The 63,209-nt window shown below is 50.2% G+C and overlaps 1 protein-coding gene across 1 annotated transcript; it reads left to right on the top strand.

Moving 5' to 3' along the window:
• Window positions 1–28,138: 28,138 nt before the first annotated feature.
• On the top strand, window positions 28,139–60,361 carry Erich6 (glutamate rich 6). Its single transcript, XM_077795501.1, has 14 exons — window positions 28,139–28,784; window positions 29,643–29,700; window positions 37,000–37,091; window positions 41,751–41,813; window positions 42,569–42,624; window positions 42,715–42,831; window positions 45,114–45,212; window positions 46,332–46,489; window positions 46,862–46,935; window positions 47,878–48,023; window positions 53,498–53,583; window positions 55,718–55,873; window positions 57,703–57,931; window positions 60,098–60,361. The coding sequence occupies exons 1-14, from the start codon at window positions 28,139–28,141 to the stop codon at window positions 60,359–60,361; spliced, it is 2,244 nt and encodes a 747-aa protein (XP_077651627.1).
• Window positions 60,362–63,209: the final 2,848 nt, after the last annotated feature.

A 63,209-nucleotide genomic window follows, 5' to 3' on the forward strand; every position in this document is an offset into this window, starting at 1 on the left:
AGCACCGAAGGCGAGATCCTTCAGCCCCCAGAGGAACCATGAGGGTGCCACAGGGCACAGGTGGCAGAAGGACCTGTGTCCAGCCTCTCGACGCCCATTCACACCCATTCAGCGTCTCCAGAGCTTCCCACACGGGAGCAGCCCAGCTCGATGTAGCTCCCTTTAACCTGTCCCCAGAAGTCATCAGTCTTGACCTTCACTCTCTGACCTCCTTGAAAAACCTGAAGTTTCTGCCAGAAAACACAAAAAAAAAATCCCTAGGTTATTCCCTGTTTTAAAAGGAAGTGAAAAAAAAAGTATGTGAATTTATGTGCTATTTTTATATAGTTTTAATTGCAAATGCACTTTTAAACCTAAAGAGGCTTTTGTCAAAACTGGTCACGTGATTCACATAAGTATCATGTTTCTAAAAATAAAACAATGAAAATCTCTTCCCCCTTCCTGTCCTCGTTCAATATTCTAATTTGATAAAAGTCTGGCTGCTCAAACAAGATGGTAGATTCAACCTGTCTTGTGATGCTGGAGTCATTTTAAAGGAAAAAAGTAGCTCAGAGGACCCCAGGACAAAATGTGGACAGTCATCAATTCTTTAAAAACCAACCGACCTTGAGAACGGGTTCCCAGTTCCTGGAGGGGAAGAATCAGTCTTCTCCCTGAGTCCCAAAGACTGGAGGACTGAGAGGGGACACTCCTCAGGGTGAACTGCCCCGTGGAAATGCTAAGAGACTTCAGAGAAGAGCCACTGAGGCCCCTGTCCCCAGGGGGGGCCCCTTCAGGAAGCACCTGCGGTCATCCAGGGCACCCCAGCTCCTGGCCACGAGTCTGCTTGACAGCATCAGCAACTGCCTTGTGCCACAACTCCAGGGACCCTCCTGAGGAAACTGTCCCTGCACAGACCCCTTCAGGCTTTGGGACTTCCAGGTAGCCAGCCACGGGACTCCAAGCCTGCCAGCTGGCCTCTGGTCCTGTTTCCTGACTTACAAATTCAGGAGGTTTGCTTTCTAGATGCTCATACTTCAGTGCTAGCTAATTTCTGGAGACATCAAGCCATTGAAAGTTGAGTTGTGTGTCCAGTCAGTGTCCCCAGAACCGGACACTTGACCTATCGTGTGTCCGCAGCGCCAGCAGGTGAGCCACCTCTCTGCTTCCCTGGCTGGGCCTGTCCCAGAGACCAAGTCTGCTTTGTGGCTGTGTCCTAAGGGGTTCCTGATCCATATGGCCTCTGCCACTATAACAGGGTGATTGTGACTCCACTACCCTGTGAAAGGGGCACAGATGCTTCAAGGATGGGAGATCCTTCCCTATCATTGACCCTTCTGCTTCTGCTGCTTACTCGAAGCTTAAAATCTCCTTCTGCTAATACTGTGGTCGGGAGTCCCCAGATGGCGAGGCAGGAACAGCTTGGGATCCCACTGACCCCAACGCACACTCCCACTGCCATTTGAGGAATCAGAAGCTCTATAAAAGGGGAAGTCGCTGCCTCAAAACCCCGCAGCTGGCTGGAATAGTCTAGGCTGATGCATGGTGACGCATGGTGTCTTCTGTACTGAGAAAAAGGCGGGATTATGACGTGCCAGGCACCAATTCATAATCCGGGAAATAGAGGGACCCCGCTCCCCTCCAGGACCCGCCAACTTCTCCCCCACGCTCACTGCCCCCACCTGGGTCCAGACCACATCAGAGCCCCTAGCACTTGCCCTCCTGCTCCAGTGCATGGGATGCAGGCCATCAGAAAGCCCTTGAGTAGAGTCCCAGGCATCTCAGCTCCTCACACCCGGGTCAGACAGCCTGTTCTCCAGCGGCGCTCAGCACAACAGCCACCACATCCATCTGCTCAACACCTGATAGTAGACGGTGAGGTCTCCGTGCAGCCCCGGACCTCTGGCACCAAGCACTGAACTAAGATCTGACTGAACAAACTACTACTAATGACCTTGTCTCAAAGCAGCACTTAAATCAATATCCTAAGACTTAACATTCTCTGTTTTGGTGCCAAAAGTCACTGGGGAAATAGCCGCAGGTAGGTAGGGAAAAGAGATCATCTAGTGGAGCGGAGAGGGAGGTCACAGCCGGCTCCTCTGCCCCTCACCCCTTCAGCAAGGACAGAATCTCTGGTGAGGGCTCCGGGCCTTGACTTCTCCTCTGTGGTCAGGCACCTGGTGTCAGACTCCAGCAGACCCTGCCCAGCACATGGCCCTCCAGCCTGCAAGGAGCTGGGGCCTGAGATGAGCTTCAAAGTCCGCTGAGGTCAGGGCCGTCAACACGCGCTGAGAGCCTGGGTGCTCCTGGGCTTTGTCTGGGTGAACCTGTTCAGTCCTCCCAGTGAGGTCGGGGTTCACGTTCCCCATTATGGAGTGGAGAAAGCCAAGGCCTCAGTGGAAGGAGCCTGTCCACTGTGGCAGAGCTGGACAGGAACTCCTCACGGAGTCCACAGCCCTGCACCAGATCTCAAGGCCCAAGGTCGTCAGGTCAGGCTTTCACACATTCTCACCACCAATAGAAATGCTGCTGTACGTCACAGATGCGGGTGGGCAGGGTCTCGGGTGCAGGGAACACCTGTGCCTTAGACCTGCTTCCTGCATTGCCACAGCATCCACAGGAGCCGCTCACCTAGAGCTCGTTCAGATCCTCTTTGCACAAGGTGTCGTCCCCTGGGCACCTCAGCATCACCCAGGAGCCGCTTAGGAGCGCAGCGTCCACCCGCACCAGACCTACTGAGGGGGATCTACACTCGGACCCAAGGTGCAGGTGATGTGGACACGTGTTCAAGTCTGCAGAGCCTGGTCTAGACAAGGGGCTCAGCCCCGTGTCCCTCCGCACATGGGACCTAGACGTGGCTGGCAGTAAGGTGGAGCTCCCTGTGCCTCTCAGAGCTTCCCAGGAGATGCCCACAGACCCCAACACCTTCCTCTTGGTTTCGCCCGGTTTTATCCTACAACTAAAGAAAGAGGAGAGGCCTACCCAGGACCACGGGGAGGGTGGACTTCAGAGATCCACAGGTCAAATCTGGATCCCAGCTCAGCCTCTGGCTGTACCTGGGTAGGCAGCCTGCAAGCCACTGGCCTCCGGGGCCACTTGTCAAATGGACATAACACCACCCACGTGGAGGCCCACTGTTAGGAACATTTACGCAGAGCATGGAAAGAGAGCATCTGCTCATGGGAGGACCCTGATCAGTGGCAGGGTCAGAACATCCAGGCAGGAGCAGAGGCTGCGGGAGGAGTCAGGGGCTGCGTGCCACGTCCCTCCCTCTCCCACAACTGCAGAGAACCTGCTCAGGCAACATGGCTGAGGAAGAGAGGCCAGAGGAAGTGGCCGGGGACAGGCCCCAAGGCCCTCAGGAAGTCGGAAGGGCTCCCCTTCCATGTCCCCATCCCCAGCTTTCCCCAGCTCGCTGCCCTGCCAGGGACCAGCTGTGCTTCTGGCAGAGGACGCATAACCATGGTGACACCTTTTAAAACAGCCCAAGTGGTTCCTGCACCACGTGGTAGAGGCCAAGGCCCGGAGCCTGCGGCAAGGAGTGATGCTCCCCTCCTCCCTGAGACGCGTTCCTTGAAGTTGTTTTGATTTTCTCACGGTTTGTTTTTTTGTCTGTTTGTTTTTTGGTGATAAGGTGTGCATATAAAACGTGCCACTGGGCCACCAAGAAGGCACATTCAGGGCAGGACATTCGGTCAGCTAGCCAGGCGTCTGCTGGCCTCTCCCTTCCTGTCTCCTTGCACACACGTGCACATACACTAGCCTCCCTTCCCTCATCTCCTTGCACACACGTGCACATACACTAGCCTCCCTTCCCTCATCTCCTTGCACACACGTGCACATACACTAGCCTCCCTTCCCTCATCTCCTTGCACACACGTGCACATACACTAGCCTCCCTTCCCTCGTCTCCTTGCACACACGTGCACATACACTAGCCTCCCTTCCCTCGTCTCCTTGCACACACATGCATATACACTAGCTTCGCATCTGCAGTGCTGGGAGTTCCTCGTATAAACAGGAATGGGCTGGAGAGGAGCCTGGGCCCTTGTGCGTCTCTCCTTCCCAGAAGCAGAGCATTTGGTGGCCGTCCTGTGTCAGGACTCCTGTGCTCTCAGCAGCCCTGTGAAGGAGGAGGTGTCACACCTGTGCTTCACAGAGGGGGCAGCTGAGGTCAGGGCCCAGAGCCCTAAGTCACAGTCACAGAGAAGCCACATTTAGTCTGCAGGATTCCAAAGGCCACGCTCATTTCTCTAAGAAAAAAAGTTACTATAGAATTAACGGTGAGCTATTATCAAAAGGTCTAATACAGAAAACGCAGACCTCTCCCAGACGTAACCGTGGATACACTTCAACCTTCTTGCCCAATTCTGCCCGCACACCCACGCGCTTACTGTCACGGTGTCCCCAGGACCGGGGTGTGGCGCTGGGAGGGAAAACAGAGGAGAAGGGGGTTACACGGGTGTCTGGAAGCTGGCGGACACGTCCCTAGCATTAGTGGGAGCGGGAGACCACTAATCACCTTGCCCTTCTGGGTTTGCAGGTGGCTCTCCAGCTGGGTCTGGGAACCAAATCAACACAAGGCAGATTATCAGGACAAGAGCATGCAGGCTTAACCGGCTTCCCCTGGGCCTGGGGGTGGCCTGGGTGTGGATTGTGGGTGCCCCCCAGGGGTGGCCTGGGTGTGGATTGTGGGTGCCCCCTGAGGCTCACAGGCTGAAGGCTGCGGAGGAGGCAGAGCCTGTAAGAGGTGGGTATGTCCTGGAGCGCACATCTCAGGGACCTGTCGTTCCCCAGAGCCAGGATGTCATAAGAACAAGCCTTGAATCCCTCTTGCTTCCTGTCTGTCAGGGGTCTCTCCTCTCACCCAAACTCTTACCATGATACCATCCTCCACATTGTGGCTCAGCCAAGGGGTCCTCACCAAAGCTGAGCAGACACTGCATTTTGAACTTCCAAAACTGTAAGACAAATAAACCTCTTTTTCTTCCTTTTTTTTTTCTCCCTCAGTAGTAAGGATTGGATCTGGAGGTGTTCTGTTGCTGAGCTACATCCCCAGTCCTTTGTATTTCTTAGGACAGAGTCTCACTAAGTTGCTGAAACTGGCCTTGAATCTGCAATCCTCCTGCCTGAGCCTCCCAAATTGATGGGATTATAGGTGTGTGCCACTGCACCTGGATAAACCTCTTTTCTTCATATATTTTCCAGCATCCGGTATTTTCTTGCAACCACAGAAAATGAACTAAAACAAATGGGTCCCCTCACAAGGAAATAGAGAACTGAAGAAATAGCCAAAGCAGGAACGTTTCTACTTTCTAGACAAAGAATGATAAATTCGTGAAGAATCGCAGGACAAAGGTGTCTAGGCTAGGGATGGTGATTCTAGGGGAGTCACGGTGTGTGAGCTAATGGAAGAGAAGTCAGTTCAGGTGCACTGAGGTGCCAACTTCCAGCCCCAGTGCTGCAGACTCCTTGTCCCAGTGTGGGAAGGCCTCCTTCTGAAGGAGCCTCTGTGGCCTGCTGTGTGTAAGAATTGCAGGGTCAGGAAGCCTTTATGCAGCTACAGTCTCCCCATTGTTCTCAGCTTAAAATAATCAATAAACCAACCCAGCACAATTGGGGTGCATGAGCTCCATGCTTCCAGCTGCATAGTAAGAAGAACATGCAGTAAAACTCAGGAAACTATGGGTTGCTCAGAAAGGGGATGTCCACCCAGAAACAGTGGGAAAGGAGAGGCAGGAGGCAGAGGTGGGCTCTTCATAGCCAGGAAGGCCCAGGTCGAGGCTCAGGCTGCCAGGTGGGTTCTAAGTGGGACAGAGGCCTCCCGGTGCCAAGAGCAGTGCCAGGTCAGCCCCAAAGCCACACAGCGTAAGAGAGAGAATGGGATTTAAAGCCAGGACTGTGGCCCTTCCTACTGTCGTGCCTGCAAATGTGATGAGGACAAGGACTTTGGAGTCCAGCAGAAATCTAAAAGCAGAGACAGAGAGGTAATGTGCAGTAACAGAAAATAAGGAAATGATCAAGTCTGCTTTCTCAGGGCAGCTGAGGTAAGAGGAGAACGTGCTCAGCTGTGGAGGCCAGAGGAGGACAGGAAGGGAAGGCGTGGGGGAAGGGGTGGCGCGTGTCCCCTTGATGGCGGGCAGGACCTGCGGGGCAAGTGTCACAGCAGGTGCCAGGAAGGAGCTGCCTCTTCTGGAGAAGTTCTCTGGGCTCCGTGCCCAGCCCAGCCCTGTCACCCTGTCACCTGGCCTCTGCAGCTCCCACCCTGGTGCGTCCTGTGCTCCTGCACGAGGTCAGAACCCCAGTCCACAGAGCAGCCTGGGCCCCGGCCTCTCCTGCCGCCATCACCCCCATGCCAGCTGGATCCCACCACCACCCTGCCCGCGACTCATGGCTCCTTCTAGAGACAAGGACTTCGCAGTAGCAGAAACCCAGTCCTCAGCCTCCGAGCATCAGTCTCTTCATGTGTTGGGAATGGAAATCCACCGCCCAACCCAGCACACCTCCCTAATCCAAGGCACCAAGGGTCCACGGCTGACTGAGCCAACCAGGGCCCGCAGATCCCTCCCTCCTAGAGAGTCCAAGACAGTCGATGGCAGGTCCCTAACTCCCGGGGCCTGGAAGGTCACTGGGTGCCAAGGAGGGAGGGAGAAGGAGGGAGGGCGGGAACAGCCCTCACCCCTCAGCTGCCAGTCCCCTCCAAGGGCTCCTGTCTTGGGGGGACTTGGAGGGGCCTGGTGGCCCTTCCCAGTTCCTTCCCCTGTGTTTATGACCCCTCCCCAGAAGGCTCCCCCAGCCCCTGTGGTTTGAGTCTATTTTATTATGGCCAGAGCACAGCGTTTCTTAATCTCTTCTATTATCTAAGTTTTCAAAAGAAGGAAGGGATCGGCCAAGCTATGTCACATTTCGTGTAGGAATACGAAGCAGCAAACCCCATCCTAGATGTGATCTTAATGCCCCCAAAATATGGGGATAAAAGGAGGAAGGGGGATAATATGAAGAACCTGCAGGTGGCCACTCTCGGGCACCCTCGATGTCAACCTTCACCGACACCCACAGGTGCCGGGACCATGTCACCTCACCTGCACACATGTTAGTGCAGAATGTTTAGAGCACACACACACACACACACGCACTCTAACACCCGCTCCATCCATCAGTCCTGACGCCTCAGTGCGAGCAAACCCCGACAGCACTCACAGCCCTGCAAATGACACAGTCGGTTGGAACTGGGATCCCCTGAAGGTCCTTTGGGACCACTGGTGACAGGCAGGTCACTCTGAATCCACACACTCGCCCTCCATCTCCTTCCTTTTTGGAAATCAATGTGGAGGAACCCAGGTCTTCGATGGCTAGAGATCGCACGGCCCCACTGCACACCAGTATCACCTGGGATCCGGCTGCTTCTGTGGGTCACAGGGGACAGGAGTCGTCACAGAGGATGGGAGTCTTCCATCTCACTGGAGTGAGTGGCCATGCGTGCTCCCAACAAGGGACACGTGCCTCTCCGTCTCCCAGATTCCCTCTCTCTGGTGTCATCAGCCACTGACATCATCTACCATGGCTGCAGAGAGATGTCTGCTCGCTCTATTATCTGGAAACTTCCACAGTGAGAAACTTCCCCTTTCAGTTACAGAGTCACCCCAAGGGACGTCTCACGGGGGAAAGGTGCGATAGACACTTCCTTATTTCTCTTTTTGGTTTTCAAAGTAATGAGGTAGTCCCCTAGCACCCTGCAAAGTAACCAGTAAGGTAGCATTTGTTAAAATATCATTATGAGTCGGGTGCAGGGGCATACGCCTGTAATCCCAGTGGCTGAGGAGGCTGAGGCAGGAGGATTCTGAGTTCAAGGCCAGCCTCAGCAATTTAGCAAGAGCCTAAGCAACTTGGCAAGACCCTGACTCAAAATAAAAAATCAAAAGGGCTGGGGACGTGGCTCAGTGGTAAAGTGCCCCTGGGTTCAGTCCCTGGTACAAAAAAAAAAAAAAAAACTACCACAGTGTAGGTTTTGGGGTTCTCCTTATACCCACCTGATCCAGTTGACTGGACTTTCCACCATGTAGGTGATAGACTTTGACTAGAATTTTTGATGATTCTACCAAAATATATCAACAAGGAAGAAAATCTAACCACACAAATCTGATTTAAAATCCCTTCCCCCCCAAAAAAAATCCACTCCCTTTTTTAGACAATGTTTCAACCAAGACAATTCAATAAGGAAAAAAAAAACGTTTTTAAACAAATAGTGCTGGAGAAAAAAAATGGATACTTATATGCAAAAGAGTGAAGGTTGATCCCAACCTCACACTATGCGTGAAGTTTTAAAAAGGGTCAAAGACAAATGTAAGAGGTAAAACTTAAACTCTAAAAAAGAAAACGTAGGCATAAATCTTTGTGACCTTAGGTTAGGTAATTATTTCTGAGATATAACAACAAAAGAAAAAAATGAGGTAAATGTGGCCACATTGAAATCAAAAGCTCATGTGCTTCAAAGGACACTGTTAAGAAAGAAAGGAAAAACATGCTCAAAACGTTTTTGCAGGGGCTGAGGCTGGGGCTCAGGGGTAGAGCGCTCGCCTAGCATGCACGGGGCACTGGGCTCGATCCTCAGCACCACATAAAAATGAAATAAAGATACTGTGTCCACCTACAACTAAAAAATAAATATTAAAAAAAAACTAGTACAATCATCCTTTGAATGCCTAGAATAAACTTTGAAAACAAAAAACACAGTTTTACAAACAAAATATAAGGGTCTAGTTTCAGAATATATACAGAACTCTTCAGTGCAACAGACTCACAACCCAAACTTAAAAATTGGCAAAAGGTCTAAGAGATATTACTCCAAAGAAGAAATGCATGTACCAATAAGCACTCGGAAGACGTCCATGATGAGTCCTCAGAGAAACACAAACCAATTCACAAGGAGAGAAGGCTCGCTGCATGCCCACCAGTGCTGCACCAGAGGGCAGATACCAACAGGACTGGCTAGAGGTGGGGAGGCCTGGCCTCAGGCTTGTGGTGGGATAGGAACTGGCGCAGCTGCTTCTGAGAACAGTCTGGCGGTTCCCCAAAAGAGAAGCAGAGTGGTCATATTACCCAGCCATTGTACACCAAGGGAGAGACTGGGGCACACATGTTCTTATGGGCATTATTCACAATGGTCAAAAGTAGCAATGGCCCAGATTTTCACCACTTGAGGAACCAATAAGATGTGTTGTGTCCTTATAATGGAATCTCATTACCATTAAAGGGAAATGAAGCACTGGTACAGGCTGCCACAGAGACGAACCTTGAAACCGTTATGTTAGTTGAAGGAAGCCACGTGGGGACTGCTGGCTCTTCTATGGCTCCATTCCCATGAGATTCAGAGAATAAGCAAGTCTCGGGGGCAGGAAGGGAGTTAAGGAACCCCTAAGGCAGCCAGACTGCAGGGCTGGAGGAACGCTGTGGGCACAGGGTTCTTTTGAGTGGTACAAATGATTTTAGTGATGACGGCACAATTCTAAATATTCCAGAAACCACGGAGACATACACTTCAAAGTGGCGAGTTCCATGTATATGAATTATATCTTATGTATAAGTCAAGGGAAATCTCATTAAAGTAACCCGGTGCCTCCAGGACTTGAGGCAACATTTCACTCATCCGTTGGTTCATTCAGCACACATGCATTAGGCTTCTGCTATTTAATCTTTCAGTTTATTCAACACTGTGTCCTGACTACCTGTGGTGTGCCAGGCACTTTCTATACCTCGAAGGTCCAGCAAAACAGATCCCCAAATGTAAGCTTTGTGTTGCTTACAGTCTCAGAAGGGAGACAGGTAATTAAAAAAATAATAATCAAAAGTATTCTACACAGTGTAGTATACACTGAGGATAATCAACACTATGGAGAAAAATAAAACAGGGAAGAGGGATGGTCAGTGGGGGAATAGAGAAGAGGGTAGCAGCTATGAGTAGGGTGGTTGGGAAGGCCTCACAAGAAGGTGCCATTGGAGCAAAGACCTAAAGAAGGTGAGGCATCAGCCATGTAGGGAAATCGCATGTTCAAAGGCCCTGAGGTGACATGTGTGGTGTGTTCAAGGAGTATGTAGGGAGCAGAGCTAGCAAGAAGGAAAGGAGAAGAGGAGGAGAAGAGGGCACAGCCTAAGAGAGATAAGCAATCTCTGTTTTAGTGAAGCACAGCAGAGTGGAGCACGCACATCTTGGGGTAGCAGACATGATTCTGCATATGGCACATGCAGCTTGCCTGGTCTCAGATAAGGGCTGTAATCAGTGGTGTCCCAACCTGCAAGAGCCACATTCACAGGAACCTGATAGCCGGCTGTAAACACAGCTGGTATTGGCTAGTATTTAAAAAGGAATTATATAGATTTATAACTTAATGGCCGTGGCAGCTGGCACCAGCAGGGGAAATGGCAACTGAGGCTTGGCTTCTGTTTTATTTTTGTTTTGTTGGTGGTGTCTAGACTTCACAAAGACCAGGAGAAAATGTTAATAGTAGAGCTTTAACTTAAAAGTGTGTCAGACTTGGAATCAATCATTGCAAATAGAGGGGGAAAAAACTGAGGAAATATTTTTCCAGTAGTCAAAAGTATCACCCAATTCAGAAGAAAAAAAAAAAAAAAAGCCACTCACATCATTGATGGCATCAATGACATAGTGAAATTCTTTTTTAAAAAATTTTTTCTTAGTTCTACATGGACACAATTTCTTTATTTTGTTTATTTATTTTATGTGGTGCTGAGGATGGAACCCAGTGCCTCATATGTGCCAGGCAAGCGCTCTGCCACCGAGCCCCAGCCCAGCCCAAGGTAGTGAGCTTCTGACAAACTCCTCCAGGTTGAAGTTGCCTCACTTAAATCTTCCTGGAGAAGTCAACATTCAGGACCTGGAGACTCCCGCTTGTCACTTCAGCCTCGGGCTGGCTGACAACACCAAGTTCAGCAAGAAGCCCCTGAAAACATTCTGCAAGAACCAAGAAGATACATAGACCTTAGAACAAATAATAGCATTTATCTTACTATTACTTGTAATCATGTGCCACTGTTCCTTTACAGCCATATATTTTTTCTAGAAATCCTGTGTGTGTGTGCATGCATGTGCATGTGTGTGTGTGTGTGCACGTGTGTGTGTGTGCACGTGTGTGTGCACATGTGTGTGTAGAGGAAGAAAATATACCTATTCGTGTTTGGTAGAGCTGGTAACTAAGTGGTCACCAGCACCCATTTCAAATCCAACTCTCCAGACCTGAGGCCCAGACGGCAGAAGGCAAGCAGTTCAGGGCTGGAGTTATTCAGTACCATCCTGCTCTAGGGTCTGAAGCCAGCTGCAGCCAGGGACTTCCTTTTATTTGTATTGATGGCACCTCTATCTGCAGTAGGTGAGTCTAGGTATCATGTGTGGTGGAAACAGCTTCCTTTTCAAGCAGAATTGTGTAAAATACAAAAGGGCAATTTCAAGAAAAATATCAGGTAAATAATAAGTCAGGAAGTAACAGAAGGGACACAAATTCTAATGGTGGCCGGCAAGACGAAAACGCCAACTCAGGTAAGAACTCAGACTCTGGAACCTGCACCTGGGCTCAAACCCAGATCCTGCCAGTGACTTGTGCAGCCCTAGTGGCCTGCTCCGGGGGTGGCCACAAGAGCCAAGGAGATTCAGGGAAACCCAAAGCTTGGCTTAAATGGGGACTAAGGAAAGAGGGGCTCTGGGCCAGGCATCTCCTGACCCAAACCACCATGCCCTCTGCTCCCGGCAGCCAACAAGAGTTTACCTTACCCAGTAACACGCAGTCTGCTCCGTGACCACTCAGAGCCCAGCTCCTCTCAAGGCAGCAGCTCTTCAAGGTCCCAGTATAGCTCTGCTCCTGTATGCTGCAGGAGCTGGCTCTCCCAGGCGCTGGCACCCCTTAGGGGTTCCTCCTGCTACAGCCCCAAGGAGCCCTGGGTGGCAAGGCCCTGGTCCTGCTGGGCACTCAGCATGCACAGAAGCCTCTGTCGCGGTCTGTAAGGAGCCTTCACAGCCACAGGGACAGCTGCAAGCAGTCCAGTTATAGTATATGCCCTGCCCAGGTCTGCACGGGGGTGGGGGGGATGCCCTGCCAGGGTCCCCGCAGCGAGAGCCTAGCCGTCGAGCCGCCCTTGACCTCACCCTGGGGCAGGTGTGCGTGGGCCTGGTGAAGGGTGCGCCTATTTTCTCCTCCAAGAAGTACAACCCCAAACCCTCTAGTGGGTCTGGAAGGGCCTGGAATGTGGTCAGAAATGAAGGGCCCTCGAGCCTGGTCGGGTGGAGCCCACCGTCCAGTGCTGCACCCTCGCCTGTGACCCAGCCACAATCCCTGCTTCCCCAGCCGCCAGCGCACCGGCTTCTCTCACCTCTCCTCTTATCCCGGCCACTTCGGCCTGGTCCTCCAAGGGACCTTTAATTTTAAACCTTCACCAATGGCTGGGGCTGTAAGTCCCCCAGGAAGAGCCACATAGTCCTCCACATAGTCCTTCAGCAGAAAGACAGACCCACTACAGGGTGCTTCCCTCAAAGAGCCCGGTGAGCACCAGCAGGAGAGGCACCTGCTCGCAGGCCCGGAGGGCACTCTCCTGTGGGTGACATGCCCCCCAGGCCGCCAGACTAATATGTTTTTTTTTTTCTTTAAAGAAGAAAAAAGAAAGAAATAGGAGCTTGGGAAGCTTTAAGACACCTGTGGAGAGGGCCCTCCTGTCATAGTCCCCAATGGATCTTCAGATGATGGGGACGTTCAACTCTAATTTCCAAAAAGGCTTAGAAAAATAGGCAGGAGGAAAAGAGAAGGCTCTTCAAATCATAAAAGAATCAAGAGCAGAACCCTGAGAGTCCAGGGGGCTGGGGGGTCACATTTTACACATTCTATCAGGACACAAGCAACTGGAGCTGACCCTCAGGTCACCTGCTGCTTCTCTGCTGTGTCCCTACCCCAACAGAACAGTGCTTCTCTCCTACTTCCAGAGGAGCGGCATCTTTATATGAATAGTCTCCATGTTGCTTTCTTCACCCTTTCATGGTAAATGAGATTTCTCTGAGCAAAGATCAAAGGCACGATGTGAGATTAAGGTTTATTTTCTTGGTGAGTCATAGCCTGGATCACCAAACACAGAGTTCACCAAATGTTTTGAGCTGGGATGACAGTACAGAGACAAAATTATAGAGCTCTGGTGTGATGTTTAATTAAAACTTATCATCTGATCAAGGGCACTGTCACTGTTAGTGACAAAGTAAATTACCCATCACCCAGAAGTTCTGCGATTTATCCTAAGGCACTCTTACTGAGTGTGGGCTAAGACCTAGCTACAAGGGTTTTCACCAGACTGTTTTTTAAAAGAGAAAAAAAAAATAGAAATAGGGCTGGGGTTGTGGCTCAGTGGTAAAGAGCTTGCCTACCATGTGTGAAGCACTGGGTTCTATCCTCAACACCACAGAAAAAACTAATTAATTAATTAAAGATACTGTGTCCATCTACAACTAAAAATATTTTTTAAAAAAATTTAGAAATAGGGTCGTGGACTGTGACTCAGTGGTAGCACACTTGCCTGGCATGTGTGAGGTACTGGGTTCCATTCTCAGCACCTCATATAAATAAATAAAATAAAGTAAATCTATCAATAACTAAAATTAAAAAAAAATCCAGACTTTAACCACTTTTCTTTTTAAAAAAATACTTATTTATTTTTCAGTTTTCAGCACACACAACATCTTTGTTTGTATGTGGTGCTGAGGATCGAACCCGGGCCGCAGGCATGCCAGGCGAGCGCGCTACCACTTGAGCCACATCCCCAGCCCCTAAAAATATTAATTAAAAATTTAGAAATAGGGGGCTGGGTTGTGGCTCAAGTGGTAGAGCGCTCACCTAGCACACATGAGACACCGAGTTCGATCCTCAGCATCACATAAAAATATTGTGTCCACCTAAAACTAAAAAAAAATTAAAAAAAAAAACCACTTAGAAATAGCCTAAATTCACAAAAGAGGGAGATTAGCTAAAGATAGTATCATCATATACTGGAATACTGTGTCCCATGTTGCCATAAAGGTAAACACACAATGACATATTTGGTATTCCCCTAGTTAATATTGGATAGGTGGGATTATAAGTATTTTAAATATTCTGGACTTTTATATATTTCTACTTTTGTAGTGTAGACAAATAATAAGGACAACCCACTAGGAGGTCCTGACTGTGAAGCCCCGTCAAGGTTCTCCTGCTTCAGCTTAGCCCAACACAGGCCAGTCCACTTCACCAAGGCGCGCCCAGGGACTACAGGGGCGCAGGGGAGGTGGGGGTGGTCCCTGCCCTCGCGCTCCGCTGGCGGACACTGGAGCTCCTCGGGCCACTCTAGGCTCCCAGGGCCGCTACCTGTGAAAACGCAGGTGCAGAGGAAGGCTTGCAAACACCTCCCATCAGGGCTGTCGCCGCAGAAACTCACGCAGCAGCTACGTGTCCCCCAGGGAACCGGCGTGCAGCGCGAGCAGCGTTCCTTTCTGCGGCGCGTGCGGGGAGAAGCCCAAGACGCTGCAGCCGTGCTTGCAGAAGCAACGCCCTCGCAGCTCGCTTCCTACGGGAGAGTGCCCGAGACCCCGCGCTAAGGGAAGGCGACCCAGGGTCTCACGCTCACGCCTTCTGGCCTGGGTTTCCAATGTGCTGGGTTTTCTCTCTTGCAATTCCGTGCTGCCCCCTAGTGTTGACCTACATTGTCACACTCTTTTGTGCAGGGTGGAGTGGAGGGAGGTCCCAGTCCACAAAGGGAAAGGAAAGGGATTGGACATGTGGTGGAACTGTCAAAAGAAGTAGCGACTTTGATTACAAAATAGTCCATAGCTCTTATTGTTTTCCTGAAACAAACAAATAAAAAAAGATAGTTGATTTTTGGTCAGGACAGTTGCTAACACTTCCTTACCATGCACCAGGCACGATGCTAAGTGCATTACATGAGCTAAATCCCTTAATCCTCCCAGCAGTCCTAAGCGGGGAACTGTCGGTTGGCCTGAGCTCGTGCAGTGCCTGACCATTCAAAGAGGGGCAGAAGTTAAAAAAAAAAAAAGTCACATCAGAACAAAGCAAATTTAAGGGGCACCGTGCTCTACAGAGAAGAAGATCACTGAAAGCAAGAACACCTGCTGAGGAGGGTCCCAGCAGCCTGTTAGTTGTCAGGATTGCCTGGTGGTCTGTCTTTGGTGTGCCCTCACAAGTAAACCACTGCCTGTTTTAAAAACAGCTTTATTGATGCATAATTCATACCATGGAGTCCTCTGGGGCTGGCCGCCTCCGAATGGCTCGAAGCTCTCAAGTTTCCGCATGATGCAGCATGTGTGAGAGCTTACTTTTTATTGCCAAATGACATCCCACTGAATGACATGCCCCATTCCGGGTAGCCGTCAGTCGGTGGAGGACAGCTGAGTTGTGGTACATTCTCACCATCACGATGGACGCTGGTAGACGCTCACGCACAGGTTTTGTGTGGACCTGCATCTTCATTTTTCTCAGGTGGGACTGCAGTGGCATTGCTGGGTCCCGTGGTGACTCGGTCTTTAATACAGAGGGACTGCCACTGTGATCCAAAGCCACCGAAGCGCTCTTTCCTGGCTCCTCGCCTGTCTTTTTTCCTGCAGCCATCTTAACATGAAGGAGCCTTTCCCAGTGTTTCTGTTCAGTGCCTCCTTGGCAGTTACTGACGCTGAGAACCTCATGGTGTAAGATCACTTCTTTCTGATGCTGGTGACACAGAGCCACGCAGGCCACATTAGCATCAACTACTCTAAACTACTCTCCTTTTATTAGCATTCTGAATGCCTCAGATGAAATCGGAGGGAGGCAAATCAGAAGAGATGGCATTGGAGGTTTTGAGGGACAGCAGGACTTAGTTCTTTCACTCAAGCGTCTGTTAGAGCCAAGAGACTGCTGGTGCTGGTACAGGCAGAGCCACACAGGGGCAGTCTCCATCCTCAGGAGGCTAAGCTTCTGTCCATAGAATGACTTTAAGCAATTGTTGACATAGTTGAATAGTAGAATCATATGAAGGAGCAGCATCCCAGGCTCTGAGACAAACAGTCCTGGCTTTGCCAGGGGCTCAGGAAGTCTTCTCAGGGGAAGCGAAGTCCAAGGGGAGAGGGACAGGCTGTGTCCGTGGTCAGGGGGTGGGGTGCCATAGGCGCTGGTGTGTGGGGATCAGGTGACATAGGAAGCTGGGCAGGTGCGAGGGACAGTCAGCTGGCCAGTGTGGCTGCAGCATGTAAGACCAGGGAAGGGAGGCTGGAGGAGCAGGAGCAGGCCAGAGGGTGCAGGAACCACAACCTGGACCACCCAGGGCAGGACAACGGCACTGTTCGGGTCTTGGGTCAGGAGGTGAAATGGCAGGGGTCAGATTGGCGCTGTCTTCTTTTGCTTATTTTGCAATGCTCGCAGAAACCTGCTCCAGGGACGTGGTGCCCCTGAGTTCCAGCACCTCAGCCTCTCCCCGACTGAGTGGCCACAGACCGGAGGTGTGGCCTCAAGAGAAGACTGGCAAGCATCTTGCTGCCACAGTCAGCCAGGCCACTCCAGTCGTTCTGTCGAAGGTATAGATGGTAAATGGGTGGCAGTGAGCTTACTTAGGGAAAAGGTATGGAATCAGGAGAGAAGGGGCCTGGAGAGAGAAGGATCAGCCAGCAGACAGTGGAGAGGCAGGAGAAGAGAGGGAGCAGCCTCCAAGCCAGAGGGAAGAATTCCCAGCAGGTGTGAGCCCCACTACTGGAAGTGCCAAGAGGTCATCTGTGACATGATGGCTAAGAAATGTCCATGCGGTTAAGCAACAGAGGCGTCATGGGGACCTTAGTCGGAGAGGACGCGCTGAGTGGGCTGCAGTCAGACTGCAGTGAGAACGCACGAGGTTGGGGGGGAGCGAGCATCCCTGCAACAGAGGCAGGGGGCGTGGCTGGGGGCGGTCACGCGCAATGTGAGGCCTTCCACGTGGGCGTGGGCAGGAAGGGGCCACTCTCAGGCAGGACCTTCGAGAGAAGGAGTTCGGCTTCTGGGTGGGAACACTTGGATTCAATCCGGCTCCTCCTCCTGCTGGTGAGCGGTTTCGGGGCATTGGCCCCCCCTAGGCCTCCGTTTCTTGGTCTGTAAAATGGAGAAAAATGGAACTCCTGCCAGAGGGTGAAGTGAAAGGGTGCAGGAGGGGCGGAGGCTGAGGCCACTTGGCTGGCGGCATTCCAGAGCCTCATGGGCGGTGGCTGCTGCCCACCTGAGCTTGCCCTTGACACACAGCTTTGTATTTACTGTTCAATTCCTTACAGCAGCAAACACTTCCTAACTCAAAGGGGACTGCCATGGGCTGGATGTCTGTGTCCCCTCCCCAAATGTGTGTGTTAAAACTCTGACCCTCCAGGTGATACTAGGAGGCCAGGCCTTTGGGAGACAGGTCACAGGGTCAAGTCCCGGTGAATGGAATTAGTGCCCTTATAAAAGGGAGCCCAGAGAGCTCTCTTGGCCTCTTCCCTCCATGTGAGATACAAAAAGACTATGGTCTGCAACCGGAGGAGGGTCCTTGCCAGAACCAGACCATGCTGGCACCTAATCTCAGACTTGAGCCTCCAGAACAGTGAGAAATTAAATTCCCGTGGTTTGTAAGCTGCCCTGCCTGTGGCACTTTGCTATAGCAGCCCAAATGGACTGAGGTGGGGCATTCAATTATTTCTATAACTAAAAATAAAATACAACAGAGCGCATGATGTGGTCACCAAAGGTCATGCCCTGGGAGGCTTCACAAGGGCATGACTCTGAAAAGCCCCAAATTGAAAGCCACCCTAATGCCCATGAGAGAAGAAGGGGTCCCTGGGGGCAGAGCCAGGATGAGGAGAGCCCAATCCACAGCCAACACAGCAGTCAGGAAGTGCCTGTTTTCTGACTCAGTTCCTATGAAAGATAAAGCCAGACGAACTGATGAACTCAGTCTAAGTCCATCTTAAGATTGGGAGCCAAAGTCATGAAGTCATGAGAAGTTAATTTCTGTTTTGCTATAAATTACTGCGATTTCTAAACTTGTTTGGAATTCCTGCCCGAGCCTGGAACTCACCCATGCCTGGCTCCCCCTAACCAGATAACAACCCTCTCTGAAACCTCAGCAGTGCCTCATAAATTCTGATGTTGGGATCTGAATTTACTTCCTACTTTGAAATGTTAAGCCATGTAGGTCACTAACCTACTACCTGCCTTTGTATTGTGCTTGTCAAAATCTGTTGGCTGTAAGTTCTCAATATACCCGCCCCCCGCCGCCACTTTGCAACTTTTGTGCTATGAAACCTTGTTCCTGAGAACTGAGGGGTGGTCTCTAGCCCATGTTGGGAGAGACAGCCACTGATCAGCTCTCTTTGTGTACACAAATACAAGTTTGCTTTAATTTGATTTCAAATTGAAGTTAGTGGTCTTTTCTTGGGGACACCTGGGTGTCCCCAAGACTTAACCCCCAGGGACAGTCACTCTGCTGGCCCATACAGGGCTCCCACTTGCTTGAAACAGCATCTTCCTGCTGGGAAGCCGCCCTCAGCCTGTCTAAACATGTCCACCCAGAAAAGGATAGGATCCTGGACGGCAGTGACTTCTCTTCTGAGAGCTAATTCCCTGTAGGTTTCAAGGACAACGCTGGTGCTGGCCACTGTCCTACCTGGCCTCCTGCCTGGGTACCGTGAATTTTTTTTTCATCTGGTTTCTTTGCCTGAACCTTCGACAGAATGACCAGAGTGGCCTGGCTCTGATTGTGGCAGCAAGATGCTTGCCAGTCTTCTCTTGAAGCCACACCTCCAGGTTGTGACCACTCAGTGGCATTCCCTGTGATGGGGGAGAGGCTGAGACACGCTGGACACCACCTCCCTGGGTCGGCTTCTGCTCTGGTGCCCACATGTTCTGCCCTAGCTTGGCTTGGGCTCCTTCCTGTTTCCCAGTTATTCCCCAGTCACTCCGCTGGGGCCCAAACTCCACATTAGGGTTAAGGTCTTCCCTGCGGCTGCTACGCCACTTGGTATTGGAAATAAAAGAGGGGACCGCTGTTAAATTGCAGTTGCTGATAATTTAAAATGTGGCCTGTAAATAGACTCCACCCAGCAATTTCCTCAGGAAACGTGATTATTCCCAAATTGATCTGCCTTGTTTTCCATTCCATTCTATAACTAATATACAAGAATTCAGTTACCTTACTTAGTACATTCAATATCTTTCCTAAAATTAGAAAAAAAGGAAGAAACTAAATAAACCCTCCTCCATCTTGTTCTAAAGAACCAAGACTTGCATTCATAAAATTCTCATTAAATTTATATGACTAAAAACCTATGAAAATAATATGACACTGGGGCTAGGGCTGGGGCTGGGGCTCAGAGGCAGAGCGCTTGCCTAGCGTGTGTGAGGCACTGGGTTCGATTCTCAGCCCCACATGTAAATTAATAAAGTAAAAGCCTACTGACAACTAAAGAATATTTTTTTAAAAGTGATGCTCCACACATCTTGGTGAAGCAAACACAGTGAGGTCTGCTTATGAGAAATGTAGTAAGTGAAGATTACTTACAGTAGGCCCTGAATGGGTCCCCACCCCAGCGCTCATGTAGACCCCAACCCCAGTCTCTCCAGAATTGGTGAAGGAGAGAGAAACTGGGCGAGAGAACCCAGCAGCAAGTGGTGTTGCTCTTCTGCCGAGGACACTGGCCTGCCCGGATGGTGAGAGCCCCTGCTCATCAGCCTGCAGGGCTGGCCATCTGTGGCTGCGAATGGGACGATGACCTCCCCATATCCCACACACCCCTTACCATCAGCTCTTAGAAGCAAAACCAACACAGGCTGATACTCCTTCAGCCAAAGAAAATCCCTGACTAGACCCGATTCAGGGAGTGAAGAGTGGATCTCCTGATGGAACAGGTGGCAAAGCTCCATTACAGAAAAGAAGTCTATGGCCAGGTATCCAACCCACTAGACTCCTGAGAGCACGTGCCAGGCACCTGGGCATCCCCAGGGGTGTCTCTCTGAGAAGCCCTATCACCTAGTCAGGGGACCATGCAGCTCTGACATCTAGGAGAAAAGCATACCCCTCCTTCAGGCCCTTTGTGCCCTGAGTGTCTAGGGGGACACCTACCTGCCTCAACTGCCAGCCCCCAAGGGCAGGGGACAGTGTTCTGGGGCTATGAGGTGGTGGGTGCCTCCAGGACTGATCCAGCCAGCTGAGCAGCTTGCAGTGGAAACAGAAGAGGCCAGAGGCTGCAGTGAGGGCCACCTGCAAGCCCTCGGCAGGCTCAGCCTCTGACAGTCTCAGAGTAGCAGCCTGTGTGGGTGAGTCTGCACCAACCAGAGGCTGAGGGCGGTGGTGACTGGGGAAAAGACAGCGATGGTGACCGTGTCGTCAGTCACACAAGCTCAGGGAAGTCTATGTGAACTACACATATTTTAGCAAGAAGATGGCAAGGGGGAGGCCAGCCTGGGCAACTTAGTGAGACTCTGTATCAAAATTAAAAATCAAAAGGGCTGGGGAAGTGGCTCAGCGGTGGGCTGTTCACCTAGCATGTGTGGGCTCTAGGTTCAACCCCCAGCACTGAAGAAAAATTATCCTAATGTGTTTATTTTATGAAATTTGTCAAGCTGCCCACTCATTATCGGTATGCTTCTCCGCAGTACAGTTTACTAAACAGCTTTCATCAAAAAACAAACAAACAAACAAAAAAACTGCTCCAGCTGATCACGGCAGGGCCAGGCACACGGAGCCCTTGCAGTGTGGTGACGACCTCGGGAACCAGGTACTTGAGTCCTGTCTTTCTGCCTCCACTAACTAGTTTCTCGGGCTGAGACAGGCTGTCAAGCCCCTGGGCCATGTCACCTGTGGCACACAGGGTTATATTAAGTCATGCCTAAAGCCATTTGCTTTTGATGTGATCCACCTCATCCTGTGAAGTACCAACTGGGCCCTGGAGACATGAGGGGGACAAGACTCATATTTCCTGTCCTTGCAGGACTTACAACATAATCAGTATCCAGAGACAACAGAACTGTGATCTGTGCTCGCAGGAGTGGCAGGGGGACAATGGCAGTGTCCTGACAGATGGAGGGAGGATCCGCAGGTGCCCCCCACGGGCTGGAGCTCCGAGGTATGACAGAGCTGAGTCACAGCTGCTGCCTGGCTGGCCCATTCCCAGATGCGAACCAGGGAGGAGTGGAGGTGTCACACTCCTGAAACCCTTGGCTCGCTACACCTATGCCAGGATGGGCACAGCGTGGCAGGCTACTCCAGGGTGTCCCGAGCAGTAGCAGCATTCAGATCAAAGGATGAAAATCAAGACGACTGGAGTAATTATACTCCAGAAAACAAGGTCAAAAGAACACCTGTGCCCTTAGCACTACTCACAAGTAGGGCTAAATTTTTCCTAAATTTCCCCTAAATTTTTCCTGCCCATAGCATTCATAAAGGGCCAGTTGCCATTTATGACTTTGCTCAGTGGCTAAAGACTGCAGGGACGGTAACGCACTAATAGGGGGTGGAGAAGGAGCTTCCTTCTCAGCTGCGAGCACACTTGAGATCCGTGCCCTATAGCTCTTCCATCTTTTCTTGGCCCTCTTACTTATTTTTCTTACCAATGACAAGTGTCTAATGAGGCACCTATATGAGTGGTCTGCAAGCAGTGTGCTGCAATCTAACAGCAAGACAATTAACTACACATCAATAGTGCAATATTTAGTAGGTACCAGGTGCTGTTAAGTGGTCACACACACTAACTCATTAAACCCTCATAACCAGCCCAGAAAACCGGTGCGAAGACTAGTAGTGCTCATTTCATGGAAGGTTAAACATGTCTCCCAGGGTACAGACAGGGGAGCCTGGGGATTGTAGCAGCCATGCCTTAGGACAGTCCACGCTGAAGCCAGGCCCTAAGCCCAGGTGGTCTTCCCCTCCATCAGCGCCTCTCAGTAGCACTGGCTGCAGAGTGTTCCAACAGAGTGACAGAGTGTCTGTGAAGGCCGAGAAGACAATGCCCTCGTCCTGGGCTGAATCCTGTCATGGTCACCATGAGGCCACGCTTCCCACAGGCAGCTCCAGCCAAGGACAGGCACAGCAGGGACACCAGGTGTTATGGTTTGGATGTGAGGTGTCCCCAGAAGCTCATGTATGAGACAGTGCAAGGAGGCTCGGAGGAGAGAGGATCAGGTTGAGTGTCCTGACGATCAGAGCATCCGCGGTCAGGGTGAGCTGGGTGGTGACTGAAGGCAGGCAGGTGTGGCTGGAGGAGGGGGTCCCAAGGGTGTGCTTCAGGGGTTATATTTAGAGCGCTCTTGGAATGGCTGCTGTGTCCTGAGCAGCTTTCCTCCTCCACATCCTCTGCCTCACCTCTCAGGTCCAGCACAGTGGAGTCGGCCATCTGTGGACTGAGACCTCTGGAACCGTGAGCCCTCACATAAACTTTTCCTCCTGTAAAATTGATCTTTCAGGTCTTCTGGTCACAGTGTTGAAGCAGAAGGCTGGTACCCACAGAGCAGGACTCCTCCAAAAGAGATTTGACTGGAAGCTTCCAGGGCTATTCAGCCATCCTCAGGCACCTGCCATGGCGGGGAGAGCAGCCTCCCACCTGTCTCCCTTGCTTCTGTCTCTCCCACAGGGCTCAGCTTGTGCTGCATCAGTGCTTCTCCCTACCTCCCCACTCCCACCCTCACGGGTGTGGTTTCTTGGAGGACCCAAAACAACACAAACATCCCAAAGTCAGCTTCCACTGTGTCACTGAAACTGCTTCTGCATCTACAGCCTAGTCACCAAGACCCAGCAGCCCTCCCTCAGGCCTCAGCTGTTCCCATTTAGCACAGGATGCACTTGAAACCCTGACTCCTGTGTCTTGGGCTGAATGCTTTTTAGCCCCTCCAAAACTTTGATATTGAAGCTCCAGCTCCTGGTGTGGCTGTATTATTTCTAAGGAAGTAATTGAGATTCAATGGGATCCTTAGGGCCCTGATCTAAATCCAAATTTGCTGGCTCCTTGATTATGAACTTGTAGCCTCTAGAACTGAGAGGAAATCAATGTTCTTTAAGCCATACAGTCTGTGGCATTTTGTTATAGCAGCCTGAGGTGACTAATACACTCCCTCGACAGTTCCCCTTTCTGTGGTCAGAAATCTGAGTCTTCTGCGGCTAAGGTCAGCTTGTCAGCAACACTGATTCCTCTTGGAGCTCCGAAGGAGCATTGGAGAAAAACTGAAAAACTGCGGGTGATGTGGTGGAGAGCTGAAGGCAGCTTCCTATGAAGAGGTGACGTTTGTGTTGAGCTCCGCCTGAGGAGGAACCCTCCCAGCGGAATCTGCACAGCTCTGAGGTATGGCCAGAGCCCCAGACCTGAGGTGGGGATAAGCTGGGCTCCTGCTACTGCTTTAACACACTGCTAAAGTAAAACGTGAGGCCAAACTCGGGGGCTCCAACAGCACCTCCGTCGTGAAGACTAACCCCTTCCTTGAGCTCCTTCCAAAATAGAGAAGATAAGCCTTGTTGGTCTCATTCCTGGAATCTCCCCAAGTCTAACACATGGAAGCAATCATTTGTTGAAGAACTTTTTAACCAAATGAAAAATTAACATAACTTAAGTGAGTCTGTGTTACTGCTTGATGACAGGGACTCTGGGCTGGAAGTGATCTCACCAGGTAATACTGGTAACAGCTAAGTCCTTCCTGCCATGGCGGGGAGAGCAGCCTCCCACCTGTCTCTGTCCTCTGACTCTCCTTTTCTCATTCCCCACCGGCTGTCATATCACCAAGCTCCAGGACATCTCCTGGTGGTTACTGGCCCTCTCTCCCTTCCCCTCTGCTCCTCAGGGCAGGGGCCTACCTTCTCAGTCTCTGTACTCCCAAGAGCCCTGGGGGCTGCACTTTGGACCTGTGTGCCCAGAACCTTCTACCAGGCCCCTCACTGTGAGGCCTTTGCTCCCACCCTCTCCTGAGGGGCTTGCTGCAGGCAGGAGTCTCACAGACCAGCTGAAGCTGGCAGAGGCCAGCTGAGGGTCACACCAGCCTTTCCCAGGGCTGTCTCGGGAGGAGTCTCAGCCCACTGCACTCAGCACTGCCCCTGGGTCAGCGCAGGCTCCTCTGTCCAAGGACACTCTGCCAGCACTTGGAAGCCAGCTCCCCCTTCCTTCAGGGCTGGCTCTCACATTAGCCTCCTAGGGAGGTCTGCAGCAGCCCTCTACAGAACCCCTCTGCCCAGGGCTCTGCACCTTCTCTCACAATCACCTTTTTCCTCCTTAGCTCTTAGGACCTTCTGACCACACAAGGCAGGGACCTGGTTTTCTGCTGTCTCCCCTGAGCCAGGAACAGTGCCTGCTGGACAGCACTCGCTCAGGGGTCATCTTTCAGGTGAACAAACTCCATGTGCCGAATCCAACGAATGCAAAGTCCTGGGGGGAGGGGGAGAGTCCTGCAGTGTGGATCTCCTCCAGAATAAAGGACATTACCTGTGTGACTGCAGAACCATCCAGAGGTGACACACAGGGCTGGGCTTAGAGATGGAAAGGGGTCGGCCAATGGGGCGAGGGAGAGGCTGTGAAGTCAGGGAGAGGGAGCAGGAAGACCAGGGCCTTGGCCTTGAGGAAGGAGACTGTGTCCCACCACCTTTCCCCACCAACCCTCTGACAGTCTCACAAAAAGATTTGAGGACGAAGATAAAGTGGATGTCACTACTAACTAAGAGGCATAAATGGGTTTTGGAAAGCAACCTCTGCAAGGAGCTGTGAGGAGGGGGGGCCTGACTTTAGGAAGATGCCCCCTACAGCTGGCCCAGCCAGGCACAGCCTTAATTAGGGATCATCAAGGCCACGGAGCTCCATTGATGGTCTTCCGCCCAGGCATCAGAGCAAGGCTTAACAAAAGTACTCAGAGGACACCCTGTGCTTCCTGCAGGGACATGCCTCAGGCAACTGCCAGAAAGCTTCCAGAACATTCTGCAAATGTAAGACATTTGCACTGAACAAAAATTCACCCTCTTACTTTGCCAAAGCAGTGGGATCTTGGGAACCTTAAGGGAGCATGGTAAACAGCACATGATGCGTAGAGACCATTACATAATGCTTTATGCTTACGGTAGGAAAACTGTCTTTAAAAAAAAATCCAGCTCCCTCCTTTCCTTCAGGAAATGTCTGAAGCACCCAAGACATTATTTTACAGATTATAGAAGCTGTGTAATGCCAGATTCGTGGGACCCCAATAGACCTCCAGGAGCCAAATCCTATGCAATCACACAAGAGTCTTTATTGCAAGCTCGAGCCTGGACTCACAACCATTTCCGACGCAGCGGTCCCAGGGAGTGAGTCCCAGTCCTTTGTCCAGTGAGATTTTATAGGTTTTGGGGGGATACTCTATACATCACAACATCACACAGCAAATCACTCCATACCCTGAGAAAGTCAAACAAAACTCTTAACATTGATCAGCACATTCACTGGTGGGAACAAGTTGGGTAGGGGTGATTAGTTAATACAAGAGGGGGATTCCTTTGAACTGATTGGTTTAGGCCACGAGGGGTGTACGTGCTAAACTACATGGTTTTCCAACATGTTATCAACCACCATAAACTACTGGGGGGTATTTGGCATCCCAGGTATTTTCCCTGTCTCATGCTGATTGGTGGTTGCTAGGGGGTTGCAATGGGTCTTCACCTAGCCTGAGTCAGGGACACTTGGTGCCACAGACCTCTCCTGTTATTTGCAGACACACAACTCAGCAGGGTGGTTATCTGCCTAGAAAGGCTCTGTGGGGTTTTCCAAGGACAAGGGTCACGCCTCCTTCCTTGGACAGGCTTTGCTGTGAGGTAGAGGCTGGTTTCTCAGCTGATGGTATTTTCTAAACAGAATTAAGTGTTCCTAAAAAAATACATGATCAGTTCTCAAAAAGAAACTTAAAATAATAATTAAATTTTATCTCAAAATATCCCTGTGGAGTAAATGGAAAGGTGATGACTGATACTTCATTTTACATATCAAGGAGCTGAGATTTAATAATCTCAGTGATATTGGGAGTCAAGGGTGGGTCTGGCTCTCAAATCCCCGGGGGATACAAAGTGGCCCTGCTTTGCAGAGCACTGTCTCAGAATGGCCAAAACAGGAGAGCACTGCCTCCTATGGGGAAATAAGACAGTTCTTTGTGGATTACGTGGGCCCAAGGGAAAAAGATCCCCTAAGACTTTAAAGATCTGAACAACAGCTCTAAACAAGGAGTACTTGAAAAATTCAATGCACCATGCAATCAAGAAAATGCTGTGGCAGTTACAGGGCCCAGCCAGGGAGGGCAGCTGATACTACCCACGCTCTCTCCAGCCCATTCGGACACCTGACCTCCAGCCTGCTCTCAGGGCACCCAGGGAACAGAAATGCGTGCCTTCTGAGCAAGTCACTTGCTCTGTGTGGAAGGGGTGGCTGCATTCAGTGACCTTGAAGATCTGCCAGCACCAGGTGTTGTGGGGGGAGGCGGAGGGGGTGGGATGGGGGGGGTGGAGGGAGGTGGGGGTGGGATGGGGGGGGTGGAGGGAGGTGGGGGTGGGATGGGGGGGGTGGAGGGAGGTGGGGGTGGGATGGGGGGTGGAGGGAGGTGGGGGTGGGATGGGGGGGTGGAGGGAGGTGGGGGTGGGATGGGGGGGTGGAGGGAGGTGGGGGTGGGATGGGGGGGTGGAGGGAGGTGGGGGTGGGATGGGGGGGTGGAGGGAGGTGGGGGTGGGATGGGGGGGTGGAGGGAGGTGGGGGTGGGATGGGGGGGGTGGAGGGAGGTGGGGTGGGATGGGGGGGTGGAGGGAGGTGGGGGTGGGGCGGGGGGAGGGAGGTGGGGGTGGGGCGGGGGGAGGGAGGTGGGGGTGGGGCGGGGGGAGGTGGGGCAGGCGAGGCAGGCTCCACCCCAGCACTCCCAGTGCTGGTACAGAACAGAACAGGCGGGCCTTGCCTTTCTGTTTCTCAACTCCCACCTGCCCCCTGCACCCTGGGTACCCTGCTCCCTGGGCGTCCCACTCTGCAGTCACCCAGGTCCCCCTCCTTCCCAAACGTCCCAACTGCCCCACTAGATGAAAGGCCTCGTCTTTCACAAATATTATGTGTTTTCCCTCTGCCCTTGGAGCGCAGGGCAGCTGGTGCCCCTCACCTGCCTGGTCCTGCCTTGCAGCTGATGGCTTTCTGGGCTCCTACCAGATGCTCAGGTGCCCGCCCTTAGTGGGGACAGGGGTGGCTTTCCAGGCCATTCATTCCAAGGACCTGGAGGCCTGGATCAGGGCAGGGCCTGGTAAGGCTTGACATTGCTCAGAGCACCAGACACCTGACGTCCCTATCCCTCAATAGCTTTCTTAGCGCCCCATCCCCTGGGTGGGAAGGCCCTGGCTGGAAGCCCCACGTGTTGTCACAGCTGGGGCTCGGCATCGTGGCGTCATAGCAGACTGCTGGCATCCCGCAAGCAGCCCATTTGTTCTGTGGCACAGGAGCCTGCTTAAGGAGTCACAGCGCAGACAAGGCTACCCTTATGCCATGATAAAAGGAAACAAAACACAGACCCTTTGTAGTTTTACCTAAATACAAACTGCGCCCACTAAATGGCACATTCTGGATGTGCCTGCTTTGGGGCAGAGTCCTGCAGCCTTAGAGGACTCCCAAACCTCCCTCAAAGCCTAAGTCCTCCGCACAAAGTCTAAGTCCTCCGACAGGGTCTCCAGCACCCCCAGGGCTGCACCTGTGTTCTCAGGGCTCCGGCGGAAAGGCTGAAGGTCACAGACCACTCTGCATCCCTTAATAGCCACAGGCATCCTGGGCACATCAGTGTTCCCAGTTTACACCCGGGGACGCTGAGGCCAAGGTGGTGCTGGCTGTCCAGCCGCCTGGGGCCTTCTCCACCACCAGGATGGATAGGCACAGGCCGTAAGCACGAGAAGTTCTCTGCAAAATATAAGGGACGCCAAAAATCTCACCAATCAACCTAATATTTCAGGCACTATTTTAAAATATCCAAAGCGCAAACTGCAGCCCGAGGGCCGGCCCCTGTCTTGTGAGCAGGGTTTCACTGGACCTTCCCCCCTGCATCTGGCTACTGGGCAACCCACGCAGCAGGCGACACCCGGGGCCTCATGCGCGCCCCCGGCGGACGCCACCTCCGCCACCCTCCGCAAAATAAAATGAAGTATGGAGGCCACCGCGGCGGGCGCGAAGGACCGCTTGGGGTCACCGCCGTGTCACCGCCGCGCCACCGCGCTGCGGTCCTGCCGCTTCCAGCCGCGGGCTCGCGGACGGCGCGGCCGTTGCCCAGGCGACGCGCACAGCAGCGCCACCCGCCGGAGGCGGCCACCGCGGTCTGGTCCCCAACGCGACATGGCCGACTTGCGCTCGCGTCGCGGACAGCGAAAGACGAAGGAGGATCCGGGGTCCAAGAGGGCCTCGACGGAGGAGAAGCAGCCGGAGGAGGAGGAGCAGGGGGAGGAGGAATGGGGGGAGGAGGAGGAGGAGGAGGAGGTGGAGGAGGTGGAGGAGGAGGAGGAGGAGGAGGAGCGGGAGGAGGGGGAAGAGGAGCGGCGGGGCGACGAGGGCAAGTCCTCCGAGTTCTGCGACGAGGACCTCTGGAAGGTCGTGGACGTCCTAGACACCGATGACGGCTTCCTGGCCTCGCACCCCCGTCTGGCCAGCGTGGAGAGCCCCAGCCTGGGCTCCACGTCCACTCTCACCCAGCAGTTGAGCACCTCTGAGAGCCCGCGGTCCCCCCACAGCCCGACGCCGCCCAGCGAGGTCCGGACGCCAAGCCAGATCACGCTCTCCAGCACCTCCTCCCGGAAAAGTAACGCCCGAGCCGCCCTGCCCTGCCCTGCCCCTGTCCAGTCCTGCCCCGACCCTGGCCCTGGCCCTGGCCCTGGCCCTGCCCCAGCCCTGGCACTGCCCTGGTCCTGCCCCGACCCTTGGCCCTAACCCTGCCCCAGTCCCGGCCCTACCCTGGCCGTGTCTGGCCCTGCCCCAGGCCCTGGACCGCCCCTACCTCTGTTCCTGGGCCGCCCCTGGCCCTGGCCCTGGCCCTGGCCCTGACCCAGCCCTAGCCCCCGCATTGGCCTGGCCCTGCCCCAGCCTCTGTCCCTAAGCCACCCCTGGCCTTGCCCTGCCCCTGCCCCTGCCCCTAGCCCTGGGCCACTCCTGCACCTGGCCCTGTCCCAGCCCCTGCCTCTGTCCCTAGCCTCCCCCTGGTCGGGCCCTTGTCCCTAGCCCTGGGCCTCCCCTGCCCTTGTCCCTGGCCCTGCCACTGCCCCTGGCTCACCGGGGCCTCAGCCTCCTCCCCAACCGCTCTGCTTTCAAGCCCAAGCAGCGGTCCACACAGCCAGCCGGCCCACCCTGGGCCACAGGCGCCACTGTGGTGGGGACTGTAGCTCAGGATGAATAGCCCTGGGGCCTCTCTTCCTGAACCGGAGCCCCTCCAGGCATTGCCTTTGACAGAGCAGTTAGAGCAGGGTTTGCAAACCCCAAACTTGGCCTTTGGCCTGGGGTGCTTTGCTGGACCAGTCCAGAGTTCCCGGATGTTCCTCATCCACCCCTGCCCTTGCTTGGAACGGCCCAGATACTGCCACCTCCCCACCTCCGAGGGGGAGAGTAAAATTGCCCTTTCACTGATTTAGAGAGTGGCTAAATTTTTAAATGTTTCTTTCAACAGGTTTTCCTAAAATATTTGAAACATTTAAGAAAGACACGAGTGAAAGAAATATAGATAGGTAAGAAAATGTTTTCAATTTTCATATTTTTTAAGTCGATAATGTTTATCTTTTGGATAAACAGGTTAAGTAGAATAAAATAATCCAAGACACTTACAACTTATTTATTCAAAACTTCTTTCTTTTAATCTATAATATTGGACACTTTTAAAGAGAGAGACAGTCCCTGCCTATCTGCAGCCTATTACCCATCCCTAGAGATGCCATGTTCACTTGCCATTGTCAACAAAGTAAATATGTCATGTGTTCAAGAGTAAGTACTTTGAAACTTAGAACATCGATAGATCTCTCTCTCTCTGTTAGAGGCAAGAGTGACCAGGGACACCTTTGGTGGAAGAAAGTGGAGTTTATGGCCTCGCTTGTTCTCTTTCTCTCTTAGACTCACAGTGATTTAACTATAATAGGAACACAGGGAAACATCTCTGGGACATCTAAATCCTAAATCCCTAAAATGTGGCACTGAGGCCAAAGTCTTCAACTACTGCTCACCTGAGCTTCGCTTTCATTAAGCAGCCTTGAAATTCTTAAGTGTAAGGAGAATTGTTCTGTCCCACTATGTGTTTTTACTTATCCTTTTAGTTCAGTTTTTAAATGAAAGATAATATGTGCCTGGTTAAGAAATTAAAACATAAACTGGGTCCCGTGGTGTACTTCTGTAATCACACTGACTCAGAAGGCTGAGGCAGGAGGATCACAAGTTTGAGGCCAGTCTCAGCAACTCTGGAAGGTGCTAAGCAACTTACTGAGATCCTGTCTCAAAATAAAACATTAAAAGGGCTGGGATATGGCTCAGTTGTTAAGCACCCGTGGGTTCAATCCCTAGTACCATACCAAAAAAAAAAAAAAAAAAAAAAGTACACAAAGAAACAAAATTGAGCCTCTTGACACCCTTTCCACCCCAGTTCCACTCCTCAGAGTTAACATACTGTTAACAGTTTCAGTTTTGTTTCAGTTACAATTTTGAATAACATTTTTATTCCTTAATTTATCAATTTCTTTTTTTGGTGGTGGTGGTGGGGCGGGGGGTAACCAGGGATTAAACTCAGGAGCACTTGACCACTGAGCCACATCCCCAGTCCTATTTTGTATTTTATTTAGAGATAAGGTCTTACTGAGTTGCTTAGCACCTCATTTTTACTGAGGCTGGCTTTGAACTTGCAATCCTCATGCCTCAGCCTCCCAAGATGCTGGGATTATAGGTGTGCACCAATGTGCCCAGCTGATTTATCCATTTCTGATATAACTATTGGCTTCCTTCCTCTCCATGTTCAGCACTTATATTATTTTTAGTTTTTTAGCACTTAGGACTTTTAAGTATTTAAATTTCTATTACTTAATCAGTTTCATATCTATTGACTATTATAAAAATTAGATCATTAATGAATTTCTGTTTCCCTCCCATCTCTCACTTCTTTTCTTATAATTAACAAGTTAAATATTATATAACAGATTATATTAAAATACAAATTTATATGAAATTATATTACTTTGAAATTGTATTACTTTATTATGTTTTGTTAATTACAATTAACCCTTAGAGTTTTGGGGAACACCTTTATTCAAAAATTGAAAACCAATGAATAACTAGGCTTGGTGGCACACACCTGTAATCCCAGTGACCAGTGATCCCAGGATCACAAGTTTGGGGCCCACCTCAGCAATTTCATGAGACTCTGTCTCAAAAAAAAAATAATAAAGGGCTTGGGGTGGAGCTCAATGGTAGAGTACCTCTGGGTTCAATCCCCAGTACCAATAAATAAATAAATAATAAGTGAAAAGAAAAATAGAAATGAACAATACTCAATTTTATATTTAGAAAGCAAAGTGATTAGATCTGTGCACAAGGAAAAGTGATCCTATGTCTGTACAACTTGTCTCCTAAAAAGGGAAGATTTCTTTCTCTTTTCTTTGTTAGTGCATTGCAGTAGTACATAATGGTGGGATCTGCTGTGACGTGTTCATGCATGCACACAACATAACAAGATAATTTGGCCAATATCACTCCTTGCACTTGCCCCTCCCTCCTCTCCTCTTACCCCAAAGCGGGGATAGGGGTGTCCATTCCTCCATTCTACTGATTTCCCTTTATAATAATAAATATTTCATAAGACTCTCCCCACGACCATTTTTCTTTTCCTTTTTCTTCTCTAGCTTCCACATATGAGAGAAAATACACAATCAAGACCCTCTGAGTTTGGCTTTTTCAATATAATGTCTCAAGTCCCATCCATTTTCCTGCAAATGACATAGTTTCATTTTTCTTTATGGCTGAGTAAAACTCCATTGGGTATATACACATTTTCTTCATCCATTCATCCACTGATGGACACCTGGGCTGGTTTCATGTTTTGGCTGCTGTGCATGTGGGTGTGCGTGGGTGTGGGTGTGTCACTGTAGCACGATGACCTTAATCTTTTAGGATAAACTCCAAGGGATGCTATAGCTGGGTCATACGGGGGTTCCATGCCTAGTCTTTGGAGGAACCTCCATGTTGATTTCCACAGTGGTTGTACTGATTTACAATCCCACCAACCAGTGTAAAGGTCTTCCTTTTTCTCCGCATCTTCTGCAGCATTTATTATTGTTTTTTTAAGTATTATATGATTTTTATACCTTTATTTTATTTTTATGTGGTGCTGAGGATCGAACCCAGTGCTTCACGCATGCCCGGCAAGCGCTGTACCACTGAGCCCCAGTCCAGCCCTGTTATTTGTATTCTTGATGACTGCCATTCTGACTATGGTGAGATGAACTCTCAATGTAGTGTTGATCTGTATTTCCCTAATTGCTAATGATGTTGAACGCTTTTTCACATATTTTTTGGCCATCTGTATTTTTTCTTTTGAGAAGTGTCTGTTTAATTCCTATGTCCGTGTATAAGTGGGGTACTTTTATGTTGGGTTTTTTAATTCCTTATATATTTCAGATAATAGCCCTCTGTCAGCAGAGTCCCTAGCAAGACGTTCCGCTATTTTGTAAGGCTCTCTCTTCACTTCTTTCTTTGCTGTGTACCAACTTGAAAAGTGAAATTCTCAACTCAGTTGTTTCCGGTTTATCTTTGTTTTGTTGTTTTCTTTTGGATGCTGTTGATTGAGCCTGAGGGCACTTAACCACTGAGCCATATTCCCAGCCCTTTTTAATTTTTTTATTTAAGATAGGGTCTTGCTAAGTTGCTGAGGCTGGCCTTGAACTAGGGATCCTCCTGCTTCAGCCTCCTAAGGCATGCTCCTGCATGTAATGAAGTTATTTACCTTCAGTTTTTCTGTGTTGGGCTCAACTCCCAACTTTTCTTGATTCCCATCTTTCTTTCTTTTACTCCATTTCCTTTGCTGGAGAGATTTTTCAGGTGACTTTTTTTGTGTAGGTCTCCTGGGTAGTCAAATTTCTGAGTTCCTGCCTGCCTGGAAGTGTCTTCATTTTGCCCTTTTACTTTATTTACTAATGATACATCTTAGCAGAAAAGAATCGCTTTAAACTGCTCTCCCTCAGAGCTCTGAGGATACTGCCTCCTTCCCTCTTGGTACAGAGTTGCTGATTCTCAAACCCTGCTGACCGTCCACGATCCGCTCCCCATCTGTCTTCTTCCCCTCAGAGCTCCTGCGGGACGTCGACCATAGCTCCTCCATCTTCCCTGCTTTTCCTTCACATTTTCAAGATTTTTGATGTTTGCATGCTACTACTATATAGCCCTTGTGCAGAATTTTTTAATTTTGTGATTCATATTTTTCATTTCCGAGAACCAGTTGTTCTCTGATTGTTGGCATTCACGATAGTTTTTTTTTTTTAATCTCTCAAAGGGCGCTATTGCAGTGTAGTAAAGTGCTCCTTTATTCTGTGCATTTCCCCTGTCTCAGGGTCGGTTGTCCTTCACCTCATGGCTAGTCCTTGAATCACGGGCAATCCTGGTTATCTGTGTACTGGAATGACTGGGAGGTGGCTGAAAGGACTCCTCCTGCAGCTGGGCGGTTCTGTCCCCTCACAGGAGCCCCTGGGCAGCTGGGTGGAGCACATCAGAGCCCCATTCAGGGTGGAGTGTCTGGGCAGAAAGCAGTCGGGCTGAGGAGCCCCACCATTGCTAGAGTTAGGACAAGAACGCTCACTTTCTGGTGGAAGTCCTTCTTTCCCGAGCCCGTGGGGCATGTCCTGCATGACCTTCTCTTCCAGGGCTAACACCTCCCCAGGAGACTGCTCAGTATTTGAGAAAGCTGCTCTTGGGTTCTTCTGGAAATAAGGGCTGCCAGCTGCCCTGCTGAAGAGGGAGGAAGGGGCCTGCCTGGACCAGGGCTCCAGGGTCACTCCTTAGACTGCTCTGAGGGCTGCCAGACCCCTGTGCTCTGGTTTGGTCGAGTTGAGCTGGAGGCTTCCTGTGCCCTCTGGAAAGACCCTTCATCACTAGTCTTGAGCTGCATGATTCTCTATTGTGGTTTCCGTCACTCTGTAGCCACTTATTGCCTTTCTCTCAAGTACTTCTTCCATATTAGTTATCTACCAAAAATATCTTGTTTTCGGGGCGGGGGGGGAGTATCTGTTATTTTGGTAAAATCTTGGGAGGGAACGAGAAGTGTGTCCTCAGCTGTCATCTTGACTTGGGAGTCCTGTGACATCATTTCAAGTCCATGAGCATCTCTCTTTCCTAGGTCAGAATTTCAATTTCTCCTCATAAATATTCCTAAGAAGATGCTTTAAAATATTTTTTTTTTCTGGAAGAAATCAAACTATCTCTGTTTGCTGATGGCATGATTCTATATCTAGAAGACCAAAAAACTTCACCAGAAGATGCCTAGCACTTACAAATGAATTCAGCAAAGTAGCAGAAGATAAGATCAATACCTGTAAATCAATAGCTTTCGTATACTACAACAGTGATTCAGCTGAGGAAGAAATCAGAAACGTCATCCCATTCACAATAACCTAAACAAAACAAAACAAAACAAATTAATCTAACCAAGGAGGAAACGTGCTTTACAATGAAGACCTTAGAAGACAAAAATCCACCCCATGTTCTTGGATAGGCAGAATCAAATATTGTCAAAATGGCCATGCTACCAAAATCAATATATAGATTCAAAGCAATCTCCATCAAAATACCAAATGACATACCTTAACAGAACTGGGAAAAAAGCAATTCTTAAATTCATTTGGAAGAATAAGAAACCCAGAATAGACAAAGCAATGTTAAGCAAGAAAAGCAAAACCAGAGGCATACCTGATCTGAAATGACACTGCAGACCTGTAGTAACTGAACAGCAGGGTGTTGTCACCAAAACAGGCAAGAAGACAAATGGAATGGGAGAAAAGATACAGAGACAAACCCACAAACCTATAGCCACCTGACATTTGTCAAAGGTGCCAAAAATATATCTTGGAGAAAAGATGGCCTTTTAACAAATGGTTCTGGGAAAACTAGATAGCTATAATCTTCTACTCAGCCATTAAAAAAATTTTAAAAATTGCTGGTAAATGGATGAAAGCAGAGAGTATCATGCTACATGAAATAAGCCAAACTCATTCGAAGGTCGAATGTTTTGTCTCATATATGGAAGGCAGCTAGAGTAAAATAAAGGAGAGGAGGAGAAAGGAGGCAGCATCATAAAGGGAATGTCCATGACATGCTAAGAAAGAGGCTGAGGGTGGATCGGGGAGGCACCAGGAGGCACATGAAGTCTTAAAACTCATGTCATGTCTATAAATACACAACAGGGAACCTCACCCTGTGTACAAGTGAAAAGAACCACTCGGATATAAATAAACAGATGAGAAAGGGAGTGTAGCAGGAGGGAGCAGGCAGCTTGTGAATGATGTCACGTGCGGGCTTGTTGGGAGGAACCCGCTACTAAGTGCACCATCAAGCTCTGATTTAAAAATCACATGTTTCCAAAGTATTCTCTGGCGAATTTGATGAGATTATGAGTGTTGTTTTTTTCTTTTGTTTTTTTAAAGAAACGTGTCTTAAAAGAGCAACCTCTGAGGCTCAACCCCTATTTCCGCAGCCCTCTCGCTGTTGGGGTTGGAAATGGGGCCACACTCAGGAGGCAGATGCCTGTGGAGAAACAGGTTCTGGGTGAGGGAGGTTCTCTCACTGCCACGAGCCTCAGTGTCCATGTCTCACAAAGCAAGGACAAGCAGCTGCTTGCGTTCTGTGATCGTGAGAATCCTGAGTGGTGCCGCCATCGTCCTCTGTCCCCCATGTTCAGCAGAGCTCCAGGGACAATCTGGGGAGCTGGCTTACTGAAGGGGAAGAGCTCTGGGTGGATGATTGTTGCTGTTGCTGACTGTTGGGCTGGAAGGTGACTGAGACTCCACGCTCACTGCCGTCTGGGGACTCTGTCCACTGTGGCTGTCACGTCCCCAGAGCCTGTTGCTCAGGGAGGCTAGATAAACAGGATGCCCCCAGAGACTGCACATGCAGGTGGCCTCCGCAGAGGAGGGCTTTGCCTGGCTTTGCACAGTCAGCTCAGAAGTGAACAACAGAGCTCCTCGGGATGCCTGTGCCCTGGAGCAAGCCACCAAAAGGAAGCCAGAAACAGACACTCGGCTTGGAAAGGTACACAGGCCACAGGCCGAACCTGACTGAGTTGTCTGGGAAAATGTTGTCTGAGTACTTACAAAAACCCAGCCAGTTATCTTGTAAAACTGAAAGTCAGAGACCAAGGAACCCCAACGAAGTATTGACAGTAGTCCCCAGTAAGAGTCACTGTAGGGAGCGCAAGGCACACACACCTGCCTCCCTGCCTCCCTCCTGCGGGGCTCAACCGCAGACCCCACTACACACACACCTTTGCCCCCACCTTCCCTCCCATGGGGATCAAACTTGGACCCCACTACACGCACACCTGCCTCCCTGCCTCCATCCTGCGGGGCTCAACTTTGGACCCCACTACGTGGAAGCAGAGCCTGCTCCTTACAGCACATGGGCCAACATCAGCCCTGCAAGAGGAGCCTGGGCAGTTTTGAAGCTACTGAAAATGAACACTCTGTGCTCACTTAAATCTGAGTGTTCCATGCCCGCAGCGGCTGCACAGTGACACAGTGCCACGCTCCTGCAGCGTAGTGCTGGTGTCCACGGGGACGAGGCAGCTCTTGAAGCCTGCAGGGTTAGGAAGGAAGACCCTCCAGAGAGTGGGCCCAACGACCCTGCGCCTGGCTCTGTGGAAGAGACTGGGAATGGAGGGAAGTATTTCAAATAAAATGAGAGTTAGGCTCTGGGGACGTGAGGAGAGCCACAATAGACAGAGTCCCCCAGCAGCTTCCTAGCGACCAGGTAGGTCTGCTTATACCTGACGTCTTATCTGATTTCAGAAGTATCTATAAAGGGTTGTACCCAGGAGTTCCAATGTCGGTACAAACAGAAGAGAGCTGGCTTCAGGACATGTTTGGTGACAAGGACGCAGGTGAGCAGCTGGGTCTCTTTGCGATTGCCGGGAGGTGGGACTCAGTGGGAGACCGCTGCAGGTGAGGATGGCCCACAGCTGGCCTTGAATCCCCTCTGCAGCAAGGACTCACACTGCAACATTGGCAAGTGACTCCACCTCAGAGTCTGTTCTTCATCTCTTAGTGACCATAACACCGTCACCCGATTGTTTCCTTGACCAAAGTGAGGTTAGGTACTCAGACACCTTGGCACTTACATTCAGTACCTGGTAGCATCTGTTCACCAAAAGACAGTCTGTCGCCATGGTTTGGATGCACGCCTTCATCTTATCATAGAAATGACACACCTATGGGGAAATAGACCACGTAAACCCTGAAGTCCTGACTTGCCTCGGGAGGACCTTGGGGCTCTCCCTTCACCTTCATGTCCAAGCCTCTTGTTGGGTCACTTATTCATCCAAGGCCCCTGAGCAGCTGCCTGTGGCCGAGCCCGCACCACCGGGAAACGACTGCCAGCAGGATGACCCAATCCCCAATCCCCAGCTCCTGCTAAAGTGCGGGAGGCGGAGGATGCTGAGGTGAAGAATTCACAAAATAAACACACAGGGACACAGCCCACTAGGAAGACCAGGTGGAGAGGGACGGGAGAGGCAGGTGGGAGCCCGTGTGCTCAGGGAGCATCCAATGGAAATAGGGGCTGAGACATCTGCACACAAACCTGAAGGAGGTGAAAAGGCCCCGTGGCCCTCTCTGAAGGAAGATGTTCCCGGCGGAGGGAGAGGGAGGCTGCATAGAGAGAGCCAGGAGGACCTCAGGGCGGGAGGCAGGGAGAGTGAGCACACTGTCCCCATGTCTTACGGTTAATTCTGTTAGGCTTTGAAAGTGAGCTTGTAGGGAAAGCCTCCTTCTTCTAAGTGGTCACGATAGGTGTCATTGGACTTGCCTGAGCTGGGCTTGTGTCCAAGTGTTCTGTGAAGGTCGATCTCGAGCTCAAGAAGTCTCCAAGCCTGGTGCTAAAGGAGCCTCTTGGGGGCTTCCATTAAAGGGTGAGAAGGGCGGACGGACGTGGGCAGAACTGTTAACAGGGAAGCAGAATGTAAAATTCAGGAAAATCTCAGCTTATTCATGTTGAGAAAAAAAAAAATGAGAAATCTTATTCAGGAGAGAATGAGGGTGGCCAAATTTGACCAGGGACAGCTGGGCTAGGGCCTCCCACCCAAGCGTGGAGCTTCTCAACAGCAGAGCCCAGGCCTGTCCTGAGGCCTTCTGGAGACGGCCCAGAGTGAGTGGGTGCTTGGCCCAGGCTTGCCCTTCACACCCTACTGCCTGCCCCTCAGCCACCCTGATGTGTCTTTGGTGGCAGGGGTGGTGCAGGCCCCAGTGGCTGACCTCTGGAGGCATAGGTAGAACCCTCAGTGCTGTCCTCATGAGCACCAGCTTGAGGGCGCAGAAGCAGTGGAGGTGGCTACTCTACCTGGGCCTCAGAGGCCGCAGCTATGGGAACCTCAGCTTCCTGACCCTAGCCAAGAACTGAGGGAGGCAAGGCCACTCCCACAGAGGGTCTGGAAGGTGGGAGCTCCGCCTCAGTGGGCCTAGGAGGCACCTGCCCCCTGCAGGGTGGTTTCTTGTGTACTCCATCCAAGGGGACAAGACTCCAAGACTCCTGAGACTACGGGCTGAGGCAGAAGGGAGACAGCTGGCCCTGGACGGGGAGAGAGCTCTGTAGGAAGGGGCTGCCTGCAGGGATGGGCTGGATTCTAGGGCTTTCAGTTGGCTCCTGGTCCTCTCTAAAGCATTCTCTTTGGGTCCACTCTGGGTGCCTCAATCTTGAGGGAAGGGCCTGGGTCTAGGACCACCTGCCCAGTTCTGCCTGCTGAGAAGGTGAGCAGCTGCCTGTTGAGAGCCCACAGGTGGGCACACACCCTGCAACGGCAGGTCGTGGCCAGACCTGCTGTTTCCCTGTCACTTGTCGTGAAGAGTCCTGGTGGGGTGTCCCGGCTTTAATAGTACCCTAGTTTCTGAGGCTGAGAGTGTGAGTGGGTGAGGGGTAGGAAGGCCCCTGTGCTCTCAGTAGCTGACCAGCTTGCGTCAAGGCCCCTGGAGTACATGAGGTGGAGAGGGGCTGCCTGTCTCACGTCCAGCCAGAGAAGATTGCTCCTAAGCCTGACCCTAGTGTTGGCCCTTGTGGGCATCCGTCTTACAGGGGACCTGTCACTCTTTATTCCTTCCCAATTCTCCCTTTTGGACTGGGGACATCCTTCCAATGCCAGCCCACTGTCATGTTTGGAAACATGCATATCCGACTTCCCAGGTGCCCAGCTGGGGAGCAGGCGGCCACTGCAGGGGTTGTATTCAGGTAGCACTCAGGTGAGACTCTGCCTAGACTGTGACATCCATGTAGGGGAGTCAAGGCCTGCCAGGCTGTGGGCTGGACTGACTTTATTCTGCATGTGAGGGCACGAGCATTAGGGTCAGGGGAAGAGGCTGGCTACTTATGTCCTCCCCAAATCCATACATGCAAGCCAGTGTGGTAGTGTTTGGAGATCAGGCCTTTGGGAAGCCACTTAGTTCTCCTGAATGGGATTAGTGCTCTTATAGAAGAGGCCCCGAGGGTCGGGGTGTGACTCAGTGAAGCACTTGCTTAACACACGTGGGACCCTGGATTTGATCCTCAGCATGGTTGGGAGGGAAGCCAAAGAGCTTCCTTCCTTCCTGTACCATGTGAGCAGACAGCTGGGGGGCACCATCCAGCAACCAGGAAACAGGCCCGCAGCAAGCACTGACTCTGCTGGCCCTTGACCTTGGACTTCCTGACCTCCAAAACCAACAGTGACACATTTCTGTGTCATGTGCTTTGCTATGGCAGCCCAGATGGCCTAAGATGGCAGTGCACCCGGGACACCTCTCCACTTCAGGGCATAGCATTCCTCGAATACTGCTGTTTGTTACTTAGGCGATAAACCTTGTTGCTAGACTTTTCTTTCCTTCCAGTACTGAGGATGGAACCCAGGGGCACTCTACAACTGAGTTGCATCCCCAGTCCTTTTATTTTATTTTGAGACAGACTCTTGCTAAATTGCCTCAAATTCATGATCCCCCTGCCTCAGCCTCCAGAGTCACTGGGATTTCAGGCATGTGCCACCACACCCAGCCAGTTGCTGGACATTTTAAGGCTGGGTTTTGTTGTTTTATTGTGTGTGTGTGCTTGTTGTTTAGTTCTTCCCTGCGGCAAGCTATGTTTTCTAGTGGGAATCTCTGTGCATGAATATCTTACACTATGTGGCGTTTCTGTGGGACAAACTGCCTCAGAACATAGGTAACCTTGGCTCAGATACTCCCCCTCACCCCAACCCAGATAGATCACCGCTGAGCCTTCTCCCTCTGTCAGCATCCCTCTGTGTGGACTGCTGGGACAGGGGTCTTCATGCCCCATGCCCCCCCCAATGCCTCTGCACCCCGTCCTGGCTGCACCCTGTCCTGGCTGTATCCCTGGGCCTCTGCACCCCTGTTCTGGCTGCACTCCCATCCTGGCTGCACCCCGTCCTGGCAAAACCCCTGTCCTGGCCACAACCCCATGCCTCTGCATACCCATCCTGGCTGCACCCCATCCTGGCTGCACCCCTGTGCCTCTGCACCCCTGTCCTGGCCGCACCCCTGTCCTGGCTGCACCCCCGTGCCTCTGCACCCCATCCTGGCTGCACCCCATTCTGGCCACACCCTGTGCCTCTGCACCCCATCCTGGCTGCACCCCTGTGCCTCTGCACCCCTGTCCTGGCCGCACCCCTGTCCTGGTTGCACCCCCATGCCTCTGCATCCCATCCTGGCTGCACCCCATCCTGGCTGCACTCTGTGCCTCTGCACCCCTGTCCTGGCTACTGGCTACACCCTGTCCTGGCCACACCCCTGTCCTAGCTGCACCTCGTGCCTCTGCACCCCATCCTGGCTGCACCCTCGTCCTGGCTGCACCCCCTTGCCTCTGCACCCCTGTCCTGGCTGCAACCTGTCCTGGATGCACCCCGTCTTGGCCACATCCCTGTCCTGGTACTCCCATGCTTCTGTACCCTGTCCTGGCTGCACCCCGTCCTGGCTGCACCCCTGTGCCTCTGCACCCCATCCTGGCTGCTGCACCCCCATCCTGGCTGTACCCCTAACCCTCTGCACCCCCGTCCTGGCTGCACCCCCATCCTGGCTGCACCCCCATGCTGGCCGCCCTAGACCTTCCAGACACTTGCTCACATTGCAGGCAGGTTGGCACCTTCCCTCCCTCCCTGGGTGCTGCTCTTGGGTCCGCAGAGGGCCCTGGTGGTTGAGCTCACTGTATGGACTGCATGTCCCCCTGCTCCCTCCTACCTGGAAAGGCCTCATAGGGACAGGCTAATGAGACAGGTGGCATTCAGGGAAGCAAGAAGCAATAGGACGTGCCACACCTGCTAAAAAATAGGAACACATTACTCCTGCAGTGTCCCAGGACTAGAGAGCAGGGAGTGTCCAAGTGTGCCACACAGGGGTGAGCCCTCTCTGTCATCCCTACTAGACACGGGTTACCTGGGAAGACCAGAGAAAGGACAAAACAAAAGCAGCGCAGGTCACTGGCTTGTGGTCCCCCAAGGAGCCTGTCCTCTGTCACGTTCCGCTGTTCCTACCCCGGGGGCTGATGGTAACCATGCTCTCTTTTGAAGGGACAATGACAGGCCTTACAGCACAGGAAGTGGCCTTAGGGCTTCTGGCTTCCAGGATTAGAGGTAATGGACATTTAAGTCACCCCTGCTGACAAGGTAGGTCACCAGGAGGGTTGGCCTTACCTGCACAGCGCCCGCCCCTTAGAAAGCACCCCCAGAGAGATGCAGGAAGGCAGGAGAAGGAAGGGTGTGTGAGAGTGTGTGTGTGTGACTGTGTGTGAGGGTGTATGGGTGTGAGGGTGTGTGTGTGACTATGGGTGTGTATGTGACTGTGTGAGGGTGTGTGTGTGCGGGATATGTGACTATGGGTGTGAGGGTGTGTGTGTGACTGGGTGTGTGTGTGACTCTGAGGGTGTATGGGTGTGAGGGTGTGTGTGTGAGGTTGTGTGTGTGACTATGTGACTATGGGTTTGAGGGTGTGTGACTATGGGTATGTGTGTGTGTCACTGTGTATGAGGGTGTGTGACTATGGGTGTGAGGTGTGTGTGTGAGGGTGTGTGTGACTATGGGTGTGAGGGGTGTGTGACTGGGTGTGAGGATGTGTGACTATGGGTGTGAGGGTGTGTGTGACTATGAGTGTGAGGGGTGTGTGACTATGGGTGTGAGGGTGTGTGTGACTGTGGGTGTGAGGGGGTGTGTATGTGACTATAGGTGTGAGGGTGTGGGTATGACTAAGGGTGTGAAGGTGTGTGTGTGAGGGTGTGTGTGTGAGGGCGTGTGGGCAAACGTGGAAGCAGTGGCCTGGGAGGATGGGTGCGGGGTCCCCTGGAGTCCCCTGCGCAGGCCCGGCCCTCCCTCCTGACTCTCCGCTCCTGCAGACAGATGGGTGATCAATCCCGAGGAGCCCAAACTCAGCGTGCTGTGTGAGCTGGAGGTAAGAAGTGGCCTCACACCAACCAGCGCACTGTTCTCCCCAGAAAAGCAGCTTACTGAGTCTCCCTTTGTTCTCTCTTCCTAAATGCAGTTTAAAGAAGACTTCATACAGCTCTTTGAGCCTTCCCTGACAACACTGCCCAGCGTCGGGCCGCCGTCCATTCTGGCACACAAAAAAGATCATTCCGACTCAGACATTTACTTCAAGGTAATTCCAACTTGTATTTTAAGACTATTACTGTTAAAAGTGACGTAAACAGCCACACTATCATCTGCACAATTGGCAGTGAGCACACTAAAAATGAAGAAAGGCAGGAGCTCGTCCCTGGAATGGTGCTCAGGGAGGCTCCTTCATCCCCAGGGCTGCTGCCACAACGCACCAGGAATTGAGCAGCTGGACTTTGTTCTTTTTGGTGCCAGGGGTTGAGCCCACTTAACCCCTGAACCACATCCCCAGTCTTTTTATTTTTTGAGACAGGGTCTCACAGAGTTGCTTAAGGCCTCACTAAGTTGCTGAAGCTGGCTTTGAACCCAAGATCCTCCTGTCTCAGCCTCCTGAGCGGCTGGGATTACAGGTGTGTGCCATCCCACCTGGCAAAAGGGAGTGACTTCCAACAAAAGAAGCACGGCCTCACAGTTGTGGAGGCCAGGGTCTGAGACCGGGGTCTGGCAGGGGCCAGCACTGCAGGGAGATCCTTCCTCGATCCTCCTGCTTGGGACAGTGGCGTTGGAGGAGCAGCACCTGGCCGCTCCATGCCTCCTCGCTGGGTTCTCTGTGGGCCTGCACCCTACTCCAGCAACCCCACCTTCACCTCCGGGAAGACAGATGAGCCCTGGGCACAGGCACCAGGGGTGGGGACTTCAACACACTTTTGGGAGGACACGATCTCACCCACAGCAGTGGCCTCAGAGCCTGGAAATAGAAGTGAATGCCGTCATGTTTTGTCTGTGAAGTGCCTGATGGTGGGGCAGACAGAGGCCACCCCAGCGATCCACCAGGCCAGCGCACCACCCTCCACCAGAGCAGTGAAGGAAGGGCCGGGAGGCAGGACTCTTCTGGGGCCACAGAGCTGCAGGCTGTCTCACTGACGAGAAGAGAGACCACCCCTGCACAGTGACCCACAGAGGGATGGACGGACCCCCTGTGGGTGCCTAGGGGGTTCTCACAGCCATCCGGACAACGCACTGAATTTCACACCAACAAGGGGATGCCACACTGTCACCCAGCAGTGACATCCGTGAGCACTGGCTGCGTGGTCTATCCAGGCTCCTAAACCCCTGTCACCCCACACTGTCTGGGGCTGAGATTCTCCACCTAACAGAACACCTTTTTATTTGGAACCAGTCTTATACCCAGAGTCACTTGAACTGGGGTCACCCTGACATCCCTGAATGTGGCCTCTCCTCCTGGGTTCCTCCTCCACTCCTCAGGCAGCCCTGCAAAGTCTGGCCTCGACCCTGGGCAGTTCAGGGGCCTCGTCCCCTGCCACAGCCACCTGGGGTGTGATTCTGCCCCACTTCTGGTCTTTGTAAGCACCACACCCTGCTTCACGCACAGGTGAAGGGGTGAGGGATGGTGGACTGAGGAGGTCCCCAGCCATCCCCTGCTGTGGAACAGGTCATTGCAGGGCCACCCGCATGGCTGTCCTGCTCCTGGCTGACAGTGCCACTGTCCCTGTTGCAAGCCCTGGCTCTGAGAGCTGCCTGAAGCAGCCATGGTGCTCACTATGGGCAGTGCTGTGGCCAGGGGTATGGACGTTCCTCTGGGCAGGTGGAGAGTCTCCTGTGGCCCTGGTGACCTCCCTCACCACCTGGCCTGCCTGGGCATTCTTGCCAGTCTCAGAGGATGGCCCCTATGGCCCTCGAGGAGACTGCCCTGGAGCATCTGGGAGCCAACTGGCCGCAGTGCACACACCCCTGGCGGAGCCACCGGAGCCCCTAATCCATCTCTCAAGGGCGTCCTCATCTCCCTAACCCCTCATGGCTGGGCAGGGGCAGACCATCCCAGGCTCCTTGGAGAGAGCATGACCAGGCGTGGAGCCCATGTAGCCATGGCGGGCTTTTCTTGCTCAGCATTAAGTGGAAAAGTTCATGTTGTTCAAGTGCCTGAAACCATCGCCCGGCATGGTGTGTGTTGGCCCTGCCTCCTGCGTGTACTCAGGTCATACGCTGTGAATCCCCTGCCTGCAAGGGACTCAATTCCCAAGGCACTGCGCACGCGGCCCAAGTCCTCATCAGCCCTTCTGTAGATGTCACTCTTTAGAACACACAGACCTTGCTGGCCCCGTCCCGCTGGTGTGGGATCTCGGCCCCTGGGATGTCCCCCATCAAGTCTTCCTGGGAGCCCCAGGTGTCTGGCTGGAGTTCCCAGGTGAATGTGCACACCTGTGTTCTCTGCTGGCCCCTGGACACCCGCTGGGCTGCCCAGGGCCCCGCTGCTCTGAGCCTCAGGTTTCCTGCACACACTTCCTCTTCTCCCTCTCTCTGCAGGAGGAAGAGGAAGATCTTGCCCCCAAGTGTGAATTCTGTAACAGTGACCTCCACTCATTCCTCTCCAACGTGGACATTTCCTCTAACATGGAAGGACCTGTAAGTCCTGAGGCAGGAATGCTGAGGAAGTGGTGTCAGCTTAAGCCTGTTTTTGGAATATGTGGCCCTTTCTTCTGCCTCTTTCCTCCACGTTGTCCCTGGTGCAGGGATGTTAGCTGCTGGGGAAGTTCAGGTCTCAGCACCATGGCCCACCCTGTCCCCTTCACAGGACAGCTGAGTAGAAAGACCCAGGGTAGCAAGCGTTGGCCAAGACACAGAGAAGCCAGAACCCACATACGCTGCTCGGGGGCCGGGCGGCAGGAAACTGTGCAGCCCCTTCAGAACGTGGTCTGGCCAGTCCTCGAGAGGTTGAACCCACAGTCACCACAGGACAGTGATTCTGATCTTGGTTATACCTAAGAAAATGGGCGACTAGGTTCACACTAAAACATGTACATAGACATTCACAGCAGTCCCTTGTGTGTGTGTGTGTGTGTGGTGCTGGAGAGTGAACCCAATGTTTCACACATGCTAGACACGTGCTCTACCACTGAGCCACATCCAAGCCCTTCTCATTTTTTATTTTGAGACAAGATCTGCTAAGTTGTGGAGGCTGGCCTCAAACTTGAGATTCTCCTGACTCAGCCTCCTAAGTAGCTGGGGTCACACTGAACCTAGTTGGCATGCTTCTTAATAGTCAAAAAGTAGAAACAACTCAACTGTCAACTGGTAAATGAATACATGATGTGTGGTATATCTATCCAATGAAATGTTATTTAGCCAGAAACAGAAATAGGAAATCCTGAAACATGCTTCAACACAGACAGGCCCTGACAACATGGTGGCAAGTGGAAGAAGTACCAGTAAGGCCTCACGGGCCAGACGGTTCCTCATACCAACAGTGAAAAACAGGGGAGTAGAGACAGCAAGAAGAGTGGCTGCTGGCTTTGGGAGGAGGGTGTGACTGTGGTGATGGGTGCTCCACTCTGAGGACATTGGAAGCCAGCTGGGCTGTGCCTTTGGGGGGACGGGGGTGGGACGTGCATTATATCCTGAGAAGTTGTTAACAGGAAGGAAAACCTGGGAAGCTGCCATGTCTGCCGGGTGGCTCTGCTTTCCTCCTCCCTGATCACCGTCATCGAGGGCTCAGGAGAAGAGAATGATCTCTTTGCTTTCCAGCCCCCTTGTTGCCGTCATTTCCAAAATCTCATCGACTTCATCTATGAGGAAAACCAGAAATCCCAACGCACTGCGACGGAGCTGATCAAGATTGCCCCTCACGCGGCCCACGGCAGCGAGGCGGAGCGGCTCAAGGCCAAGGAGAGGGCCCAGAGGAGGTACCGGGAGCCCAGGGGCCAGAGCTCAGGTGGGGCAGCTGCTTTGATTTTTAAAATGTGTAAGTTTGAAGATGTGCTTCCTGAGAAGAACTAAAAATTGGCCAAAGAAAACCTATTATAATTATTCCTGGTGGACATCAGGGGTTCAGAGGCTCCCAGAGGCGCAGTGAGCTCACTAGTTGAAGTTGGACTTACCAGCCCTACATGACTGGGCGACTCAGAGCTGCTCTGCGGGAGGAATCTGTCCGGGGGACAGGGCGGAGGCCAGGTCAGCGTGAGGAGGGACCTGGGCGGCTGATGGTTCCAGTGTGCAGCTGGAGCCCCAGCCACCCCCCACCTCCCCATTCACACAGCACGGTTTTGATTTTGTAGGAAACAGGAGCGGCTGGCGGCCAGGCATCTTGCAATACTGGCCAACACGGAGCAGATTAGTTCTATACCAGAAGGTGAGTTGACACCTCCAAGTTTTAAACCTGCTCACAACATCAGAAAGCTCTGAGGCTGGGCCGAGTCCTAAAACTGGTGTATTTAAAGGTAACATTGAGATTTTTTTCATTTTTGAGTATTGTAAAGCCTTCACCCATCATAATCACTCAGGAAATCTGAGGTTTGGGCCATCTGGCTTTTGGAGTTCTTGGTCTCCATCTCATTGTTGTTATTGATTAAAATAAATCAGCGACATCTGCGGAGCCTTTGTACAGGCTGCAGAGAGCTCCGGGACCTCCTGGTGTCTTAGGCAGCACACAATCCTGTCTTGTTTTCAAGCTCAGAGGGGAACAGACTGTCACCTACCTGGGCTCTGTTGGAGACTGATGGATGGCGGAGGGAGCTGATGGCAGAACCTGAGCCCCGGGTTTACACCCTGCCTTATCCCTACAAGCCATCTGGTTTGGGGTGCATTTCTTTCTTTCTTTCTTTTGAAAGTTTTTGTTTTATGTATTTGCATGTGGTGCTAAGAATGGAACCCAGTGCCTCCCACATGCTAGGCAAGCCGCTACCGCGACCGCTGAGCCACAGTCTAGCAGCATCAAGCAACTTCTCTATCACTCAGAGCTATTTAAAAGGCACCCTGAGAAGACATATCTTATTTATGTTTTAGTAATTAAATTCTTAATACTGTATAAAGTTTCTTGATATTCAACTGTCTCTTACTAAAATAAGGACCAGAAAATTTCACTTCATGTTTTTCTTTTTTTTTTTAACACAGAAATATTCCTTTTTTTTTTTTTTAAACAAAAGTGCCCCCTCACTGAGCCTCATTTTTCTTCTTGAAAAAAATGTTCAATAAATCAGTGCATCTGTAATGGGACTGGGAATTTTATTTTAGAAGAATGGTCTTACAAAATTTAAAATATATAATTACTCTCATGTGATTCTTTTCCCATTAGACCCAAGGCGCTTAAAAACAATTTCATATCAACTTTCGGTGGATGTTCCAAAACCAAAGCCAGTTGTAGAAAGGCTATCTGACTTTTATCTGAAGTATACTAATATATCCATCCTTTGTTGTGATTCCAGGAGAGCATGTGGAAAGGTAATCACCTTGTTTTTTTTTTCTATTTAAATATATTTCTATAATTTTAGTTTTACCTAAAATTATAAAAGCTCTCCTAAAGCTTGGCCACATTGACACATTTAACTGTTTGTCAAGAAGAATTGGTTCAAATTTGGCATTTCAGCTTCTACTAGACTTTAAAAAACACTGTCTTCAAAAGGTTTTAGACAAAGCCTTTTATCTTAAAACATGATGGTTCCACATTAATAAAACTGGAGCCCTTAGAAAATTAAAAAGAGAAGGAAAAAATCCCCAAACTTCCAGACCACGTCTCCAAAACATTACTACTATCTCAATGTTTTCTAGACTTATGCTGCACAGCGTGAACCAACTAGATAAAATCAGGCACAATTAAAATAAAACTCGAAGTCACTGGAGCCAGATCTCCTGTCCCAGGAGCCCGGAGACAGCGCTGCCTCTCCACAGGACACACGCAGAAAGTCCTCGCTCTGCTCAAAAGTTCTCTTGGCAACGTTCCAGACTTTTCTTTCCTTGCATAGGTTTTTGTTAATGTGATTGTAATTGTATCATATATTCAATTTTTATCTCGTTAAACTTAATTAAGAACATTTTTCCATTATATAGAGAACACGAACGAACATGATTTGAAAAGCTAATGATTTTTCTTTTTTTTTTTTTCCTTTGGGACCAGGGTTGAACTCAGTGGCTATTAACCACTGAGCCATATCCCCAGCCTTTTTTTTATGTTTTATTTTTTGTATTTTATTGTTATGTCTCATTTATTTTGCATAAATTGCCTAGGACCAAGCTGAGTTGCTGAGGCTGGCTTTGAACTTGCAATCCTCCTGCCTCAGCCTCCTGAGCCACTGGCACTAGTGATTTTTCACACAACAATTTAACCATCCCCTGTTATTAGACATAGATGTTATTAACATTTTTTTGCTATTATAAATAGCATTGCTTTGAATAGTTTTGTATGTATTTGTATATCAGTATAGTTCCTTAGAAATAATTCTCAGAGATTAAATTACTGAGAGCAAGTTTGTTTCTCTTGAATGATATGGAATTTAAGAGGTGCCAGTGAGCTGACAAAAAGCACATCCAAATCCTGTCTGGAGGAAGGTCACTCCTTCAATCCTCAGATAGTTTTCAAGTTCAGTTACTAGCAGACAGTGAAAAATAACAAAGAACAAAAGAAACCTGATACCACAGCCCAAAATGCCTTCAATAAGAGAACTGCAAAGATCTCCAAAACCGAAGTAACTTCATATGTTTATGACAATGAAAGGTCAGGTCAAAGACCTGGAGGGAATAGAGAACTACACGGCAGGTTTGAAATGAAAAAAAAAAAAAAAAAAAGAAAATATGACTGAAATAGAGGGTTAAGGGATAAGAGTTAAATAAAAAACAGGTTATACACAACTGAAGAAAGAATTATTAAAAGAAAGGTAAAAAAGAAAAAAATCAAAATTCACCATAAAAAAGGTAAGAGATACAAAAGAGAGTATAGGATGCAATATCTAAAATGGAAGGCCCAAATTATGCTTATCAAAATGCCTTAGGGTGTAGGAAAAATATAATTATGCAGAGGTAATAGTTAAAGAAATGATTAATGATAATTTTTCAGAACTGATTAAAAAAAAAGAGACCAATCCATTGATTAAGAAGCTCAGTGAATCCCAAGCAGTGTGTATGTTTGTGTGTGTGTGGTGTGTGTGTGTGTGTGTGTGTGTGTGTGTGTGTGTGTATATATATATATATATAAAACCCAGACACATTATAGTAAAACTGCAGAAAACCAAAGACAAAAAGAAAATCTTAAAATAAGCAGAGGAATAAAATAAGTTCAGTTTACAGTTAAGGGAGAACAGACTAGCAGATGACCTCCCGAAGCAATCATGGAAGTTAGAAGATGGTGGAATGGTTTCATTTTGTGAAAGAAAACAACAGCCAATTTAGAATTTTATATCCAGCTAAAATATTTCTCAATACAGCGTATCAGAAGCACATTTTCTGGCAAAACCGGAATTGAGTAGCTCCTCATTAAAGGAATTCTAAAGAATGTTCTGTGGTAGTTAGACAGCCTGGGATTCAATGAAGAGCAAAAAAAGTGGGACATGGTATATATGGATAAATGTAAAAGTTGGTTGATACAGCAATAATGAAGGCAGTGCAGAATTAACACGCAAGACAATAGAATGTGGGCTGGGGATGTGGCTCAGCGGTGGCGTGCTCGCCTGGCGTGCGTGCGGCCCGGGTTCGATCCTCAGCACCACATACCAACAAAGATGTTGTGTCCGCCGAGAACTAAAAAATAAATATTAAAAATTCTCTCTCTCTCTCTCTCCTCTCTCACTCTCTCTTAAAAAAAAAAAAAAGACAATAGAATGTGAACAGGGAGGAAGGTCAAATGCAGTTACAGATGTTTCTCGATATCTAGGGGAAGACATTCCAGGATGCCCTGCAGATCGCAAAATCTGGGGATACTGGAGTCCCCTACCACACACTTCAGGTTAAATGTCCCTTATCTGAAATGTTTGAGACCAGAAGTGTTTCAGATTTGAGATTTTTAAAAAATTTTTGGAATATTTTCATATGTATATATAATGAGATACCTTGGGGATTGGACCACATAGAAACATGAAATTCATTTGTTTTTATATATACTTTACCACAATAGCCTAAAGGTAATTTTCTATCATATTTCTAGTGAACCTGAATTTTGACTGTAACCCACCACCTGAGGTCACTATGGAAGTTTCCTCTTGTGGCATAATATTGGTGCTCAAAAAGCTTCAAACTGTGGAGCGTTTCAGATTTCAAATCAGAGGTGCTCAGCTGGGTCTGCCTAGAACCCACACCCCCTCCTGTGAACCTTATATACAGCTGGGTTGCTTGTCATACCTAACACAATGTAAAGCTGTTTCCATGGTTTTATGCTGCATTGGTCAGCAAATCATGACAAGGAAAAAAGTCTACATGTGTTAAGTATGGTCACAATTTCCCCCCAAATAATTTGATTCTGTACTTGGGTGACTGCAGGGATGTGGGCCAACTGTGCAGTGTCCTGAAGCCTTGTTCAGAAGTCAAGCTACAGAATACTCAACCGGTACGTCTAACAGGTCGGACCTCAAATTCATGGGTTGGAACAGGAAATAGTTTAAAGATGGCAGTCTTCCCTCAGTGATGCAATTCAACTCCATCAAATTCTAATGGAATTGCATATTTGTGGATGGGGAAAAGGGCAGTCTTGGTAACTTGACAGTAAAATTTGTGTGGAAATATGGAAAGGCTAGAGTTAGCAGCACACTCTTCAGGAAGATGGAGGGGAGGAAAACACTCTCTACCTGATATTAAGATCCATTACAAAATAGGCAGTTAGCACAGTGTGGTGTTGGGGCAGAAGGTAGGGTCTAAAACCAGACTCACATATGCACAGACACCTGACTTAGGAGAGCCATGGCACTGCCCCACAATGGGGAAAGGGTCATCTTTCATTCTGTGGTTCTGGAACAATTTAGTATTCATGTGTTTTACTAAGGAAATTAGAACCACTTACCTCACCCCACATGTAAAAACCAGTTTCAGGAGGATTCAAGACCTACATTGAAGTGCAAAGTTATAAGGATTTTTAAAATATTGAAGAATAGCCCTCTGACCTAAAAGCAGGATATAAAAGGATTCAACACATTAAAACTGAAAGACAAGCCCAGAACGGAGAAATATTTGAAGTACATATGACAAGCAAAAGGTCTTCTATCCTAAATGTATAAAGAATTTTTGTAAATCAACATGAAAAAGGTCAATCTTACAGAAAAATGGGCTAAAAAAAACCCAACCTTGGACACTTTTTAGAGGAGAAAATCCAGCTGACCAATTAGTATATGAAAAGGTGCTCAACCTCATTTGTGACCGGAGAAATGGAAATTGAAATCACAATGAGAGATCAGCACATGCAAATAATATTAGCAAAAGTGTAAAATCTGACAGTACCAATTTTTGGAAAAGATATAGAACAACGGTGGCTGTTATTTGCCTCTAATGGAATTGCGAAATCATTTTGACGTTATCTAGTGAAGTGGAAGATTGGTATACCTTGGGATCCGTCAGTTTTACCTCTGGGTATCAAAATACATGCATAATAAAGCTGGGCACAGTGACACATGCTTGTAAGCCCATCTGACTTGGGAGGCTGAGGCATGAGGATTGAGAGTTCAAAGCCAATTTCAGCAACTTAGTGAGGTCCTAAGTATCAGTGAGACCCTGCCTCAAAATAATAATAATAATAATAATAATAATAATAATAATAATGGGTGGGGAATGTAGCTTGGTGGAAAGTGCCCCTGGGTTCAATCCCTGATACCAAAAAAAAAAAAAAAACCCAAAACAAAAAAAACAAAATGTGTAAGGATATCCCTAGGACCCTTGTTTGTAATAACCAATAACTGAAAATAACCTATATTTCTTTTAACAATAGAACAAATGAACAGTGATAAATTCATACAGTGGAATACTATACCTAGATTATAGTCATTGCACTACACCTGAACACTGAGATGAGTATGAATCTTAGAAACAATTTTGACAGAAGCAAGACAATACAAATACATAACATATGATCCCATTTATGTAAAATTCAAAAATGGGGAAAAATAAACTTCTGTATAGATAAAATGATAACAATCACATCCTGGAAGGAAGTGTTGCTCTGGAGGACACTGAGGTGGGCTGTCTGGGGCAGCAGCTCTGTGCTCTCTGTCCCCTGACCTGAGTGGCCACTGGGGGTGATTGCTTTGTAACGACTCATTAATGCATGGCTTGCCTGGGTGCATTCCATGTCTCATTATGTTAAAAAGTGAAAACATGGACTTTATTTCCAGATGGGATAACGCTTTCTTAAAATAAATGGCAACGTTGATGCAAAAACAGGTTGTTTCGTGGCTTAGCTCTAGGAATTCCTCCATCCATTTTGGTATGATTCAAGGTTAGGAATAGATGGAGTTAAACCGAACCTTCTCTGTATGGTGAAATGTGGGTTCAACCCCTCCACGTGGAGTGTGACCTACAATAGCTGATGGAGCTTGGGACTGTTGCTGGGCTCCGTCAGAAGGCCACTCTCCACCAGAGGTGCCCGTAGCTTGGGACACTTGCTGCAGTCGCTTTCTCAGAACTGCTCTCCCCTGATGAAGTCAAATGTCATAGTGACACCCACCCTTTTTAAGTGTGCAGTCAACACACGGTCAGGGTGTGGAAGGATGTCGTGGGGGACTGGTTTTTCCTTCTTTGGTTTTGTTTCATAGTAATATGTGTAGGATGTAACAAGGAAGAACGTCAGAGTCCCCCAGAGAGCTCTCCTCGGTTGCACTGTGGGTTAGGGACATACTCTGAATGGCCGTTGGGGCGGCCCCTGCGGGTGGAGCAGGCCGACGTGGCCGTGAGGAAGTGGCCTGTCACCAGGGCTGCGCTGCCTGGCACCCTCTCTCCCAGTGCAGGTGGTGACCAGCGAGCTCCTGGAGAGGCACTACAAGAACGGCCGCAAGTTCCTGACCTCGTTCCCAGACGGGACCACACAGATCTTGTATCCTTTCCATCAATGAGAGATTGCCAGTTCATTCTCAAAGAAAGAAAGATGATGAAACTATTGGGAAGTATGAAGAAAAAATATCACCCCCCAAATTTTACTTCCCAGAGAAAAACTGGTGACATAAAATACATCTTTTTATACTTTTTTTCTATCTACAAGCACCTATACAGTCCTTTAAAATAAGTTCCTCAACTGCTTATTGTAGTTTGTAACTGAGATGAGTATGAATCTGATGAAACTGTAGATCAATAACGTCCTGAATAGTGACATGCGAGGACGTGGAGAGGCGAGGCCATTGCTGTGACCATGCGACCTCATGGCATGGACCTAGCTTCCTCCAGCCTACTTCCTGCTGCCCTGGGAAGGTGGCACCACTTTGTTGTCATGCTCCACAGCTGCGGGGACAACTCTGGTGCACACTTGCCACTTACTTCCTTGAATTTAGTTCCTAGGGGTAAATGAAATTCCTCACTACATCTCTTGCCCTCTTACTCTATAGCATTGATAGGTCTTGCTCCCCAGAACATGTGTGCTGCTTACACACCCATGAGCAGCAGGTTACTTTTTAATGCCCCAATCCAGTATCCATTCCCTGGAACACTAAGTCACTGACCACTTGGGCTGGTGCCTGACCGCCAGGCCACTGGATATTCTGACATAAAAGCCACTCACTACCTCTTGCTAACTCTAGGAAGGTTTTCTTTTTCTTTTTTTTTGTGGGGAGGAGGGGGGACCAGGGATTGAACTCAGGGCCACTCCACCACTGAGCCACATCCCTGCCCTATTTTGTAGTTTATTTAGAGACAGGGTCTCACTGAGTTGCTGAATGCCTCGCCATTGCTGAGGCTGGCTTTGAACTCGCGATCCTCTTGTCTCAGCCTCCCGAGCTGCTGAGAGAAAGTTTTCTTTTTCATGAGGACTTTTTCATGAACTAAGGAGTCTCCCTTTATAAAAGACAATCATTTTTAGTCATAATTTCCCAAATGTTTAGCCAAACCCTAATGATAAACCAGAACTTTCACAAGACTTTCACAGCAGAGGAGTCCTAATGCAGTCTTAGTTCCCTAGGTTCTATGAGAAAAAGAGCAGGTTTCATTTCAATTACATCAGTACATATAACTTATCCAACTTTTATTATTGTCATTTAATGTCCTGATTTTAATTATTCCTAGCCCTCTTGAAGGCTGTGTCTGATTTTCAAAACGATTCAGCCTCCATCCAGTGTCTTCTTGGTCTTATGACTGGCCTCCATGTGGACCTAGCATTGACATTAAGTGAATTTTCCTCAGCATACCTTATCCTTTTTGATGCTATCTAAATGGAATGGTTTTCTTTATTTCACTTTCAGAATGTTCACTGCTAACATACAGAAGTGCAGTTATTTTTGTATATTGAGCTGGCAGCCTGCGACCTGGCTGACCTTGTTCATCAGTGCTGACCCTTCTACTGTGTGGATTCCTTGGGATTCTCTGTGTACAACATCATGTCATCTGCAAACACAGCTTTACTTCCCTTTCTAATCTAGGGGCCTTCATTTCTTTTCCTTTCCAAACTCTCTATGGCCAGACTCTCTGGTACCACCGAGTGGAGCAGAGCAACAGGGTCCATGTTAGTTCTGACTGTAGGGAAAGCAAGCAGCATCTCGTGGTGAAGCACAACTTCAGCTGCAGTGTTTCTATAGGTGCCTTTATCAGGTGGAAGGTGTTCCCTTCTATTTGAAGACTGTTGTTGAGTCTTGCTATCATGAAAAGGTGTTGAAGTTAATTGAAGGTATTTTCCTGTCCTCTGTGAGATGCTCATGTGTTTCTTGCTTTTTTCTGTTAATGTAGTATATATTACATTGATTGATTTTTTCAGATGTTAAACCAACCTTGCCTTCCTGGGATAAGCCCCATTTTATCATGGTGCATAAATTTTACATATATAAATTCTGTTTGCTAGGGTTTTGTTGAGGAATTTTACATCTCATAAATATATTTTGATCCACATAAAAGACATAAAATCATTTGGTATTAACAGCAACTCCCATGCTAGAATGCTTTATAATTTTAAACAGCTCTCTCATAAACTTATTCCCAGTATAGTCACAGACCATTAGAACAACTCATATGACCTTATCTGATCTCAGCTATCCATCTGGAAACCTAGCCATCATCCAAGTGCCCAACAAGATAAATGGCTTCACGTGTATAATCCAAGAAGACGTGCCCACGAACCCTGCCATCCTGGCGCTGCTGGACTCCTCGGGCAGAGGCTCCTGCTACCACCCCAATGGAAATGTCTGGTAGGCCTCTGTGTTCCTTCTGCTGTTGTTTGTCCGTTTGATTTTGTGACTTTTTTAAAAGGACAGGAATGGCTTTAGGATGATCTCAGTTAGTGGTCTTTAGGTGACGATGCCCAGCACAGAGCTGTTTTTGGTGTATGCTATTCCATAAGCTTTTTAGCAGGAAAATTCCACCAACTATACAAAACCAAGCTTGTCACATTCTCTCTACCCGCAGTAAGAACATGTGAACCACACAGTGTGGTCCCTCTAGGGACTGAGGACTGGAGCCTGGACAGTCTCAGGAGCCTGTGCTTCATGGTGGGGTGATGCCCATCTGTGGAAGCAGCTGTTCAGGGACAGTCACTGAGGGCACTGCCTCAGCTCACCAGGAGCATCTGATGGCATAACCAGAAGAGGAGTGTGCCAGCAGTCCCCTGAAGGACCAGGACCCTGACCCTGCGCTGACCTACTGAGCATGCAGTTCTTAACATCCTTGTGCTTCATTTAGCCTGACAAAGTAAAATCTGGCTTCTAACTTCAGATACAAGTTTAACATCCCGAGCTTTTCAGAAAGAAATATTTCTCTTTAAGTTATTTCTAGGCATAACGATCTCACCTGGGAAACTTAGAGACTGCCCGTTCTTGAGGAAGCTCAGGGTGAATTATTTGTGTTTTCAGTCCAAAGCAGCCAATCCATTACCACCACGCACACTGGATATGATTGGCAGTCATTCTGTGTCACCTCTGGCGGGGTGCTTTAGTAACGCACACCACAGTGGCTGCTTCCTGCTGGCTGTGTGCAGCCCCTAGCTTGAGAGTGGGTTCCCATGGGTGCGGTGGTCCTGGGTGCTCCCAGAGCCCCTTCTGAGCAAGTGGCTTGCTGGAAGTTCCTCGAGGCACACTCTGAATCTTTGCCATTATATAGCAACATATCTGTTCAGGGTAAAGATTCAAAGAATGTTTGCTAAAAAGTAAAAAAGGGCTAATTTATTCAGGGATTTTCAGCCAGATATTATTTTCACTCACATTTCAAGGTAAAATTAAATCTCCCCCTTTCCAGATCAAACAAGAGAATCACCTTAGTTTTTAATTAGTGCTTGGTTAGATGACTACCAGCCATAAATCCTGGGAATATGAGACATTAGCTACCTTGCCTTGGGAGACCTCATGGGCAGTTCATAATAGTTTTGAAAAAAAAATAATTCATTATCAAATTAAGCCAACTTCTCAGTGCCCAGATGCTCTCTAGTTCAGGATGGTGATCCTGGTTGGAAGAAGGTGACTGAGTAGGATGGATGGTAACTAGTGCCACCAGATCTGAGTCAGCACAGGGAAGCTGACATGTAACATGGTAAAACGTGAGGCGCTCCGAGACTGGAGAGGTGAAGCCCACCTCTGCCTTCTCCACTGCAGAGATCTCTGGGTGTTCCCTGAGCCTCTCCTGTCCACTCAGGCAAGAATCAGTTCCCCAGAGGGGCACCTGGCTCTTAGTTGTTGGGCACTGTGAGACCAGTTGGGGCTTCCCCAGAATCTCCCCACTGGTCTTCATTTTGACCTGGTGGAGATCAGGTGCTGGTCTGTGCTCCTTCAGGATCGGCGTTCTCTCCTGTAGCCGTTCTCTCCTGTAGCCGCTCTCTCTAGACCAAACCTCCCTGCTCCATCTCCACCCCTCCAGCCCCTCTTTGGACCCACCATCAGACCACAACTGGTGATTAGTGGGCAAGTTAGTCAGAGTGGGACAGCTCCCGGGAGGACCTGAGGTCCCATCACCTGTGCTCTGGCCAGGACAGGCGAATTCCAGTCCTGCACAGTAGTGTCACTATCTGTGGTTTCTGATTTCCTTCCAGGGTGTTCATCAATCTCCTGGGAGGTCAATATTCAGATCAAGCTGGCAATAGAATAAGAGTCTGGAATTGGTCCCGTTCTGTGACGTCCTCGCCTTTGGCTTCGTTCAAGCCTGTCTTCCTGGCTCTGAACCACCACGTTGGAATTCGAATCTTAGGGCAGGACAAGGTTTCCATCACTTTCCTAGCAATGGGACAACAGGCAAGAATCAGTGTTGGGACCAAAGTGAAGGTAGGCACATCTCTAAAATGGGCTAAGTGTTTCAGCTTCCAAGAGTAAAGCAACGTGCTAGGTGCCATTACTGTGGGCTGCACTGTGCCTGATCCCCCAGGGGCCGGGGAGCTCAGTGACAGCCACAGCAATTGTCTCAGGTGGACTGAGGCAGCCTCACTGTGTCTCCTGAACCCCTCCGTCAGACTTGGTCCAGGGAGCACGGCTGGAGCCTTGTGACTGCTGGAGCCTGGGCTTTAGGGTTCCTGTCTGCTTCTCGCCCTGCTATGGCATAAGCCCTGAGCTTGGCCAGGGGACTTGATCTGGCTGCACTCAAGACCAAGCACCTCCTAGAAGACACACACCAGACCTCCTGGGCCTTCACCCACACTGAGCACGTCCTTCTTGGGGCTTTCTGGGGCCTTGCCTCTGCCCACCATGCTGATCGGGCTGCCCTTCCCCCTGGATGGTGGGCTCCCTGAGGTGGACCTCCACCCTATTCTCCTCTTGCCCTGCTGCCTTGCTCAGGGCACAGCCCAGAGTGCACCCCTGGATGGCAGTGGTACCTGTGGTTAAGGACACAGACTGCAAGTTCCAGTCTTGAGTACCAAACCCCAGTGCTGCTGTTTGGCTGAGTGAAAATGAACTTCACACTCTCTTCCATAAGCTAGGTGACCCTACTCACAGCCACTGCGAGGATTAGGATGCAGAGTGCCAGGGGTGGTGCTTGGCACCTACCAGCCCTCAGTCCTATTTTGTATTTATTTAGAGACGGGGTCTCACTGAGTTGCTTAGGGCTTTGCCATTACTGAGCCTGGCTTTGAACTCACGATCCTCCTGCCTCAGCCTCCTGAGCTGCTGGGATTACAGGCCTGTGCCACTGTGCCTGGTTTCATAGAATTTGTGTCTTTCTTTGACGATAATATTCTCTCAAATCCCTGGGGAATTACATATTTTATATATATGCTTATATACATTAGATGAGAGCTCCGCGTGTCTGCATAAAGGAGATTGTGCTGTCCTGGGCTCCTGTGCAGCGTGCCCACTGCTGTCTTTCCTTGGCACAGTGGGTCCATGCACACATGCACACTGTGCCCATTGTGGACAGGCACAAGCTGTGTGTACATCTCCGCCACTGCCTGCGAGCCCTTCTCTGTGGGCTCTGGTGTCTCCACAGGAGGGCCTGGTGCCCTTCATACTGGCCGACTCTCAGTTGCGGGCTCCTTTTTGCCTTTGAGACTTGTTTTCCTGCGTGCTCTGCCACCGGCTGCAATCTGAGCAGGGGGCTGCTGTTGGGGGCACAGAGCCCAGTGCAGCCCCAGCCGTGGCCACCAGCGGCCCGCACGAGGGGCACGGAGAGGGCTGCCTCCCATGACCATCCCAGGGTCCCCATCCTTGAGGATCCCCATCCTCGAGGGTCCCCCTGCCTCTTACTCGGCGGAGCTCAGGGCGTGTGTGTGCTGGGTTAGGGTCTCCAGCCATGAATCCCTACAGAGAGTCGCCTCTGTGTTTTGATTTTCAATAATTCCTTAAAATCATCTCTGGGGACGAGATCTCATCAGAACCATCCCCAACATGAACTCTGAGTGGCCTTCCTGGTTTGGGGGTTGGACGGTGGACAGCAGGTTGGGACCTCTCCATTCCCCTTTGTCCGGTCGTCATCTCCTCCCTGCTTTCCTTTCTGTGGAGGGAGGGCCAATGCAGAAAGATGCCACAGTCCTGCCTTCTGCAGGTAAGCAGTCCCTCTGCTCACGGTGACAAGCTTCTGCCCACATTTAGAGTCCCTGCTGAGGCCCCAGAGTGGGACAGCAGAGGCCACACAGGCTAAAGAGAGGTTCACTTGTCACCGCCTGCAGAGGTGGGGACACACTACGAGAAGGCAGGGAGGCTGGGCAGCCCCAGGTCGGCCTTCTCTGGGGCAGGACCCCCCTCTGCCCCCAGGCCGGCCTGGCACGGCCCCGGGGCACGCCCCAGGCAGGTCTGCCCCAGCACCTCTGCGCTCCCTTCCCTGTGACCTGGTTAAGATGCTCGAGTAACTGGTAAGCGCTGGTTGCCCTCTAGCCCCAAGCGGGTCCCTCAAGCCTGCCTGGCATTCCGCCCTTTCCTAGGGACACCACTGTCCCGCTCAGGGGTGACCACAGTGCCACTCCACACTCTGACCCTCCTTCTCTCCCTGCTGCTCGGAAGGTGGCCCTGCCTGAGGAGATCCCAGTGCTGTGGTACGTGAGTGGAGAGGATCTCTTCCTGCTGGCCAGCTTAATCAAGATCCGCAGGCTGTTCCACAGGCTGCAAGGTGGCGCAGCCTTCCCCTCGAGCCAGGTTTGGGGAAGACTGAAGCAGCCTTCCTACCTTTCTTCACTCTGTCTAAAACTACTTGCCCTCTGTCACAACTCAGGGGCAAAGAAAGATATCCTGACGACAGTCAGAGACAGAATAAAGGAAAACATTTAAACAAGGGGGAGATGCTCTCCTTGTTTGCTATTTTCATATTCTTACTTTGCATTTACTTATGTATTTTCTTTTTTCCATATCATTGTTTTGTTAAGGTTTTTTGTGGGGGCGGGATCTTATTGGGAAGTCTCAAAGTCAGGGTACTACATGACTAGGAAATCCCAAGGTCCTCACTCTTCTCTGCACTCTGAGTCCAGACACCTCCTGGTGGGGACCACTCACTGCCCAGCACCAGACAGCAGCAGAGCACCCTGGGGTCAGAGCAGCCAGGAAGGCGGGGACGGGGAGGGGCACTGGGGAGGGGACTGCTCGCTACCTTGGGGAAATCCAGAGGTGACTCCCGCCACCTGCCAGGACTGCAGGACGTCTCCAGGAGGCCATCACAGCATCACACCAGGCGTAGGAGCCGCGGGAGCCACAGGAGCAGCCTGACATGTTCCTCTCCTGCACCCTCAGGCAGAGTTGCTGGGCGTCACAACACATAGGCAAAGCAGCAGGAATCCCGAGGGGCCTGCTGAACCTGCAGTGGCCATCTGGCAGTGCCCTCAGCCATCAGCGAGCCGAGAGCTGGATGTGGGGGAGCCTGATGGCCTGCTAGCGGCACCTGGACCCCCCCAACTTGGTGCTCTGGTCTTTGAGGGAGGGAGGAATGCAGCTCGGGGGCCCACCCCTCAATTCCGAATTTGGCATTAATGTGTGACGTGAGGGGTTAGACTACCCACCATTCAGGGCTCAACAAAACACCAAACTCTTCCCCCAGTAGCCAACAGAAGGGGAAGGATAAACGGGAGCAGGGACTGCCGCAGCCCTGAGAGGGGGCTGGGTTCACTCGTCCCCATTTACCGCCTCGGGTTTCCCTTGCTGTCCAGGAATTTGGCTAACACTGAGGATTGTTATATTATTTCTTAATTTCTACTCTTGGAATCCCCATTGCTGCCTTTATGAAAAATAAGCTTCTAGACTCATCTCTTAATCGATGCTAAGTGTCCTTTTTATTTTTGCTTCAGCCTCTTTTGATTGCTGAGTGAACTTTTAATTTACATGAAGTGAAACGGAAATATTAATTAAGCTGGAATGTATTGTGTAGCTCTAAAAAATAGCATATCATATCAAAGCCCTCACTGAAATTGGATTTCGCACATCATTAAAAACTACTTTAGGTGCAAGGACCATAGAAGGTGTTATGAATCTTGATTGATTGAGATTAGTAGAATAATGGACATCTTTAACAGAGTTACTTCACGTCAATGCCAGAATGTTATTTTGAATTACTTTTAATACGTTATAACATTGCAAATAATAAGTGTTGCTTCTTTAAAATTCACTAAAAATGAAAAGGTTCTCTAGGTGAAAAGCACTCTCAGGTAGTCCCGACGTTCGGTCTCTTGTCCTAGGAAGACAGGAAAGCCCTTCACCTTTGGGGTTGCTCTTTCCCTGGGCTGCAGCAAGCAGCAGGATACCCTCCCGGGGTGCCAGTCAGCTGACCTCGAGGGAGACAGCAGATGGTCTGCCACTGCCTTTTGGCAGGTCCCGTCAGGCCTGTGAAATGCCCACCGGGTGCACACGCGACTGTAAAATAGGCCTTGCCCAGACGATTTTGCCCAAGTAGTCTGACGTGTGTCCAGAGCACACATTAGAGGCATTTGGACTTACAGTGGTGTTTCCAGCTCAGGGTATCTTTAATTTACCATGGGCTCACTGAGATATAATATCATCATAAATCAAAAAGTCTCATATATCTACATATGCCAATTAGTGTCCTATTTCAAGACAGTTCTATTTATTTGAGGGCTTAATTATTAAAAATAACGATAAATCTTATACTGAACATCTATCTAAACCAAAATGTATTGGGTATGCCTTAAAGTTGCCATATGGTAATATTGTATTAATTGAGGGAAAAGAAAACACTTTAGCTGGGTGGATTTTTCAGATGTCATGTTAAACGTGGGAGCTGCTCTGAAGAAACACGCCTTCCAGTCCTGATGCAGGGGTCTCTGACCCACTACTGCACTTCATAGTGACTTGGGCATTGTCCCAGCTCTGATACCAAGATGTGGCTTCAGGTACCTGTCCCTTGTAATCCTTCCCCTTCTGCCTTATTTGGGTAGAACTTTCTAAGAAACAGCAAGGTGAGTGGAACTTGGTTGTTTGAATTGGGCCTTTGGGCGGTCACTAGGACCAGGGAAGATCATCTGTGTGGTGCCTCTGACTGGATACTTGTGAGCAGATGAGCCCCCTCACAACACGTGTGTGCACCCCGTCTCCAGCCCCGGGACACCCTGAGCTGCCCCTGACCCTGCCAGGGAGAAGGCCATGTGGCTCCTGGACCTCAGACTGGAGGAAAGCCACAATAGACCTCCTTCTTGGTAACAGGCCAGTCTGTGGCGCTGTGTCATTAGCACACAGCCGGCCTGCAGTCTGAAGCAGGCCAGGGAAAGGGTGTGTGTCTAGGCCACGTGGAGAATCCCCGAGGGTCCCTACTGCTCCTGGAGCTGCGGTCCAGCAGCAGGCCGCTTGCAGAGGCGAGGGAGAGGAAGTCTCTGTTCACTCCGCTCCTCATATCCCAGCTCTTAGGTGTGGCACTGGAAAAGGAACGACGAGCTGACATCCACCAGACTCTTCAGCAGTGGCACCCTGAGGTGCCATTTCCAACAGGTCTCTGTTAAGAAGAGGGACAACACACCAGAAAAATCTCGGCCTCTCGATCTCCTGTTCACAGGGAAACAGTGCAGCACCTGCCGGGCTCTGAATGGAGCAAGGTGTCCACCAGAGGCAACCATGCCCCGGAGCAACGCTGGGCGTGTGTGCGACAGCGTGGGCTGCAGGTAGACCACCTGGATCTGCC

The sequence above is a fragment of the Urocitellus parryii genome, chromosome 2, assembly GCF_045843805.1.
Source record: "Urocitellus parryii isolate mUroPar1 chromosome 2, mUroPar1.hap1, whole genome shotgun sequence".
NCBI classification, from domain to species: Eukaryota; Metazoa; Chordata; class Mammalia; order Rodentia; family Sciuridae; genus Urocitellus; species Urocitellus parryii.

Coding starts and splice junctions, on each gene's coding strand:
- Erich6 (XM_077795501.1), top strand. CDS start 28,139: ATGGAGGCCACCGCGGCGGGCGCGAAGGACCGCTTGGGGTCACCGCCG. Junction 37,092..41,750: donor GTTTGGTGACAAGGACGCAG/GTGAGCAGCTGG, acceptor TCTCTTTTGAAG/GGACAATGACAGGCCTTACA. Junction 53,584..55,717: donor GACGGGACCACACAGATCTT/GTATCCTTTCCA, acceptor ATCTGATCTCAG/CTATCCATCTGGAAACCTAG.